Below are 72,089 nucleotides of genomic sequence, written 5' to 3' on the forward strand. Positions count from 1 at the left end.
CCGCTGTATGGAAAGGGTTAAACGGCTGACATCGCATCACCGATGTCAGCCGTTTATACCAGGGTGCCAGCAATGTGCTGGCACCCTGGTATACCCACTGTACACCAACGATTACACAATAGGAGGCGGGCGGGGGATCGCGATCCCGCCTGCCGCACCGCCCGCCTCCCGCACCTCCCACCGGGCTAAAATCATTCAGAGGTGCAGGGGGGGGGGGGTGATAAATATATATTTTCGCCACACTAAAGTTTCTGATCGCCGCGGTCAGGGACCGCAGCGATCAGAAACTGCAGAAAGCGCAACAAACCGCAGGTCTGAATTGACCTGCGGTTTGTTGCGATCGCGGACATGGGGGGGTCACGGGACCCCCCCGCGCATTTAGCCGAGGTGCCTGCTCAATGATTTGAGCAGGCACCTTGTTCCGATCACAGCCGGCCGCACGGCAGTGATCGGAACAACACATGACGTACCGGTACGTCATGTGTCCTTAAGGACTCGGGAAACATGCCGTACCGATACGTCATGTGTCCTTAAGGGGTTAATAGCGTTCTGGCCATAGTAACACTGAACGCATTTTGAAGACAGATCAGTCTTCAAATGCTTTCAGTTCACTTGCGGTGTTACGGATCCGGCGGGCACTTCCAGCAAATGGAGTACACGACTGATCCGGACAACGCAAGTGTGAAAGAGCCCTTACAGGTGCATTGAAATGCCGGATCCGTCTTTCCAGTGTCATCCGGAAAAAAAACGGATCCGGAATTTATTTTTTTCACATTATTTTCGGTCGGACAGATCCGGCATTTTGAATGCTGGATCCGGCACTAATGCATTCCTATAGACCAAAAGGGCCAGATCCGGCATTCAGGCAAGTCTTCTGTTTTTTTTTTGGCCGGAGATAAAACCGTAGAATGCTGCGGTTTTATCTTTTGCTTGATCAGTCAAAAAGACTGAACTGAAGACATCCTGAACGGATTGCTCTCCATTCAGAATGCATTAGGATAAAACTGATCAGTTATTTTCCGGTATAGAGCCCGTAGGACGGAACTCAGTGCCGGAAATGAAAAACACAAGTGTGAAAGTACCCTAAACACTAGCTCTGTTCCGGACCCATCCACTAGGGGCCGAGAGGTCCGTACCCTGTATGGAGCCTATAGGGTCTATTCACATGTCAGTATGTGTTTTGCAGATCCACAAAACACAGACACCGGCAATTTGCGGACCGCACATTGCCGGCACTTAATAGAAAATGCCTAATCTTGTCCGGACAAGAATAGGACATGTTCTATTTATTTTTTTTCGGGAACGGAATTGCGGGTCTGGGCTGCACATTGTGCAGCACCATAAAAATCAATGGGTCCGCAATTCCATTCTGCAAAAAGAGCCTTAGACACAACCGTGACGGAACTCAATACTGGAAACGCTAGTGTGAAAGGACCCTTAGACAATCCCTCCAACTCACTCTTGGCGCCTACTTATACGGTTTATGCCCATTTCGGACATGACTTCTGTTTTTGGGCTGCCTTCGCCTAGTTTTACCTCAGGACACCTCACCTACAAAATCCTATCATTAGCGGCCATTTTTACATGAAAACATAGCAGAACAGCCAACATCCTGAGGTGAATGTGTACAGCAGCTGTCACAGACCTTATCACAATGCTATACCTAAGGTATAGTATTCTGACAGAACACCGGTAACAAACACCCGGACGATTCCGGGTCACCTCCTTCCTCCTCTTCGCGCCTCATCATTGGTCCCGCCAGTGAGAGAAGCCCGCCTCGGCATGAGGGGAGGAAAGACACTCCTCCTATCAGGACGAGGCGGGCTCCAGGGCAGGTTACACACGCTGACGTATCCCGACTATACCCCGCTTTCTAACCCCACTCCGCCCGACTAGGTGAGAACCGGCAGCGATACCGAGCAGCGGGCGGTGAGGAGGCGCAACCGCCAAACGTACCACAGACAGAGTGGTCGTTAAGAGCGAGGATTGGGCGGGAAAGTTTGAATCCAAACGGTCGCCTCAAATCCTTAGGAGAAGGCAGGGAGGAGAGTTCGTGGTTTGGCTGTGATTGGACAGAGAGCACGCGGCTCCTGTGACTAGGCGTGTCACAACGCCAGAGCTGGTCGGTGATTGGGTGATAGGCGGGGAAAGAGGTTTTTTATGGAGATGATTGACAACAGGGGCGTGGTCATGACGTGTTCAGGCAGTGGGGTTTGGTGCGATGGTAAGAAATAATGGCGGCTAAATTATGGCACCTCAGACCCCAGCAGCATGGAAAACACGTCCACCTCCCTGCAGAGGGCATGTGGCGGCGAAGGCTCTGTTCACACTGCACTATTAATCAGAATGACCCGTTATTATTATTAAAAGGCGGCTTATAAGACGGAGCCTCATGGTCTGTGTTATAAACGACAGACAGCGGCTGGTGTGAACATGTCCTCAGGGGTTGTCCACGCGGCCCATAAAGTTTTGCTTTGGTTTTCATAAAATTCTGCAAAAATTACCTCAAAAAGCTGTGATAGGAATACAGCTTGGGAATAAGCGAGGGCAAATCCGGTTAGAAATGCGAATTTCAGGGAAAAAACGGATCTTCTTGTTCTTGACGGTTTCTAACAGTCCATGAAACGCAAACCGTGTAATGGCCGCGTTTCCCGCGCTCAATTTCGTAGACCAAAAAGGCTCGTCTCAAACCGGCCTCAGATGCGTTCTGCCATGATGAATGTAGAACATGGGACTCTCTTGGCTACAACCAGCCCAGAGATCTCCACATTTAGGCTCCATTCACACGTCTGCATTTTGCGGAACGGAATTGCGGACCCGTTCATTTCTATGGGGCCGCACTATGTGCTGCCCGGATCCGGAAATGTGGATCTGCACTTCGGATCCGCAATTCCGTTCCTGAAAAAAAATAGAACTTTTCCTATTCTTGTCCGCAATTGCGGACAAGATTAGGCATTTTGTATTATAGTGCCGGCGATGTGCGGTCTGAAAAATGCGGAAAGGACATTGCCGGTGCCCGTGTTTTGCGGATCTGCAAAACACATACGGATGTGTGAATGGACCCTAAAGGGAATCCGTTACCTGGATTTTGGGTATAGAGCTGAGGACGTGGGCTGCTAGATCGCCGCTAGCACATCCGCAATACCCAGTCCCCATAGCTCTGTGTGCTTTAAGGGTAATTTCACACTAGCGGTTTTCCGGCACTGAGTTCCGTCCTACGGGCTCTATACCGGAAAATAACTGATCAGTTTTATCCTAATGCATTCTGAATGGAGAGCGATCCGTTTTGGATGGAAGAAATACCGCGGCATGCTGCAGTATTATCTCCGTTCAAAATTCCAGATCAGACGCTGGATCAGGCATTAATTTACATTGAAATGTATTAGTGCCAGATTAGAAATACCACAATGCCGGATCCGTCCTTCCGGTCTGCGCATGTGCAGATCGGTAAAAATGTGAAAAAAAATATATATAACGGATCCGTTTCTCCAGATGGTATCCGGAGAGAGGGATCCGTTCTTGCAATGCATTTGTGATCCGGATCCGTCTACAAATGCTGTCCATTTGCATGCAGATTGCCTGATCCGGCAGGCAGTGCCGGCGATGAAACTGCTTGCCGGATCACTGCCGCAAGTGTGAAAGTAGCCTAATTGTGTAAAAAAAACGATTTTATAGATATGCAAGTCCAGCGTTCTCTGACTCTGAGCCCAGCCACGCCCACTGTGAAGGAGCCCAGCTCCGCCCACTGTGAAGGAGCCCAGCTCCGCCCACATACTCCGAATCTCCTCCCTGCTCCTCGACGTCACAAAGCTAGAGGGGCGTAATCTCGCGATGTACGAGCTAGTGCATGCGCCGTTCGTTCCCTGTGGCTGAAATGCCAGCACAGGGAAGGGACACTGTCGACACTGCGCATGCGCTAGCTCGCGCACCGCGAGATTACTGCACTCTAGGTTTGTGACGTCAGGGAGCAAGGAGGAGATTCGGGGGATGCGGGCGGAGCTGGGCTCCTTCACAGTGGGCGGAGCTGGGCTCCTTCACAGTGGACGTGGCTGGGGACCAGAAACGTTAGTAGCCTCATTTACATATCTATAAAATCATTATTTTGACACAATAAAAGCACACAGAGCTATGGGGAGTGGGTATTGCGGATGTGCTAGCGGCCATCTAGCAACCCATGTCCTCAGCTCTATTCACAAAATCCAGGTGACAGGTTCCATTTAATTGCTTCAATTGTTCTACATTTATTCAGGATTGCAGCTCAGGGGGTGTGTCCTTTGTGCTGCAGGTCTCTCCCTATCACGGCTGAGGGTGTGTGTCCTTTCTGCTGCAGGTCTCTCCCTATCAGAGCTCAGGGGGGGTCCTTTCTGCTGCAGGTCTCTCCCTATCACAGCTCAGGGGTGTGTCCTTTCTGCTGCAGGTCTCTCCCTATCACGGCTCAGGGTGTGTGTCCTTTCTGCTGCATGTCTCTCCCTATCACGGCTCAGGGTGTGTGTCCTTTCTGCTGCAGGTATCTTCCCACCACAGCTCAGGGTGTGTGTCCTTTCTGCTGCAGGTCCCTTCCTATCACAGCTCAGGGTGTGTGTCCTTTCTGATGCCGGTCTCTCCTTATCACAGCTCAGGGGGGTGTCCTTTCTGCTGCAGGTCTCTCCCTATCACAGCTTAGGGTGTGTGTCCTTTCTGCTGCAGGTCTCTCTATCACAGCTCAGGGGTGTGTGTCCTTTCTGCTGCAGGTCTCTCCCTATCACAGCTCAGGGGTGTGTGTCCTTTCTGCTGCAGGTCTCTCCCTATCACAGCTCAGGGGTGTGTGTCCTTTCTGCTGCCGGTCTCTCCCTATCACAGCTCAGGGGTGTGTGTCCTTTCTGCTGCCGGTCTCTCCCTATCACAGCTAAGGGGTGTGTGTCCTTTCTGCTGCAGGTCTCTCCCTATCACAGCTCAGAGGGGGTGTCCTTTCTGCTGCAGGTATCTCCCTATCACTGCTCAGGGGGGGTGTCCTTTCTGCTGCAGGTCTCTCCCTATCACAGCTCAGGGGGGTGTCCTTTCTGCTGCAGGTCTCTCCCTATCACAGCTCAGGGGTGTGTGTCCTTTCTGATGCAGGTCTCTCCCTATCACAGCTCAGGGGGTGTCCTTTCTGCTGCCTGTCTCACCCTACCACAGCTCATGGGGTGTGCCCTTTCTGCTGCAGGTATCTCCCTATCACAGCTCAGGGGTGTGTCCTTTCTGCTGCAGGTCTCTCCCTATCACAGCTCAGGGGTGTGTCCTTTCTGCTGCAAGTCTCTCCCTATCACAGCTCAGGGGTGTGTCCTTTCTGCTGCAGGTCTCTCCCTATCACAGCTCAGGGGTGTGTCCTTTCTGCTGCATGTCTCCCTATCACAGCTCAGGGGTGTGTCCTTTCTGCTGCATGTCTCTCCCTATCACAGCTCAGGGTGTGTGTCCTTTCTGCTGCAGGTCTCTCCCTATCACAGCTCAGGGGTGTGTCCTTTCTGCTGCATGTCTCTCCCTATCACAGCTCAGGGTGTGTGTCCTTTCTGCTGCAGGTCTCTCCCTATCATAGCTCATGGAGTGTGTCCTTTCTACTGCAGGTCTCTCCCTATCACAGCTGGGGGGGGGGTCCTTTCCGTTAAAGCACTTTCTCTATAACTGACATAGCTTATAATAGAACATATGGCTGGTGGCAGTTGAAGACTTAGGGCTCATTCAGACGGCCGTATGGTGTCCACAAAAATGCGGATCCGTTATTTTGCGTATTAGATGCTACCCTATTCACTTTTATGGGCCCTTTTCTTCTATTCCACAGCTCAGCAAAACAAATGAAACATCTCCTATACTTGACACTGAAAATCAAGACATGGTCCCAGTGAAGTCTATGGGTCTGCAAAAAAACTGAATGCAATCTTTTTTTTTGCGGACATTATGAACTGTCCGCAAAAAAACCCCAAAAAACGGATCCGCATTTTTGCAGACATCATACGGCCGTCTGAATGAGCCCTTAAACTGAGCGCGTGCGACCAGCTCAGTGAGGTGGACAGAAAATAAGCTACAGAGCAAACAGCGGGTGGCGCTATACAGATGGATTTTATTGAATAGCTATATTATTGTATCGTATTGGCGATAATACATTTTTAATTACATGCAATAACAAAAGTATTCAGATCCAGGAGCTGGTTTACAAACTGTAGAGTGTGTTTTGTGGGGCAAGCCCTTCAAGCGCTTGAATCCCGAATAGTGTGTATGACCTCCTTTATGAATCCAGACAAGACTCCCTAAATAAATGCAGACCCCAGACCAGACTCCCTGACTAAATGCAGACCCCAGACCAGACGTGCAGACTCCCTCCGCATTCCTGCGCTCGCTCTATACCCCCTGTGCTCCTGACACCAGAGACTGCATCAGGATGTTCTGCAGGAACATAGGGGCGTATATATATCTAAGAGGACGAGGTGTCCGGGAGACTTTCACTTCTGTGGGACCAGGGCTGCGTGAAAAATGCAGAATATAGAACACACACAGATCCATTGAAATGAATGGGTCAGGATTCAGTGCGGTTGCTATGCGTTCACTTCACACATCGCACCTGCAAAAATTGCATCAAAACTGAGTGCACCCACTCGGAAAAACCTGAAACACTGAACGCAAATCTCCATCTCTGGAGAACATTTCCAGCAGGCTGTTCAGGTAGAGAGCAGCCTGCCAGAGTCCACCGGATCCGGCATTGCCAAATTCAACAGATCACCACCAGATCCCTATTGGCTGGACAGATAACATTGCATGCAGCGTTTTTTGTCCGGCCGACAGCCAGCAGTTCTGCCGGATCATCTCTAATGGAGATGTGAACGCAGCCTTAGGCCTCATCCACACAGAGGCTTTTGGCCACGGAATTTGGAGTGGACTCCGCACCAAAAACCACGGAGCAGCCTCGCGGAAACCACCTCCCATTGTTTTCACCGGGAGCGCAGTGTCGGACCCCCACCGATCCGATACTGAGGACTTATCCTTAGGATAGGTCATCAGTTTCAGGAGCCTGGAAACCCCTTTAGGGCTTATTCAAACAAACATAAGGGCTCCATGCTGCGGACCGCTATCTGGCACCAGCCGTGTGCGCTCCACGCCGTGGACCCATTGACTTGAATGGGTCCACAAAACACAACTATAGATAGGACATGCCCTGTCTTTTGCGGTGCAGAAGCACGCACCTGCAGGTCGGAGTGTTTCCATAGGCTTCCAATCCGTGCCTCCGCAAAAGATAGGACATGTCCAATTTTTCACCGTATCTGGCAGATCGCAGACCCATTGAGGTCAAAGGCTCCACGGCACAGAATGCACACGGCCAGTGCCTGAATATTGCGGACCCGCCATTACGCTCGGCTGAATGAGCCCTTAATCTCATTATTAAACGGTTGCACTGCTCCATGAGCTACATTGGCCCTTATTGTGAACATAGTGACCCCTACTGGATATTTAGAGTATTGCAGCTGCATAGACCTGACGCTATATACAGGTCCTCAAAAAATTAGCATATTGTGATAAAGTTCATTATTTTCTGTAATGTGCTGATAAACATTAGACTTTCATATATTTTAGATTCACTACACACCAACTGAAGTAGTTCAAGCCTTTTATTGTTTTAATATTGATGATTTTGGCATACAGCTCATGAAAACCCAAAATTCCTATCTCAAAAAATTAGCATATCATGAAAAGGTTCTCTAAACGAGCTATTAACCTAATCATCTGAATCAACTAATTAACTCTAAACACCTGCAAAAGATTCCTGAGACTTTTAAAAACTCCCAGCCTGGTTCATTACTCAAAACCGCAATCATGGGTAAGACTGCCGACCTGACTGCTGTCCAGAAGGCCATCATTGACACCCTCAAGCAAGAGGGTAAGACACAGAAAGAAATTTCTGAACGAATAGGCTGTTCCCAGAGTGCTGTATCAAGGCACCCCAGTGGGAAGTCTGTGGGAAGGAAAAAGTGTGGCAGAAAACGCTGCACAACGAGAAGAGGTAACCGGACCCTGAGGAAGATTGTGGAGAAGGACCGATTCCAGACCTTGGGGGACCTGCGGAAGCAGTGGACTGAGTCTGGAGTAGAAACATCCAGAGCCACCGTGTACAGGCGTGTGCAGGAAATGGGCTACAGGTGCCGCATTCCCCAGAAACAGCGGCAGAAGCGCCTGACCTGGGCTACAGAGAAGCAGCACTGGACTGTTGCATGTCATTCGGAAATCAAGGTGCCAAAGTCTGGAGGAAGACTGGGGAGAGGGAAATGCCAAAATGCCTGAAGTCCAGTGTCAAGTATCCACAGTCAGTGATGGTCTGGGGTGCCATGTCAGCTGCTGGTGTTGGTCCACTGTGTTTTATCAAGGGCAGGGTCAATGCAGCTAGCTATCAGGAGATTTTGGAGCACTTCATGCTTCCATCTGCTGAAAAGCTTTATGGAGATGAAGATTTCATTTTTCAGCACAACCTGGCACCTGCTCACAGTGCCAAAACCACTGGTAAATGGTTTACTGACCATGGTATTACTGTGCTCAAGTGGCCTGCCAACTCTCCTGACCTGAACCCCATAGAGAATCTGTGGGATATTGGGAAGAGAAAGTTGAGAGACGCAAGACCCAACACTCTGGATGAGCTTAAGGCCGCTATCGAAGCATCCTGGGCCTCCATAACACCTCAGCAGTGCCACAGGCTGATTGCCTCCATGCCACGCCGCATTAAAGCAGTCATTTCTGCAAAAGGATTCCCGACCAAGTATTGAGTGCATAACTGAACATAATTATTTGAAGGTTGACTTTTTTTGTATTAAAAACACTTTTCTTTTATTGGTCGGATGAAATATGCTAATTTTTTGAGATAGGAAATTTGGGTTTTCATGAGCTGTATGCCAAAATCATCAATATTAAAACAATAAAAGGCTTGAACTACTTCAGTTGGTGTGTAATGAATCTAAAATATATGAAAGTCTAATGTTTATCAGCACATTACAGAAAATAATGAACTTTATCACAATATGCTAATTTTTTGAGAAGGACCTGTATGTTGCCGTCCTGTTTGAAGTTCTTGCTCTTCCGTGTTTTTCTAGGCCTCCTTCATTACTCCAGGTCGCTTCCACCTCCGTGTTCACATTCCAGATAAAATGTATCGAGAACAGATACAGGAGTACGTAGAGGTCAGTCGGGAGATTGTCAAGGTCATTGTGTCAGACAGCGCTGCCGGCATCTTAAAGAACTGTCAGGAGTCCATGATCGACTCTCTCATAGAGACAGAGAGCCAGGTCTCGGATCTCGTCAGAGGTACGGTGTCCTGTCTACCTGTGTGGCGCCTCGTCTAACAGAGTAGAATAGATGAATCAGACCTAACGTGAAATGTGCACTTGTAGATTTTCTGTCCGTAGAAGAAGTAGTAGCGGAAACCTTTCTGAAAACGGAAGACGTTAAGAAGAAGACCTCCGGCAAGCTGCAGAAGATTGAGCAGGAGCTGCAGGCTGCACGGGCCGAAAATGCCACCCTGGAAAGCAGCATTAAATATCCTTTACGTGAGGACAGTCCGCCTCCCAGTAATCCCACAGGAAAGTCCCATGCCGGAGCATGGTTTAGGTTTCCTACTACTGGGAGGGTGATGTGGCAGCGGGTCCTGAATGGGGGGGAGATAAGTAATTCTTGTGTAGGTGATGAACCGGGGGCTTTCATAACTGCCACATCCTGGTCCATCACTACACAAGTGACAGTCGCAGAAGTCTATAGTGATGCTAAATCGCAATAAGCTTTATATTAGGCTCTGTTCACATTTCAGGCAAGCTTTACGTTTTTAGAACAAAAAAAAAAAAGGAATCTGACAGATCTGTCACCCTGCGCCCCAGACGATCAGCTGTTTCAGAGTAGCCCACTGCTAGAACGGCACAGCTCCATCCACTCCACAGAGCTGTGTAGTTCGACATATTTTGGATCCCGGCCTCTCAGGTATCGATGGTCCTGAGGATAGACCATCAGTAGTCAAATCCAGGAAAAACTCTTTAACAGGGTTGTTCACCTTTTATGATGATTTTTACAGACCCCACGCTGTGGCAGGACCTGTGGTGGTGATCATACTTACCTGATCTCTGCCGCTGGGTTCTGGATCCATCGTTGCCTTGTCTGCTCTGCAGGTCCTGGGTCTCCCTGTGTAAAAACGGATGTTAATAATGGGAGACCCTGGACCTGTAGAGTGGGTGGGGCAGCAATGGAGCCAGAACCCAGCGGCAGGGATCAGGTAGGTATGATCACCACCACAGGCCCTCAGAATTGCCTAATAGAGTGTATGATGATGGGTTTTCTAAACCCTTTTAAAGGACAACTACATTTGGTATAATACTTCACAATGTCCTTGGAAGTCCAGTATTGTGTCTTCTCGCTTTATTTCCTCAATGTCAGTACATTCCTACAGAAGGAGCTTGAGGAGGTGAAACTCCTGGAAGAGGAAATTGCAGAGGTGGAGAAGGAGGCTCAGGAGGACACTACCGTAGTCATTCCCTCAGCACTGTGAGTATTACCTTCACCCAGGGGTATTATACCTGTAGTCACCACTAGAGGGAACTCACTGCACATGGATTCATGCAGCTGCCATTAAACTCTTGGCTACTTTCACACTAGCGTTTTTGCTGGATCCGGCAGGAAGACGCTTTCGTTCCTGATAATACAGCCGTCTACATTTGTTATGAACGGATCCGGTTGTATTATCTTTAGCATCGCCAAGACGGATCCGTCATGAGCTCCATTGAAAATCAATAGGGGACGGATCCGTTTTCTATTGTGGCAGAGAAAATGGATCTGTCCCTATTGACTTGCTTTGGGGGTCATGCCGGATCCGTCTTGCATCCGCATCCCAGGACGGAAAGCAAAATACAACATGTTGTGGTTTATTTAGTTTGAAAAAAATTCCCCCCCCCCCCATTATGACGTTCCATACTCTTAGGGCTCATTCAGACGACCATGGTTTGGTTCCGCGCATCCGAGCCACATTTTTTGCGGCTCGGGTGCGGAATCATTCAGTTCAATGGGGCCGCAAAACATGTGGACTGCACTCCGTGTGCTGTCTGCATCCATTGCTCCGTTCCGTGGCCCCTCCAAAATTATGAGTCATGTCCTATTCTTGTCTGTTTTGCGGACAAGAATAGGAATTTCTATAAAGGGTCGTCCATTCTGTTCCGCAAATTGCAGAAGGCACACGGGCGGCATCCGTGTTTTGCAGATCCCCAATTTGCCAACTGCAAAACACGGCACCTTCGTGTGAAAAAGCCCTTATATTGTAATAGTCCAGGTGTTTTGGGACACAGCCGTAACAATTATCTTTATTTTTTTGCTTATTTTTAGTTGTAAAATGGGGAAAGGGGAGTGGTTTGAGCATTAAAATATTTTTTATATTTTTTTCTACACTTATTTTTAGTCCTCCCAGGGGACTTTAGCATGCAATCATCTGATCACTTCTGTCATAGACTACAATGATTTTCCCATGCAGTCTGTTCCGATCAGGCCCTGCCATAGGCATAGCTTCATAGGAACTTCCCTATGGCAGTCCTTAGAGCCTTCAGAAGGCCCAAAGCTGCAATAGCAAATGAATGGCTCCAGGAATCTCTCCGCGGGAAGCCTTTCAGACACCGGGGGCACAGGACTTCTAGTATTTGACTGCTCAGATGCCATGGTCATCACGGCATCTGAAGGGTTAAAAGTCCATGATCGGCATTATACGGGTGTCTGCTGTGGTGCTCAGGTGCTCAAGCTCCTGTCTGGAAGGGGTTAAAGGTATACTTCAGATGGATGCCATACAGGGGCACCCGTCACCATAGGGTATCATTGTAAAAAAAACTATACGTTATACTATGCTTTTTTTTAATTTATTTATTTATTTATTTTTGCTGGACTAGTGCTACACTTTTGTATCCTTTTTTCCCCTCCAACGTACGGTATATGTTAAACTTGGGACCCAAACTTTATGTGAACAGCCCCGAACTCCCATAGAAGTAAATTAAGAGTTCCACGCCCACCTATCCTTTCATTCTCCATTTGTATATTGCTGCACCACACCATTTTGCACATAGGTATGGACCCCAGAGGAGGGCCCCACATCTATCCCACATTCAATATCACATGGAAATACCTATTTAAATGGTGTCACTGTATAGTGATTCAATTTTTGCCTATGAATCCCTGTTTCTTGCCTCTTGAGGCCCCGCACCAGGCATTACACATAGTTTCAGAATTTGGTACACATTATCAGCTACCCTGGATTTGGACATTTTATATACAAAATGCCTAGAATTCAAAAAATAAATTTAGAAAAATCTAAAACTTTGTACTTCACTTAGTGCCAAAATATTTTTTCAGCTCACCAGTGTCAGTCACTACACCTTTCCTGTGCAATGATGACTAAACATATAGCCTCTTATGCTGTGCAGTTCCCCTCTGTCACCTGTAGGTGGCACTACCACACCTCACTTTAAAGGGAACCTGTCACCGGGATTTTGTGTATAGAGCTGAGGACATGGGTTGCTAGATGGCCGCTAGCACATCTGCAATACCCAGTCCCCATAGCTCTGTGTGCTTTTATTGTGTAAAAAAACCGATTTGATACATATGCAAATTAACCTGAGATAAGTCCTGTCCCTGACTCATCTCACTTACAGGACTCCATCTCGGGTTAATTTGCATATGTATCAAATCAGTATTTTTACACAATAAAAGCACACAGAGCTATGGGGACTGGGTATTGCGGATGTGCTAGCAGCCATCTAGCAACCCATGTCCTCAGCTCTATACACAAAATCCTGGTGACAGGTTCCCTTTAAACCCCTTCCAGAGCGCCTCACGTAAGTTTAGGTGGGCGGCCAGGTATTTAACAATGGCAACCGTTCGTAGCGCAGAAGGCACCATATCCGTCAGGTGCCGCCTGCTGTTTTGAACAGCAGGCACCCGGGGCTAATGTATGCGATCAACGTTAACGCCAATTGCACACATTAAACCCCTCAGACGCCGTGATCAATTGTACAAACGCTCTAGGCCGTGCACCGGCAGCAGCATCTGTATTCCTCAATGATAAGATGTTGCTGCACATTAGTTCCTATGGAGCCCCTTAAAGACTAAAATCCTTATAGACTCCAATGCTAATAGATCGGAGTCTATGAGAGACGCAATCTGATCAGTGCTTGTCATAGTTCCCTATGGGAACTACAAAAAAGTGTGAAAAAATTTGAAAAAAAAATGTATAAAATTCAAATCGCTCCCCGCCTCCTCAAAACAAAAATAAAAATACATAAACAATTAAAAAAAAAATAAACATTGTGGGCATCGCCGCATGCTAAAACCCGTTCTATTAAAATATAAAAATATTTATCTCATACAGCAAACTGCGAAACAGAAAAAAGTCTAAATGGGCAATTTTTTGTTTTTGTTTGTTTGTTTTTTGGCCGCTTCACCTTCCACAAAAAGTATAATAAAAAGTGATCAAAAATTCATACAGACCCCAAAATGGTTTCAATAAAAAGTACAGATCACCCCCCAAAAAATGAGACATCAGACAGCTCAGTACACATAACTACAAAAAAAGTATGGGGGTCAGAACATGGCGATGCAAAGAAATGCATTCGTTTTGTTCCATAGAAACATAGAATGTGTCGGCAGATAAGAACCATTTGGCCCATCTCGTCTGCCCAATATACTGAATACTATGGATAGCCCCTGGCCCTATCTTATATGAAGGATGGCCTTATGCCTATCCCATGCATGCTTAAACTCCTCCACTGTATCTGCAGCTACCACTTCTGCAGGAAGGCTATTCCATGCATCCACTACTCTCTCAGTAAAGTAATACTTCCTGATATTACTTTTAAACCTTTGCCCCTCTAATTTAAAACTATGTCCTCTTGTAGCAGTTTTTCTTTTTAAATATTCTCTCCTCCTTTACCTTGTTGATTCCCTTTATGTATTTAAAATTTTCTATCATATCCCCTCTGTCTCGTCTTTCTTCCAAGCTATACATGTTAAGGTCCTTTAATCTTTCCTGGTAAGTTTTATCCTGCAATCCATGGACCAGTTTAGTAGCTCTTCTCTGAACTCTCTCCAAAGTATCAATATCCTTCTGGAGATATGGTCTCCAGTACTGCGCACAATACTCCAGATGAGGTCTCACTAGTGCTCTGTAGAGCGGCATGAGCGCCTCCCTCTTTCTACTGGTAATGCCTCTATCTATGCACCCAAACATTCTACACCCAGTATTAACCCTTTGGCTACCGGAGTTTTTTGGGGGGTTTTTGCATTTCATTTTTCTTCCCTATTTTCCGTGAGCCATAACTTTTTTTTATATTTCCATTCATATAGCTGTATTAGGGCTTATTTTTTGCGGGACAAGTTGTACTTTCTAATGCCACCATTAATTATGGCATAAAATGTAGTGGGAAGCGGGGGAAAAAATTCCAAATGGGGGTGGAATTGGGAAAAAAAAACGCAATCCCTCCACCGGTTTACGGGCTTTGTTCCCACCGCATTTTGTTTACGGAAAAACTGACCCGTGCCCTTCATTCTCTGGGTCAGTACGATTACAACGATACCCCATACGTATAGGTATTGTATGTGTAAATAGTGTAAAAAGAAATGTAAACTTTTTTTTTTACATCACCAGATTCTGACCCCCATAACTATTTTATACTTATGTCTACTGAGCTGTTTAGGGGCTCATTTTTTGCGGGACAATGAATAGTTTTTATTGATACCATTTTGGAGTGTGCATGACTTTTGGATCATATTAAATTTTTTTGAGTAAGAGAAGCAATGAAAAAATGGCAAATCGATAATTTTGACCCATTTGCCGGATTGGATTTTTATTTCTTTTTATATTATGGGCGTTTTCAGGATGTTTTTTATTTATTGTTATTTAGGGATTCATTTATTTTTGTTATATGGAAAGGGGGGTGATATAAACTTTTATATTTTTGATATATTTTTATCATTTTAAGGCTCATAAATGACCTTATAAATTATGTTTACATTTTTTTTATTTTGACCTATAAGGGATTTAAAAAAATGACAATTTCTTTGCATTTTGCTAATTTCTTATGTTGGCCTGCCATCTGGTGGCCAAAATAAGAATTGCCGCATTGATGCTCTGAATTTTTTCATATAGACTCAGCGCATGTACTGAAGTCCCGATTGGCCGCAGTACGCTTCCGGGTTTTTGCGCATTCAAGTGCCGTGATCTCACTTGATCACGGCATCTAGCGCATTTTACTACCGCTGCACTCGCGAGCGGGCGTCATGCTTGCACAGTTCTACCAGCGCCGTACATGTACGGCGCTGGTAGCGAAAGGGTTAAAACGTAAGATAAATGACACATATGTGGTATCGTTGTAATTGTACTGACCCAGAGAATAAACGTAACGGGTCAATTTTGCTGCATAGGAAACGCTGTAAAAACAGAACCCGGAAAATTGTGGTGGAATTGTTTTTTTGTCATTCCACCCCATTTGGAATTTTTTTCCTGCTTCCCACTACATTAAACGCAACCATAAATGGTTCCATTAGAAAGTACAACGCGTCCTGCAAAAAACAAGCCCTCATACGGCTATGTGAATGGAAAACTAAAAAAAAAACTATGGCTTTGGGGAGACTGGGAGTAGAAAATGAAAATGCAAAATCACCCGGTCATGAAGGGTTGTGGTTGATATAGAAATGTTTTTGTTTTTTTTTACTTTTTGTGGGGGGGTTTTCCTGGTGCATTATAATACATGTTATCTCCCATTTCCTCTGCAGGTACATGGCAAAGCTGTTCCACTCCGTGACCAAGATAGACTGGGATTACAACTGTGACTCAACACTGATCAAAGGCAGTATCCTTTTCTGTGATATAGTTCACTTACTGTTGCCTCTCCCCTACATACACACCTACCTTAATATATAATTTCCCAACACGTTTGGGCTGGCGCTGGGCAATGGCAGTGATTCATCATTCCAAGCATTAAAAGCTCTGTGCCTGGAGGAGCACATTGGGACGTCCTGCAATGTGACTTAGTCCGTTCTTTCCTTTCTAACTTCCAAAAGCCCCAGCTTTTTAAATTTTTCATTCCCATGCAGGACAACAAGTTATATTTTTTAATGACACCGTTTATTTTTCCATCTCTTGTGTCAGAAAACAGGGAAAAACATTGTTTGTGGTGTGAAATTTAAACCGCAATGCTGCCATACTTTTTGGGTTTTGATATTACAGCATTCACGGTGTGCTGAAAATGACATGACGTCCTTATTTTTATTTCCACCTACAGAGCTGTAAGTATTAGGGCTGTTTTTGCAAGGTGAACTTTAGTTTTTTGTTGGTACCATTTTGGGGTATGTACGACTTTTTGATAACTTTTTATTCCATTTTTTTGGTGACCAAAAAATGGCGAATTAGGAATTTCTTTTTTCCTTTATGGTGCCCAGAATAAATATTTTGATATTTTATTAGCTTGGACGTTTTCAGACACTGCTGTTGTTGTGGGTTTTTTTTTGTGTTTATTTCTATGTGTTCCCGTTGTTCTCTGGAAGGGGCTGTAAGTGAGTGTTTGGAGGCATATAGAAGACCGAGGTTGAATGTTTCCATTTTACAAAAATAGAGTTAAAGGGTTTGTCTTAGACTGCAAAAAGTTGCCAGGAGTTCGACATGGTGAAAAAAAAATACCCACTTCTAGCAGCTCCCAGCAGCAGTCATGAGCATGTAGATAGCACATCACATTTATGGTCCAGCAGAGATGGGAGCCATGGCCCTGGAAGCACTGATGAGGAAGCACTGAGGTGTTTTTGGTTGTTTTAATTTTATTTTTTGACACCATTTCTGCCCCCTAGCAATTTCTATCAGTCTCAGACAAAGAAAAAAAAAAAAATATAGGACTACCATTTTGAAGTAAAAAAATATTTTATATCCAAGGTTTGTAGAAATTGCAAGCAACATTTGATCTTCTGTGACTTTGCTGACCTTGTAGCATTACGACAGCACTATTGCCGGTGATAAAGTGTATATATATATCAGCCTATCTTCCACACTATTTCCTTAACTGGGGCTAATTTTCAGTCCACTACGGGGGAAAGATCGCCCAGCCCATCAACATTGACAGCTCACAGCACTCCAAGCTCTTCATCTGCGATTACCTGTGGAGCCTCTTGTCCACAGAATGGTGACCGGACGCTGCCCTATACACCTTATTTATACTGTGGACTGCAGGCTTTTTATATGTGTGTTGCTTTCAGACATTTTAAATTCTTTTACTTTTTTCTCTTTTGTAAATAAAATATGTTTTCTTTCTCTTTTCTATTAGTTTAATTGAGAAGTAAAAAAAAAAGCTCCTTTCCAAGAGAAGAATTTTACTTTTAGGAATCTGCAGGAATTCACTGGTCATCGGGATATTTGTAGTACAGAGCAGCATTTCTCTGTTCTATACACTTACCAGTATATATTTGCAAAAATTTCAGTTGCTTGTTGCAGTTTCTGTTAGGTTAATTGGAGCTGTATACAGCTGTACACATATTGCCCTCTAGTGGTGACAATGGATGCTCTTGAATTCAAATCCAATCAAAGTCAAGTATTTTCTGTTTCATTCCACACTCCAAAAGCATACCGATTTGTCTTATAAGAAATTGGCCGCAGTGTATGAGCTGGCTAGGGAAATTGGACCATGAATTCTACTAGGGACTAGTGCAAGTGTACAGTGCTGTGGAATATGCTGGTGCTATATTAGGTCTGATAATGAGGTTTGCGGACAAGTGGATTCAACATTTTTCTAAGGGCAGAGAAAGAGTCACTGACGAAGAAAGATCAGGACGGCCAACAATGAGCAGAACTGACGAAAACATAGCAAAAGTTTTTTAGGTTGTACATGAAACTCGTTGCCTGAGGCTGAGTTCACATTAGCGTTCAGCCTTTCCGTTCTCCTGCTCCGTTATAGGAGCAGAAGAACGGAAAGGACAGATTCAGCACATAACTGAGGCGAACGGCGCTTAGGGACCGTTAGATTTCCTCTCGGGAAGATTTTGAAGCGGAGACAAAAGTTGTGCATGCAGGACTTTTGTCTATTCTCCAAAAATTTTCCTCTGAGCGGGAACCTAACGGACCCCATTATAGTCTGTGGGGCCCGTAGGCTCTGTTCGGCTCAGTTATGTTCCGAATCTGTCCTTTCAGTTCTGCTCCTATAAAGGAGCAGGAGAACTGAAAGGCTGAACGCCGTTGTGAACTCAGCCAGACAGTCAGGAGCAGAGCAAGTGGACATCTTGGCATGAGGAAGGCGAGTACAAAAATGGTCACCGAGATGCTCACCAATGAACATAATCAAAATTTGCCAAGACATTTTGAAGAGGCAAGAAGTTTTGGGCTGTGAGATCACAGGTTATGAAACATGGGTCAACCAATACGAAGCAGCAAAGTGCACAATGAAAGTCTGCCGATTCTCCCCGACCACAAAACTTCCAGTGAAAATTAGAAGTCAAAATGTTGGTAACTTTCTTTGACATTAGAGGGACCCTTCAATATGAATTTGTACCAACTGGATGAACAGTCAACCAAGTGTACTATTTGGAAGTGCGGAAAAGGTTAGGTGAAAAAGTTAAGGGCGGAAACAACCCAAATTTTTTGCAAACAACTTGTGGCTGTTGTGCTACGATAACGCACCTGCTCACACAGCGCTGTCTGTGAGGGAGTTTCTAGCTAATAAACAAATAACTGTGTTGGGACACCCTCCCTATGCATCGGATTTAGCCCCCGATGGCTTTTTTTCTGTTCCTAAAGATCAAGGAAATATTAAAAGGAAGAGCATTTTAATGACATCAAAGGTAATATGAATGACAGCAGCACTGAAGGACATCCCGCAAAACCAGTTCCAAAATCGCTTTGAACGAGGAGCTGGCTCCAGTACATAGCTTCCCAAGGGAACTACGTTGAAGGCAACCACAGTGAAATTCAACAATGAGCACTTTAATGTAGCACTTTTACCACAATGAGTTGGTAGACTTCGTATATATATATATATAAAAAAAAAACTGGGTAATAAATACAACTCACTCACATAGATATCCAGCTGATGTAGGGAGCCAATTATTTCCCGGAAACAGTTTCCAAATTAGCTTTCCTCCAGAAGCCGGAAAATGGTCTCTCTAGTGTCAACTATAGGTAGCTGCCCTGTAAGTCAATGTCTTAAAGGGTTTGTCCAGCCTTTACAGAGTGATGGCCTACCCTATGGATAGGCCATCACTAGCTGATGGTCAGGTGTCCGACACCTTGAGCCCCCTCTGACCAGCTGTCCGGGTACAGCTCCGTCACTGGTAGTCGGTGCAGGAACTACACAGCTCTATCAACTGCGCAGTAGACAGAGCTTGTCACTGCAGAACCCCTGCCATTGAATTCAATGTGAGCAGCGCTGTAGTAACGAGCTTCCTCCACTACAAAGTTGACTGAGCTACAGTTGATTGGTGGGAGTGCAGGGCGTCAGCTAGTGATGGCCTAGTGTGAGGATAGGCCATCACTTATAATAGGCAGGAGAACTCCTCTAGGCTTATTTCACACAAGCGATACGGAATGAGTCAGGGTCTGTTTGGGGAAAAAATGATGTTTTTTTTAATCAAGTTTAATCAGTTTTGTCTGGGATTGCGTTCAGTTTTTCATTTCTTTCCGCGCAGATGCAATCAGTTTCTGATGCATTTTTCACATAAAGGAAGATAAACACTCAACATCTCCTAGTAAGCATCTGTGAAAAATGCTTTGCATCCATTTTTCACACAAGCCCCATTCCCTTCTGTGGGGCCAAGGCTGTGTAAAAAAAACGCATAATATAGAACCTGCTGAGATTTTTCCTGAATGCAAAGAAGGTCAGTGAAAAACTATGCTAATGAACGAGTCAGGATTCAGTCTCTGGCCTACTACTACTATGGAACGCCTTCCCTGATCTCAGCCAGGGGAAGGCGTTCCTGCCTGGGAAGCGCACCTTTCAGATGCTGTGGTCACATTTGATAGAACGTGCTGAGATTTTTCTTGAATGCAAAGAAGGTCAACGAAAAACAACGCTAATGAATGGGTCGGGATTCAGTATAGATATTATCTGTTCGCAACACCATCGCATCCAAACGGAAACCTCTCTCACGTGAAAGAGGCCTTAAAGAGTAACTAACCCTTTATATAAACTTTTAATATGTTCTCCCTAATGCCCTAATAAAACTATCTCTAATATATTTAATTAATCAATTTTCTATTTTTACTACACTTTTCCCTGCCAAAAGCGCACCATTCGCTTTGCGCTTAAAACTCAGTTCTCTGTGCACCGCTGTACACATTTTATCAATGGGGCTGAGTGCTCACCGGAGGAGAGCTAATTTGCATACTTTTTCCCAGCATGCATTGCCTGCCTACACCAGCTGGATCTCCCCAAGGAGAACCAATACCCACCAAATCTTTAGACACATATACTCTTAAAGCTTGCGTTCAGTTTTTTCTTTATTTTTCTTCCTTGAGAGCTATACATAGATGTTAATGCTGTTTGAATTCATACATTATTAATTTATACATTTTCATTATATACATATTTACACATGTACAACATTTTACCCCATCTATCTCACTGTGGGATCTGTAATGGTTTGAAATTACATAGACACAAAACTGTATAGTCAGGTCCATAAGATGTGGTTTTTACAAGCAGTATGTGTGCACGCATGTTGTTGAGACCACATTAGATTTCGGTACGGTAATGCTACATTTGGCTGCAGACGTGATGATTAAATACCCTCGTAATGACATCCTGGAGAAAGAATTCAGAGGCTATAAAGACCCATGATTGGTAATAATGAATGAGACTGATTACTGGCCTTCATATGATATGGTTGCATCTCTGATGATATGGCATACGTGTGCTGCCCGTATTTCGCGACCCTATAGAAATAAATGGGTCTGCATTTGATCCATGTAAAATGCAGATCGGATGCGGACCCAAAATACAGTTGTATGCATAAAGCCCAAGTGTTCAGGCTTCTTGCAGCGTCACGCCACCACAGAATAAAGGAAGCATTACAAAGTGTCCATTCAAATCAGTAAGATGTCTGTGTAATGCAGGATCGGACTGGTCGTTCAGAGCAGGAGATGCTCTTTGCATCTGCTCTCCGTTCTGGCCAAGAGATGAGATTCTTGGATAACGGAGCCTCACCTTAAGAATTCTTTAACGGTGTATGAAAACGATTTATTTAAAATAGTCCTTTAAAGGTGTCCTCCAGCTTTTTAATACTTTTTGCCTCTACCTGTCAGACTTGTGGAGGGAAACAAACTTATCTGCTTCTTACCGCTCAATGAGCACAGCAGTAGATTTGACCAGAACTGATCAACGGGGAGCAGGTAAATATGTTTCCCTCCACAGGTCTGGTGGGGAGAGGGGAGAACAAAGCTGGAGAACCGCTTTAATGTCCATGAGCATACATAAAGGAGTAGAGGCTCAGAAGCAAACCTAAATGCTCACGCTCCTTTTATTCCTGGCATAGAGTCACATAACCACATGGCCCCTTTCTGGCAGAGGAAGTCCCACTTTTTAGCTAGGATTGAAGAGTGAAAAACCCCTTGAGAGGAGTTTCTCTCTGTTTGCCAGCTAACTTTAAGGTGTTTGTGGAAAGGTTTCACCCAGCCTATTGGAAAGACCATGACACCAAAATAGCCAGGGACCACTATACATGGGCATCACAGCATTTACTGCTGTCCCAATGGCATGTACACACTTGCATTAATGAATGTAGGCAAACTGTTTACAGGTCATGTTCTTCTTTCTTACTGATCGTTTGGATAATTGAAGGATAATGACGTAAACCGGATATATTACAACAATTGTCTTGTAGTGTCTTTTGCATGGCCTCAGAACCTTCCAATATACTTCATGATTTCCAGTCCAAGTCAGATAAGATATAGGGGTTCTCAGATAATTCCCTTTTAGAGATATGAAAAAAGTTTGATGGTTCTCAACCATGACTTGGCTCAGTACTTTTTGGTGGCCACAAGAGACTTAACTGGTGTAGGAGTCCCATTTCCTGAAGATACAGTTGTCTCCAACCCCTCCTGCTTGTGGGATGACTTTTCAGATTTGCTTGTGCTTCGTTCAATGACCGGGAAGAATCCAAATCTCCCTCTGGTCTCTCCGTCCTCATTGATAAAGCAAAAGAAGCAGACCAACTTCAGAATGGCTCTTCTAATTTCTCTGCTGGTCAAGGTGTAGATGATTGGGTTTAGAAAAGAGTTTATCATGGCCAATCCAAGAAAATAATCAGCTTTTAGAAGGACAGGGCATGCATTGACCTCACAGGACACATCGAAGAGGAGAAGGATGAAAAGAGGAAGCCAGCAGCCAATAAAGGTTCCTACTACTATAGTGACTGTTTTTAACAAAGCCATGTATTTTTGGGACTTTCTCAGTGCTCCTTTACGTAGAGTGCCCAGCCTCTGACTGTTTAGCTTTACAATCCTATATATGCGTAAATAGAGTACCACAATTGAGATGAGGATAGCCAGAAAAATGGAAATGCAAAACAATATGTACTTCTTGGAATATAGTGGTAAGATGGTAGAGCAGGAAGGAAGGTTTCTGATACAGTTCCATCCAAGTATTGGTAGAATCCCTAACAAGATAGAGACAAGCCAACTGGCACCTACAAGCAAGGCCATTCGTCCCTTTTTGTCTCCACTGTAGAGCTTCATGCGAACCATGGTGATGTGGCGCTCTATTGCAATAGCAAGCAGGCTGAAGATAGAGGCAGTCAAGGTGACAAACACACCCCCTTCCCTTACAAACCACATAACAGGGGTGAGCCGAAGCGTGTTGGCCCCCGACAACACAATATTAACCATGTATGCTACTCCAGCCAGGAGGTCGGACAAAGTTAAGTTGCCCAGGAGGTAGAACATAGGTGAATGAAACTTCTTGTTGCGCCATAGAGCCAAGAGTACAATGAGGTTCTCCAGAACGATGAGGACGCATACCACCAAAAAAAATACAGCTTCAGCTTTTAGTCCACCTTTGTATCTGCTAGTGCTCAGCTTGCCTGTATAGTTGTAATGAAGAGCAATAATACTATTGTTTTGGTATTCCCTGTACAACCGGCTCAGATGATATTGATGTGTTACACCTTCCATGGTTAACGGTTGGTCTTCTCAAAACTCTCAGAAGTCTAGAAACTTGACGGGACCTCAACTATAGAAGGCCATATCTAAGCAACAGAAGATGTACTCTCAGCAATATCCAGGAGTATATTACCCCAGCACGGATGGTTGTTGGTTTCCGTTTAGACACCCATGTATTGTGACTCTGCAGACGTTTCATGCAGGCAACCTGTTTTTTTTATGTTGCTGCATTTCCACAAGGTCTCCACATACTGTCAGCGTTTCTTCATTCAGAAGATGTACTATCCACACATGCCGATGTAACCTAGAGGAAGAAAGGGAAAATTGTTAAAGTCTAAAAACGTAAAATTAACTTTATAAAATAGTAAATTTCACACAAACAATGCCTACAATAGTGCAACCCACTTGCTCGAAAATGAACATGGGGTTTGAGGAGTCTAATATTTACGCAAACAACATCGTAATGAGTCATCAAGCAAGTACAGCTTGGGCACACGCTAAAATTTTGGAACCGGACCTATAGAACTCACAGTCTAATAGATAAGTGCAGCACCCTAGACCTAGGGGTATTGACAATTGTTTCATACAGTAATTATATAATGTTTTGTATTTTTCATGTATTGGCCTTGTGTTACAGCAGAGGTGGTCATGGTTGGCAGGAGCATGGCTAACCACCCTATTCCTCCTGTCTTGGTAGGAGTGGGCTGTCCTGGCTTCCTGCCAGGAGAGGGAGAGAGAAGGGAGAGGAAGCACATGTGAGAGCTCCTACTCCTTGGAACCAGATCTTATTCTCCTGTGAGACCAACACTCCAGAAAGATCAGCAAAATGAAGAAAACAGCTTCCAGAAAGCATCAGTGTGTCAAGACAGCAGCGTGATCAGTGAAATACAGCTTTATAGACACTGCTGCGAGGTGATGGTAGTAAAAGTAAAGAGAGACTTGTATACCTTTATATTTGGCCCGATTCTTCAAATCACCATCACTCGCATATAAAGACTCCTCCGGTGTAACAAAGAGAAAATAATAGTAAGATGCCGAAAATCTGACCTGTGAATTGTGGGTCTGATCTTCTGGCTGCATTACACCCAGTGTTGTTAGCTCTACTTTGTACTTGCTTTTGTGTTAATTTCTAGACTTCCTACTTTTTGAGATCCACGAGGCTCAGCCCTTTGTTTTAAAAGGCTCCTCTCAGGCACTGATTCATCCTTTACAGGAAAACTGCCAGATATTTAGGCTACATCATTTAGATGACAGAGCACTACTTGTCAGAGATGATAGCTCGCTCCAACTTGCATGTAACACATTCGTACGTGACAGCCCGAGACAGTTTTGGAGCTCTCCTATTATTAAGCCAACATCACAAGATGTTTCCATGTTTGTAGCTCCATCTATTCCAGACAGTGAGAAAGTCTGGAATGTCACAAGTAGAAGATTAGTAGTCCTTCAGCTTCCATTAATAATGGATTAAAGGGATTTTTGCGGATCGTACAACCTGGTTATATAAATACAACTGATGTTACGGAGAAGTCCTTCTGTTTGTACAACTCGAGATGGACCCCATGTGTCTCTGCTTTATAACAGTTGTCATTATTCATGGTAAAGCTGGCATAACAAGGGGATTATAGGCAAATGTTATTTCAACCTGTGCCTGCTTATAACCATCCCCTCTCTAAAATCTTAAAAATTCTACATGGAGCAGGGGGAGGTCAAACATTCACCCGTTCTCTGAGCCTGGCTGTTGACTATAAGCCCTGGTGTGCACCTTGGCCAAAAAACGGTGGAGATGAGCAGCTGCCACATACTTTGGTTGTCACTTACATGAGGTATATGGGCAGGTTCCTCAAACATTGAGGAAAAACAAGATGTAAAATAAGAACAACATAATAAAAAGCAGATAAAATCATGACATGGAGACACTTCATCGGGACAGAAAGTGAAAGGCAATCAGGGAGGGGAAACATCTAAAACACGTTCAAGAGATTTAGATAATGTGCGCCTGACAGTAATAATTACCACATAGGATAAACTACAACACGTCCTTACATGTCTCCTCCATGGAGCTCTCTCTCACGTGGCAGACATGAAAGACGCATTCCTATGATTTAATCTTCTATCATGTCAAGCAGACGTGTCCAAGACCTCACATTTATGAGATCTCTACCAATGTCTTGAAACAGTGGTGGTGGTATTTATTTTAAGGTTGAGCCCACCAAGCATGCAAAAGAAGACCAGGACCCACTTATTCAGGACAAAAGTGGTGTCCCCAAGTCCTGATGACATCGTAACTTATGATTCGTAAGATATTTATCTTGATGATGTGCAGGGAGCCCAGGGGGTGCAAGTGGAGGATGGGAGTGCTAGTAGGTCTGGAGTTGATGACTAAATACACGGATAACAGTGGTAATCCTCACATCGATACCCTCTAGGGCTGTGCAGTTTCATGCTCCAATGCTCTCCCTTGCCCTGTACTGGATCGTGCAGGGCAAGGGCTTTTTTGTTTATGTTTCTACATTGCTAGGTGATGGCTTCTGTCCTCGCTGTTTTACAGGCTAAAGCAGCGCTAAAACCCGCCCATTAGTGCCGGTGATGTCACCGGGCTCACTGCTGGGCGGAAGCCTCCACCTTGCAGTCCCTATGGAGAGCCCGGTAAGTCACCGGATCTCCTAAAAATGCCTTTGCCTTGCGCGATTCAGCTCAGGGCAAAGGAGAGCATCCGAATATGAAATGCTCCGATACTCATATTAGGAGGCTGCCATGGTTGAAAATGGGCGTATGTCCGGGTTCAGACCTTTAAGTGTTTTTTGCAGGCTCAAAGGCAGGCATGTGTAAACAGATGCAATGGCTGGCCAATGGTGATAGAGTCAGTGACCAGACAGTTGGTGCAAACACAAAGGTCTCTCTTGACTAAAGTGCAGGATAAGGGTAGTAGTAGTACATCCAACAGTATCAAGGACGGTTCCAAGGAAAATCACAGTGCACTTCCTCCCCAGCAGCAATGTATGGATAGCAGCAGGGGTGTAGCTATAGGGGAAGCAGCTGCTTTAAGGCCCTGACCTAGAAGTGGCCCATCCAGGAGGAGGAGGACTAAAGGATTTAGTCAGGGCCCCCTCAACAGTATTACACAATGAAATGAATTACAGTGACAGTATAGAAAGTGTATAAAACGGATGGAACAGCTGCCGGCAGGCTCGGACTGGCCCACAGAGTTACAGGGGAATCCCCCGGTGGGCCCCTGAGAAAGGTGGGCCCATAGTCTCCCACCCACTGCACAAGTGGCACATGACACATTAGACCTACTGCACTACATACATATATTTAATGTACAGCACCTCCATCATCCTATGTTTATATAAAAAAAACTTGTTAGATTATTTATTATATTTGAATGTATCCATACGGTGTGCCCCTAAAATAAATTTTACAGGTGGGCCCTAGGTACCCCAGTCCGACACTGGCTGCCGGGCCTGGTCTGAGAGAGCGATCTTTACTAGCCACAGAAATAGGGGCAGCATGAAAGGAAGGGGTTGTGAAAAAATTACTGGGGGAGGGGGGCCCCATTCAAAAATTTGCTATGGGGTCCAGTCATTTCTAGCTATGCCACTGGATAGCAACAATGATGTGGGTTGTGTGTAGCTGGCCAGCTAAGACTTTTCCCGGGTTGCTAATATAGCTTATATGTTTATACAGCTAAACCTGCCAATAACCTTAGTACAGTTCCTATGTTTGTGTGTTAAAGACAAAAGCAGAGTTATTTATAGTGACTTCACGTTTGGATGTCATATAACTGTTATTATTATTGTGTTCACAGAAGCAGAAAAGATAATATGCCTTTAAGATTCATTATATGGATGTGAGGTAAGCTCAATGACACAGCAGAAACAACAGAAAGCATAGCGTTAAACTGTTGTTGCTGTGCAGGAGTCTAGACCAATCACAGCCAGCCTCACACACAGCAGGAGTCTTGGCCAATCACAGCCAGCCTCACACACAGCCTGTGTGGGAAATTCCCTAGCAGGAGCTGCTATAAATTATTATTCACCAGAGAGAGAAGCTGAACAGACATTCACTCCACTAAGAGCTGTGTGTTATGGAAGCAGAGAGGTCAAAATAGGCATTTAAAACAGTTATACAATGTTCCTACTGTTAATATAGTGATTAGAACTGTATACTGAACCAGTTATATGTGTGTTTACTTACAGTTCCACCAATTGCAACCATTCAAATTCAATTGCAAAGTACAAAGTTCACAATCCAAATTCAAATTCCATATTGCAATCCAAATTGCATACAACCATACCAGATCATACTCAACCAATCTGCAAATAGTTACTGCTAACTGCATATTGGAAATTGCGACCAAATTCAGCAAGTAGAACTATTAGTTAGATCTCAGATATACCTCTCGGAGAGAAAATAAAATGCTTAAATAACTTAAAGGGAACCTGTCACCAGTTTCATGGTGTCCTAACTAATGGCAACATCAATAAGTGACTCATTCTCTTAGCAAAATGCTGGGTCACTTTCTTTAATTGACCCAGTCAATCTGCCAACATCTTGTATTGAAAAGCTCCAGCTGATAATGATGAGTCATAAATATTCATGAGCTCCTGACTCTCCCCGCCCACCTGCTGCTGAATGACAGTTATTTTCCATATGAATCAGCAGCAGGTGGGCAGGGGAGTGGCTATAGCTCTGAATTAAATAAACACTGGACTCAGTGACATCACGCTGGACTCAAATCAGCTCATTAGCATGCGGCATGTGGCATCTTTGTGTGTATATTATGAGGTAACCATCTGTCACACCAGTAAGTGAATACATCTAAGGTACTTTTTAGTAGTTAATGATTGTATATAATTAGTTAGATTATAATCAAATATCCACATGACAGGTTCCCTTTAAAGTGAGAGTACAGATACTGAAGAGAGAAATATATCCACCATTTTATGTTGAATGACAAGATTGAACAGTTGAACCCAGGGCCGTCTTTAAAGCGGGGCAAAAGGGGCAGCTGCCCCGGGCCCAGTTGCTCCTGGGGGGGCCAAGCAGGGGCGTACGGGCCTGGCAGGGGAGGGGCCCCCAGGCACATTCTTTGCACAGGGGCCTCTGCTGTCTGTGTCCGCCCCTGCAGACCCCCCAAGTATAAGACCTCAGCTCAGACTCCAATTAGACCTCCATGTCAGACCCCTCAAGTATCAGACCTTAAAATAAATAAAGTAACTTACCTCTCGTGATCTGCCACTCCTCTCCAGGTCCGACAGTCTCTTCAGGCATTCTTGGCTCTCTTGTCTGCTCAGTCACCTGACTGCCTGCAACGGCAGGTCATAGTGTGCGCACCACGTCCTGACACTGTACACAATCAGGACAGTGCAATGCGGCCGGAGGAGGGCTAAGTACAGTGCTGCAATCCCACTGCTGCTGCCAGTGGTTTACTAGTATTACAAAGAGCAAAGTTCTTGAAATTCTGATTTGGCTGCTTCACCAAATTTTTTCAAAAAAAAAATTGCTTTGTGATGAATTGCTTCGTCACGAAGCGCATTTCTTTGTAAATAGTGGGTGCAATGATTGTGCCCCCCACCCATCATTGTACCCCTCAGATGCCACGTTCATCGCTGATCGTGGCATCTGACATTAATATTATAATCGATAAAAAAAAATAAAAAATCATACTTACCTCACTTGAAGATCCAGCCCAAAATCTCATGTGGCGAGTGATGACATCATCATGTCGGCCGGCGTGGTGAGTCACAGCGCACGAGATTTCACGCGGGATCTTAATCAAGATGGTGGCAGCGGACTCTTCACGCTCAAATCGATGAGGTGAGTATGTTTGAGGAATTCGTTACCACTAAGCACGAGGAAATTCGGCTTCGCAGTGAATCAAATTTTCCCTGAAACTCGGATCGAAGTCCAATTCGGACACTTTGATTCACTTATCAGTATTTAGCATGGTCAGAAGTGCTGACTGACTCACATTAACCGTGCAATAAACATAACATATGCATTACTGGCCTAGCCCTCAGTAATCTGGCATACCGCAGTCACATGATTCAACACTTAAAGGGGTATTCCCATCACAGACAGCGGGGGCATAGCACTAGGATATATGTCCCGATTGTCTGTGATGAGAATACCCCTTTAAATTTAGGCAGCGTGGACATCACAACAGGGTCAACTAGTGTCACATAGTACTAGTTAAAGGGGTTGATTTTTCAAAATAGCACCTGGATCTGAATACGTTTGTATGTAAATGAAAATTTAGTATAGCCACCGAGTTGTTCAATAAAATGGATCTGTTTAGCACCACCTGCTTTTTATTCTTTTCCTAATTTTTCTGTCCACCTCAGTAACACCTATGAAAAGGACGCACAGGCTCAGTTCTATCCTTCAAATGCCACCAGATCTACATTTAGAAGCTGTGACAGTTACAGGGAGAGAACTGTAGCAGAAAGGACACGCCTTCGAGTAAGGAAACACCCCCTGAGCTGTGATAGGGAGAAAACTGTAGCAGAAAGGACACCCCTCTTGAGAAAAGTCACATGCTCTGAGCTGCTAGCTTAAAATAAATCTAGCAGAACAATTGTAGCAGTGAATGTGGAGATCTCTGGATCCATGTGAGGAACAGGGCTGGTCATAGCTTTGTTAGAAAGAGATTGTCATGTGCTATATGTTGTCTGGTTTTCATTTTTTACACTAGCCGAGTGACATCTCATATTGTCTTGCTAGAACATCCCATTCACTCCAGGGAAGACAATCATGATGTGTGAGCAGGGACGTGCACACATAGGGTTCAAAGGGGGCTTGAGCCACTGCCCCCTTCCGCCCCGCCCCTTTAATGACATTTTTTTTTATGTTGTCCCAACCCGCCGGGGAGGGGGCCATCCGCCCCAGGTGTCAGGCTGTCAGCTACGGGGGAGATGTTGCCATGCCTGCCTGCATGACGTTAAGGTATAGTATTCTGACAGAACACCGGCACTCCTGAGCAAACTGTGAGAGAGTGAGAGCTGTGGGAGAAAGGACCTTACATGACATCATCACCATGTGACCAGTAACATAGCGATATTTCTGGTCACATGGCTATGAGGTAATCAAAGGTCCTTTCTTTCTTCCAGGACTCAGTGTTGCTGCAGCCTGCAGGAGAAGGGTAGTTCACGTGAGTCGGCAGTGCTATGCTATCACAGGCACTGGCCTGTGTCTGTCTGCAGAGTAGGAAGATCAGGGATGGCTGCTCAGCAGCATCTGTAGAGGGGAGAGAGTCTGTCAGCGCTGGAGAGGTGGATGTGACTGCTGGAGAGGGTCTGAAGATTGTATGCTGGGTGAGGCTGTGTGGGATTATATACTGGGGGGCTGCTATGTGGGATTATATACTGGGGGGCTGCTGTATGAGATTATATACTGGGGGGCTGCTGTATGAGTTTATATACTGGGGCCGAGGGGCTGTTGTATGGGATTATATACTGGGGGGGGGGGGGGTATGCTGTGTGAGGTTATTTACTGGGGGGGCTGCTGTGTGGGATTATATACTGGGGCTGCTGTGTGGGATTATATACTGGGGACTGCTGTGTGGGATTATTTACTGGGGGTTGCTGTATGAGATTATATACTGGGGGCTGCTGTATAGTATTATATACTGGGGGGCTGCTGTGTAGGATTATATACTGAGGGGCTGCTGTGTGGGATTATATACTGGGGGGCTGCTGTATGAGATTACATACTGGGGCCAGGGGCTGCTGTATGAGATTATATACTGGGGCCGGAGTCTGTTGTATGGGATTATATACGGGGGGGGGGGGCTGCTGTGTGAGATGATATACTAGGGGGGCTGCTGTATGGTATTATATACTGAGGGGGGCTGTTGTGTGGGATTATATACTGGGGGGCTGCTCTGTGGTATTATATACTGGGGGGGTGCTGTATGAGATTATATACTGTGGGGTGCTGTATACTGTGTGGTGCTATTCTGCTCTACTGTATACTGTGGGGTGCTGTATACTGGGTGCTATACTGCTCTACTGTATACTGTGGGGTGCTGTATATTGTGGAGTGCTATACTGCTCTACTATATATTGTGGGGTGCTATACTGCTCTATTGTATACCGTGGGGTGATGTATACTGGGTGCTATACTGCTCTACTGTATACTGTGGGGTTTTATATACTGGGTGCTATACTGCTCTACTGTATATTGTGGGGTGCTGTATATTGTGGAGTGCTATACTGCTCTACTGTATACTGTAGGGTGCTATACTGTATGCTATACTGCATACTGTGGGGTGTTATACTATGTTTTGTATACTGTGTGGTGCTGTATACTATAGAGCGCTATACTGCATACTGTGGGGTGCTGTATACTATAGGGTGCTATACTGGATAATGTGGGGTGCTGTATACTATAGGGTGCTATACTGCATACTGTGGGGTGCTGTATACTATAGGGTGCTATACTGCATCCTGTGGGTTGCTATATACTATAGGGTGCTATACTGCATACTGTGGGGTGCTGGGGTACACTGTAACGCTAGGGTGAGCCGAGCTCCGGTCGTCTTCCTGAACTGCAGAGCGGTGCCCACTTCCAGCCCAGAGCACTGATCCTGAGCCTGCTGGAGTCTTCAGAACTGTAAGTATTTAAAGTAATTCACTGTAAGCTATATTATATATAGTGGTGGAGGGCGTGATTGCCTGCTAGGGTGTGGGAAGGCAGGATCCAGGGGGCCCAAGTAAATTCTCGCCCAGGGTCCAATCAATATTAAAGACGGCCCTGGTTGAACCACCATCTTATGCATACTGCCATTTTGTGATATCTTTTCAACACGTGTTTTGTACATGGGCTATCTGCTGTGGAGGCGGCAGTGTTATATATAAAGAAAAGTTCAAGTTAATAAAGAAGTTATTTGAAGCATTTGGTGTGCTCTTTAAACCTACTGTTTCCATAGAACAGCACTAGAGGAATTACAGAGTAATAGACAGTCTGGTTAGACTAAAAGTCAGAGATATCAAAATTCTTCTAATGCCACAGCGCAAAAGGCACTTCATAGTGCTGCGCCTGCCACGGTTGGAACTATTACCCTCAGAAGGCGTGTTTAGGAATAAAGTAAAACAAAGGAAAGTTTGTATTACACTGACTCTAAAGTATTTAAAGTGAAAGTCATTTATTGCCTGTATCTATTGCTATTGCATTTAAAGTGAAAGTCATTTATTTCTGCATTTGTCAGTATTGCATTTAAAGTGAACGGTTCTTTAATATTTGTATTGATTGTTATAGCATTTAAAGTAAAATGTCTGAGCTTAGTATTACCATGCCACTGTTAGAGGAAACAAATATAGATAGGATAGAAGGTGAAGATAAAGAGAACCTGTCTAAGGTAGAAGAGTCTGATGCAGCATTAGTCTTGCCTCAAACAAATATAGCCCAAACAGATGAACTAAGACGTTCATCACGTGCCAAAAAACTGACCCCAAAGATGCTGGAAAATGTGGAGCAAGAAGCAGCATTAAAAGGAAAAAAGTTTGCCAGAATGTATGAGAAGTGGAAATTTTACATTAGAGGCATTCTTAGAAAGCTAAAACAAGAAAGTATAAAAGGGAACTTGAGTGATATGGTAGAGACGGTAGAAGAATCTGAATCAGAGCTTATGGCAGCATATGTCAACCTGCGGTCGCTCACGACACCTTCGCAGGACATTGTAAGGAACATGGACACGTACTGTGGTCACTAAAGATTTAGTAAAGCTTATAAGAGAACTATCATCTGCAGAAAACTATGATGAAGTTAAAGCAAGAAGGAGAATGAAAAAGCTCTCTATGAGAGACTTTGCTAGGTCCTTAGGTGGAACCACAATTACAAGTGGGACTTAATTCGCTAGCAGAAGTGCCACCCCCATATTAGATTCCTGAAGTACTTCAGCCAAAATAAATGAATTAGCTGAACAACTTTCTGTCAAGAGAGTAGAAATTGAGATGGAAGCTGCCATCAAGGCGCAGCGCCAACTGGTGGCTGAAAAGGAAGCTGAAATCGAGGCACTGCGCCAACAGATGAAAAGTCTGGAAAGGCAAAAAGAAGTTAAGATCATAGTAGTCTTAGGTTCAAATCTGTACAGAAAAGAAAACGGACTCCTATTTTCCTCCATACGCCCAGGAGAATGGAAGGAAATCTCCAGCACTTAGTGAGGAAATAAGTCATTATCTTTCCATCCCTGCTCAGAAAGACAAAGAGAGACCTAGTCCAGTGTTAGGAAAAAGGTGTGTGAACTTACCTTCTATCTCTAACGTAAAAAATGAAGAAGAGGACTCCCCTAATTGAGAACTAAATGAGAAAATAGAACTGGATGATTCTATTCCTAGATGTCATTGCAACGGTCAGAAGAATGTTACAACCATTATCCCAGTAAGACCACAGTCCTCGCTAGACTTCCCGTTCCAGAACCTACTGTATTTTCAGTAAACATACTGAAGTTCATAGAGTGGAAGGCAAGCTTTAAAATGATCATTGAGTCGACAAGTTATTCTACCTTCAGAGATATGTTGGTGGAGAAGCCAAGAAAGTTCTTGAAGGTAACTTCTATAGAAGAGACAAAGAAGCCTACAAGCAAGCTTGGGAAAAATTGAATGCAAGATATAGTCATCCTTTCTTAGTACAAAGAGCCTTTAGAGAGAAACTGAATAACTGGGCTAAAATAGGTCCTAAAGAACACTTCAGACTCCAAAAGTATGGTGACTTCCTGCAAGCATGCAGCAATGCCATCCCACATGTTCAAGGACTGGAAGTACTGAACAACTATCTAGAAAACCACAGGATGTTAACTAAGCTACCTGAAGAAGTGGCTTCTAGGTGAAATAGCTATGTGACAGTTAGATCTAGGTAAGAACTTCCCAAGTTTTAAAGAGTTCTCTGAGTTTGTCAATGAGGAAGCATGGATAGCATGTAATCCAGTAACATCATCTTATGTCTTAAAATCCTTAGAAGAAACACCTGCAAGAGAGATAAGACGAGCCAGAGCAACTAGCTTTGCAACCAACACAGCAGCTAAAGGTCCACATACCTATGAGAGCAAGTCCAAAGTCACTACTGGGATCAGTAGAGAGACAGAACCGACAAATCTTCAGACTACCTTCAAATGTATAGTACAGACCAAAAGTTTGGACACACCTTCTCATTCAAAGAGTTTTCTTTATTTTCATGACTATGAAAATTGTAGATTCACACTGAAGGCATTAAAACTATGAATTAACACATGTGGAATTATATACATAACAAAAAAGTGTTAAACAACTGAAAATAAGTCATATTCTAGGTTCTTCAAAGTAGCCACCTTTTGCTTTGATTACTGCTTTGCACACTCTTGGCATTCTCTTGATGAGCTTCAAGAGGTAGTCACCTGAAATGGTCTTCCAACAGTCTTGAAGGAGTTCCCAGAGATGCTTAGCACTTGTTGGCCCTTTTGTCTTCACTCTGCGGTCCAGCTCACCCCAAACCATCTCAATTGGGTTCAGGTCCAGTGACTGTGGAGGCCAGGTTATCTGGCGCAGCACCCCATCACTCTCCTTCATGGTCAAATAGCCTTTACACAGCCTGGAGGTGTGTTTGGGGTCATTGTCCTGTTGAAAAATAAATGATGGTCCAACTAAACGCAAACCGGATGGAATAGCATGCCGCTGCAAGATGTTGTGGTAGCCATGCTGGTTTAGCATGCCTTCAATTTTGAATAAATCCCCAACAGTGTCACCAGCAAAGCACCCCCACACCATCACACCTCCTCCTCCATGCTTCACGATGGGAACCAGGCATGTAGAGTCCATCTGTTCACCTTTTCTGCGTCGCACAAAGACACGGTGGTTGGAACCAAAGATCTCAAATTTTGACTCATCAGACCAAAGCACAGATTTCCACTGGTCTAATGTCCATTCCTTGTGTTCTTTAGCCCAAACAAGTCTCTTCTGCTTGTTGCCTGTCCTTAGCAGTGGTTTCCTAGCAGATATTCTACCATGAAGGCCTGATTCACACAGTCTCCTCTTAACAGTTGTTCTAGAGATGTGTCTGCTGCTAGAACTCTGTGTGGCATTGACCTGGTCTCTAATCTGAGCTAATGTTAACATGCGATTTCTGAGGCTGGTGACTCAGATGAACTTATCCTCCGCAGCAGAGGTGACTCTTGGTCTTTGAGCCAGTTTCTTTTTAGCGTTGATGGTTTTTGTGACTGCACTTGGGGACACTTTCAAAGTTTTCCCAATTTTTCGGATTGACTCACCTTATTTTCTTAAAGTAATGATGGCCACTCGTTTTTCTTTACTTAGCTGCTTTTTTCTTGCTATAATACAAATTCTAACAGTTAATCAGTAGGACTATCAGCTGTGTATCCACCTGACTTCTCCACAACGCAACTGATGGTCCCAACCCCATTTATAAGGCAAGAAATCCCACTTATTAAACCTGACAGGGCACACCTGTGAAGTGAAAACCATTTCAGGTGACTACCTCTTGAAGCTCATCAAGAGAATGCCAAGATTGTGCAAAGCAGTAATCAAAGCAAAAGGTGGCTACTTTGAAGAACCTAGAATTTGACATATTTTCAGTTGTATACAATTATAGTATATAATTCCACATGTGTTAATTCATAGTTTTGATGCCTTCAGTGTGACTTTACAATTTTCATAGTCATGAAAATAAAGAAAACTCTTTGAATGAGAAGGTGTGTCCAAACTTTTAATGTACTGCATGTTCTGTGGAGAGAACCACTCCATACACAAGTGCTAACAACTGAAGGAAAAGTCCCCAGAAGAAAATAAAAAATTTGTACTGGATAACCAACTGTGTTTCGGATGTCTAAGAAAAGGCCATGTTACTAAGGAGTGTAAGAAAAAATCCACATGCAGCATTTGCAAAGGACACCATCCAGTGCAGTTTCTATGTAAAATTTCTCTCAGGGCGAGTGTCAAAAAAACTCCTCTCCCCCCCCCCCTCCCCTCACAACTGCTCGATGAAATAAGTGTCTCCCCATTGTAAAAAATGTGGAACCACATTGCACGGACGGTCACAGTGACCCACTGTCCCATAGACTCAGGCTCTCACTCACAGCAGGCTTCTTTCAGCACTGCTCCGGGCGGGCGGTAACAGACAGGCAGGCAGTGCGGGCGGCGGTGCTCACCTCACTCACTGTACGTCACGCAGCGCGTGATGTACAGTGAGTGAGCGCCGCCGCTCGCACTGCCTGCCTGTGGGGGGACATTATTTTTAATAAGGATCACTATGGACATTATTTAGAATGGAGGCTGCTGTGGATGTCATTATAACTGTATAATGTCTGATAGGCCTAGTCCTGAGTTATATTACCCTGCCCTGTATAATAATGTACCCTGATACCCCTTAGTTATATTACTCCAGCGGGGTAATATAACTAAGGGGTATCAGGGATGGGTACATTATTATACAGGGCAGGGTAATATAACTCAGCTCAGGACTAGGCCTATCAGACATTATACAGTTATAATGAGTAATGACACCAACAGCAGCCTCCATTCTAAATAATGTCCATAGTGATCCTTATTAAACCTAATGTCCCCCACAGTGACAGTGGCACCCCCGCCCCCCCCCCCCCCTTATCAGATCCGGAATTGCGGACCCGGATCCGCAATTCCGATCCTGAAAAAAAATAGTACATGTCCTATTCTTGTCCCCAATAACGGACAAGAATAGGCATATTCTCTTAGTGCCGGCAATGTGCGGTCCGCAAAATGTAGTATTAATAACTAAACAATTAAATAATACACATATTGCATTGTCTACTTACCACCAGGACAATTAGATGATCTGGTCTCTGGCTGCAGTCTGGCTCTTGGTCTGGCTCTGCGGACTCCCTTGTCCCTCTCTTCTCCCCCCTCTTGTCACTCTCTTCTCCCCCCTCCCTTGTCACTCTCTTCTCCCCCCTCCCTTGTCACTCTATTCTCCCCCCCTCCCTTGTCACTCTCTTCTCCCCCCCCCCTCCCTTGTCACTCTCTTCTCCCCCCCCTCCCTTGTCACTCTCTTCTCCCCCCCTCCCTTGTCACTCTCTTCTCCCCCCCTCCCTTGTCACTCTCTTCTCCCCCCTCCCTTGTCACTCTCTTCTCCCCCCCTCCCTTGTCACTCTCTTCTCCCCCTCCCTTGTCACTCTCTTCTCCCCCTCCCTTGTCACTCTCATTCTACTCCCCCCACCCCCCTTGTCACTCTCATTCTACACCCCCCCACCCCCCTTGTCACTCTCATTCTACACCCCCCCACCCCCCTTGTCACTGTCATTCTACTCCCCCCACCCCCCCTGTCACTGTCATTCTACTCCCCCCACCCCCCCTGTCACTGTCATTCTACTCCCCCCACCCCCCCTGTCACTGTCATTCTACTCCCCCCACCCCCCCCGTCACTGTCATTCTACTCCCCCCACCCCCTTGTCAATGTCACCTCTAATGTAGCGTGGCCGAGCTCTGTTCGGTCCGGCCTGGGGTACAGGAGCTTTTGTTTCCTGTACTCGGCTGACAGGAAGTTCTCACTTAGTGTGCACTTCCTTTCAGTCCGGCCGGGTACAGGAAACAAATGCTCCTGTACCCCGGGCCGGACCGAACAGAGCTCGGCCACGCTACATTAACAACTCAGCAGTCTGCAGCGCAGGCAGGCTGCGCAGCACTGAGCCGGCCGCTCAGGATTCTCAGCATGAGGGGCGCCGCCGGCCGGCCGCCCGATCCTTTGCCTACAGAACGAAATTTTTTTTTTTTTTACCTCAACGGGCGCCCCCTGCTTCTGATAGCGCCCCGGGCGGCCGCCCGTCCCGCCCGCCCCTAGAAACGGCCCTGACACCATCCTACACCACTACATGGAGAACATCCAAAGAAAGATAAAACATCAATACCTAAAGATACTGAGGAAGGAAAGAAAGTATCGGTATTCTCTTGAAGAGCAAGGGAAGGAGAAAGCAACGGCCCATCAATGGTTGTACCAGGGTGCATTTCAAATCCAAAAGGAGGAATAAGAAGGTATGCGCCTATGCGCTACTGGATGCCCAGAGTGACGTCACCTTCATTGATCAAGAAATCTGCAAGAAATTACAAGTAACTTCCGAACCAGTGAAGCTCAAACTCACCACAATGACAGGGAGAGACACAGTAGTGAACAGTCAAAGGACTGAAAGTTAGAGGACTTCATTCAAACTTCACATTAGATCTACCTCCAGCTTATACAAAAGACGATATACCTCTAGATCGAGATTGCATAACTACCTGTGAAACAGCCAATAAATGGGAACACCTATCTGTCATATCTCGTGAAATGTCCCCGCTGAAGGAGTTTGGTGTTAGACTGTTGATAGGCTATGATTGTCCCGAAGCCTTGGTACCACGAAAGGTAATCACAGGAGGAAAGGGTGAACCCTACTCTGTTCAAACTGATCTGGGATGGGGTGTTGTTGGAGGAAAACAGCAGATCGCAAATTCAAGACAGATGACAGGATTGTGTCATCGAATATCTGTCCAAGAGTTACCAACTGTAAGTCCAGTAAAAGTAATCAAGATCCTTGAATCCGACTTTGCAGACATAAGTTCTAAAGAAAAGAGTGTATCCCAAGAAGATAAAGTTCGTACACACTCTAGAAGAAAGTATCCAGCAGAATCAACAAGGTCATCTTGAAATGTCCTTACCTTTTAGAGAACGACCTCGTCTGCCAAATAACAGAAATCTTGCCCTAGCAAGATTAAAATGTTTGAAGAAAAGGATGGTAAGAGATCCCAAACTGAAGAATGCTTATTTGAAATTCATGGAAGGAATCCTTGAAGAAGGACATGCAGAGAAAGTTAATAACCAACCTAAAGAAGGAGAAGTGTGGTACATCCCACATCAAGGTGTTTACCACTCAAAGAAACCAGATAAGATTAGAGTGGTATTTGACTGCTTAGCAAAGTACGATGGTGTTGCATTGAACGGCCATCTACTAAAAGGACCAGATCTCACAAACACTCTTCCTGGAGTACTCTGTAGATTCAGAAAGTATCACGTAGCGGTCATGTGTGACGTTGAAAAGATGTTCCACCAGTTTCATGTGAAGAATGAAGATAGAGACTTCCTGAGGTTTCTATGGTGGGAGGATGGAGATACATATTCAGAGCCAGCAGAATACAGAATGAAAGTACACTTGTTTGGAGCAGCATCGTCTCCAGGTTTCGCCAATTATGGTATAAAGTACCTGGCCAATCAGAATGAAAAGGATTGCCCATCAGCAGCAAATTTTCAGAAGAAAAACTTTTATGTTGATGATGGTCTTATAAGTCTAGAGTCCACAGAATCTGCAATCAAACTAGTGAAAGAAAGCTAAGAGTTATGCGCAAGAAGAAATCTGCGCCTTCACAAATTTATCTCAAACAACAGAGAGGTACTGGAATCCATCGGTGACTCTGAACGTGCAGCGACAATGAAGAATGTAGATCTCAATTATAATCATCTTCCAGTTCAGAACGTACTTGGATTGGGATGGAATGTAGAGAACGACAAGTTCTTCTTTGAAGTATCTATTGAAGAGAAAGTTGCAACTAGACGTACCATTCTTTCTGCAGTGGCTTCTATATATGATCCATTGGGATTCTTGGCCCCAGTAATTCTCAGAGCAAAAGAAATACTACAAGAATTGTGCAGACAGATGTTGGGATGGGACGAGCCCATACCTGAAAATTTGAGGCCAAGGTGGGAGAGTTGGATAAGAGACTTGCAAAACTTAAGAGAAGTTCGGATACCCAGATGTTTTGTACCTCATGATTTCGGAAAGTACAAGAAAATAGAACTTCATCACTTTTCAGATACCAGTAGTTATGGTTATGGTCAGTGCTCCTACATCAGAGTGATAGGAGAAGAAAAGATACACTGTGCCCCTGTAAGGCTACTTTCACACTGGTGTTTCTTGGTCCACTTGTGAGATACGTTTCAGGGCTCTCACTAGCGGCCCAAAACGGATCAGTTCAGCCCCAATGCATTCTGAATGGATAAGGATCTGTTCAGAATGCATCAGTTTGGCTCCATTGCGCCCTCCATTCCGCTCTGGAGTCGGACACCAAAACGCTGCTTGCAGCATTTTGGTGTCCGCCTGACGATGCAGAGCCAAATGGATCCGTCCTGACTTACAATGTAAGTCAATTGGGACGGATCCCTTTTTACTGACACAATATGGTGCAATTGAAAACGGATCTGTCCCCCATTGACTTTCAATGTAAGTCAGGACGGATCCGTTTTGACTTAGACTTTTTTTGGAAAGAATAATGCAAACGGATCCGTTCTGAACAGGTACAAGCGTTTGCATTATCGGTGCGGATCCATCTGTGCAGATAGAAGACAGATCCGCCCCGAACGCAGGTGTGAAAGTAGCCTAATGGGGAAGGCCAGAGTTGCACCTACCAGTATTCAGACAATACCAAGACTTGAACTGACAGCAGCTGTTGTTTCAGCATCAGTAAGCAAGTTTCTGAGAGAAGAATTGGAGTTGAAAATAGATGAAGAATATTTTTGGACAGACTCACAAGTTGTCCTAGGATACATAAACAACGAAGCTCGAAGATTCCATATCTTTGTCGCCAACAGAGTTGAGAAAATTTGGAAAATAACAAATCCAGAACATTGGCATCACATTTACACAAAGCATAACCCAGAAGATCATGCTATAAGAGGCCTGAATGTAACAGAATAGAAAAATTCTAATTGGTTCACAGGCGCAGAGTTCCTTTGGGAAAAAGAAATCACGCCCAGTAGAGATTACACAGAATTGTCTATGGGTGATCCAGAAGTAAAAGTTGTACAAACATTGAGCACTGCTGCCAAGTGTCAAGATGAAAAGACTAGCCAGATGTTCAAAATGGAATACGGTTATAAATGTAGTAGCTCGAATTCAACGTTTGGAAAAGGAATCAGAAAGAAGGAATTGTTTAATGTAGAAGAAAGAATGAAAGCCGAAGAAACAGTCATAAGACTCATTCAACAGAGATTCTACAGTGAAAAGTTGAAGAGACTTAGTCAAGAACCGAAAAGGCTTCCAAACAACAACCCATTGTACAAGCTTAATCTTTTTCTGCAGGAGGGTATATTGAAGGTGGGAGGGAGACTGGAAAATGCATAGTTACCTAGCAGAGTGAAGCATCCAGCAATTCTATCCAAAAACTCTACCTTCACAAGATTGATAATTGATCACTACCACAACATATCCTTGCGTCAAGGAAGAAGCTTTACCCAAAGCTGTTTGAGAGAAGGTGGTTACTGGATTGTGAAAGGAAGCAGATATAGCAAAGTGAATAAATAAGTAAATATAATAATAATCTACACAAGTAAATGTGTAGTCTGCAGAAAGGCACGTAGACCTACAGAAGAACAAAGAATGGCATATTTACTGGCAGATCGTGTAAACCCATCACCACCATTTCTTTATAGCGGAATGGATTGTTTTGGCCAATTCATCACCAAACAGAACCGCAAGGAGTACAAGAGATATGGACTAATATTTCACCTGGAAATGTTAGAGGATATGTCAACTGACGCATTCATCACGCCTTGAGATGTTTCATAGCCATTAGAGATACTGTCAGCTTAGATCTGACCAAGGATCTAATTTTGTCGGAGCGAAGAATGAATTGAAGAAAGCTCTAAAAGAGATTGATAAAGAAAAAGTAACTGAGTATTTGTTAGAGAAAAAGTGTGATTTTCATATGAATGCTCCACATGCAAGCCATACAGGTGAAGTTTGGAAAAGACAAATCAGAACTGTAAGAAATGTGTTAAATTCAGTGTTGAAAAAGAACGCCGGAAGAATAGATGATGCTTCACTTAGGACCTTATTCTATGAAGTAATGTCTATTGTTAACAGTCGACCACTTACAACCATCTACTTCACCTTAAGTCTGAATACATATAGCCACCGCCTGGCAGGTTCACCGAAGAGGATTTATATGCTAAAAGGAGATGACGAAGAGTTCAATATCTATCAGAACAGCTTTGGAATAGATGGAGGAAAGAGAACTTAGCCAATCTGATGCTAAGAAGTAAATGGCAAACACCCAGAAGAAATGTCCAAGTTGGTGACATAGTGTTAGTGAAAGAAGAAGATTTACCTAGAAGTCAATGGAAATTAGCCAAAGTTCTAGAAGTTCAAAAAGATGAAGACAAACCAGTAAGAAGAGTGTTGTTACAAATAGAAAACTCAAAACTTGACAAAAAGGAAAACGTCTCACTGCTTCATTCAAGTTGGAACATCCTATACAGAAGTTAGTTGTTTTACTTGAGAGTGATGAAAGACACTTGAGAGTTGGGAACATGATGGAAAATTCATCAAATTCATGTTTAAGTCCTACTACTTAGAACATAGAATTATAGGTAATTTTGGTGGGAGTGTAGCTGGCCAGCTAAGACCTGTCCCAGGTTGCTAACATAGCTTATATGTTTATACAGCTAAACCTGCCAATAACCTTAATACAGTTCCTATGTTTGTGTGTTAAAGACAAAAGCAGAGTTATTTATAGTGACTTCATGTTTGGATGTCATATAACTGTTATATATATTGTGTTCACAGAAGCAGAAAAGATAATATGCCTTTAATATTCATTATATGGATGTGAGGTAAGCTCAATGACACAGCAGAAACAACAGAAAGCATAGAGTTAAACTGTTATAGCTGGGCAGGAGTCTAGACCAATCACAGACAGCCTCAGACACAGCAGGAGTCTCTCCACAGCCAGCCTCACACACAGCCTCTATGGGAAATTCCCTAGCAGGAGCTGCTATAAATTATTATTCACAAGAGAGAGAAGCTGAACAGACATTCACTCCACTAAGAGCTGTGTGTTATGGAAGCAGAGAGGTCAAAATAGGTATTTAAAACAGGTAGTTATACAATGTTCCTACTGTTAATATAGTCACTAGAACTGTATACTGAACCAGTTATACGTGTGTTTACTTACAGTTCCACTAATTGCAACCATTCAAATTCAATTGCAGACTACAAAGTTCACAATCCAAATTCAAATTCCATATTGCAATCCAAATTGCATACAACCATACCAGATCATACTCAACCAATCTGCAATTAGTTATTGCTAACTGCATATTGCAAATTGCGACCAAATTCAGCAAGTGAACTATTAGTTAGACCTCATTTACCTCTCAGAGAGATCATAAAGTGCTTAAATAACTTAAAGTGAGAGTACAGATACTGAAGAGAGAAATATATCCACCATTTTATGTTGAATGACAAGATTAAACAGTTGAACCACCATCTTATGCATACCACCATTTTGTGATATCTTTTCAACACGTGTTTTGTATATGGACTATCTGCTGGGGTGGTGGCAGTGTTTTATATGAAGAAAAGTTGAAGTTAATAAAGAAGTTATTTCAAGCATTTGCTGTGCTCTTTAAACCTACTGTTTCCATAGAATGTCGCTAGAGGAATTACAGAGTAATAGACAGTCTGGTTAGACTAAAAGTCAGAGATATCAAAATTCTTCTAATGCCACAGCGCAAAAGGCTGCGCCTGCCACATTGTGGTACCCCTTTTCTCTATCTAAAGTCTCTCTGCAGAACCTTAGGCATACAATTGAGGATTTGGGTATATGTTCTGTAATTCCTGGGTTTAGGGGTACAGAATTAAGATGTATCTGGCCAAGTCATGGAAGGGAGCATTAGCAATGTTCCTTCTAACTGCAACAAAGTCCCTTCTCTGTCACAAATGGGCACAATACCCTTCTGACTGATTCCAATGCACAGCCTTATATGATGCAGATTTATAGTGTGGCACGAGCGGCAGTATTTTGTGCTGCATTGTGGTATTTGGTTCTGCTGGGGCGGTATTTGGTTCTGCACTACAGTATTGCTGGCCCCGCCTACTTCTGTTGTCTCTGACTACATGCTTTGCCCTGCCTTCTGGTAATTTGTAGCCAGCTACAACATGGGGCCACTTTTAGTTTTTTTCTAGGGCCACTTTATGTTCACAGTCCTCCTCGGGTGATGTAGACCATCATTTATACTATTACGGTTACCATTCTTCAGTATTGTCCTCTTCTGATAGCCATGAAACAAATAAGGTTGGACTAGGTTGTAGGATTAGATAAGCATAGCTGCTTTCTTCCAGAAACAGCGCCACACCTGCCTATAGGCTTTGTCTGGCATTGCATCTCAGCTCAATGGAAGTAAATGGAGCTGAGCTGTACTATCATTCAGAGCCTGTGGACAGAAGAGAGCATTATTTGGGGTCCACGAATAAGGTCTCCATGGATTCCCTCACAGATGGGGCCCTTGTGCTCTATGTAGTATCAAAATCCCATGATGTACTTGACACAGAATTCAGTTGGGTCCCCTTTAACAGAACTCATGATAGAGCACGGATAGACTAAACATAGTCCTGATCTTTGAGGCACTGTCCCCTTCATTGGGCGTTCCCGGAGGGCAAATTTTTCCTTATTAAGTCCAACCAATGATTTTGTATGAACCTGTGTATATGACATGCTAGAAGATGACTGTAGGCAGAATTCCCCTTAAAGTAAAGTCACCCAGGTCCCTCAATAGCATGGTGCCTATATATGTAGGTTCTGTAAGTTTTTGCATGACATGAGAAGTTTGTGTTTCACACTTGTTCCCACTTCCCACATGGCCCCCACCCCGAACCACAGGTACTTAACATTCTTTTTTTTACTTTCCGGCGATGCAGTACAAGGGCACAAACCACAAATGTCACATATGGTTAGACAAAGGGCTGATATGGTAAAGCTAGTTTTTTGCTGCAGCAAGTCATGTATGCATGTGGAATATAAATTTAGTTTAAATTAACTAGATTTATCATTTAAAGGGCATCTGTCTGGAAGATAAATCCTATAAAACCAGGCATACTGTCTGGTAGGATTCATCCTGCCGATTAAAATGATACCTGTCTTGTGAAAATCGACTGTGGTGTTCCTGGAGGAAAAAAACCTTTTAGTGTTTATGCATATGAGGGCTTCAGTACAAGGGGTGTGGTCAGCACTGAGAGGCTAGGATCCGCCCCTTTAACCATATATGCATAAAGAATAAAGTCGTTTTTCTCAGGAACGACACAGCCGATTTTCACCGGACAAGTATCATTTTAATCAGCATGATCAACCCTTCGAGGCAGTATGGCTGGTTTAATATGGTTGATCCAACTGACAGGTACTCTTTAAAGGAGGGCAAAATTGATATTAAAGGGTCTCCTTACAGACAACCCCTCTAATCTGATTGCCTGGGAACATTATGGGCACTGCAGGGAAAATGTGCTATTACATGGCTATTCGGAGGTAGTACATACAACAGCTAGGACCCAGATGATATGGGGTCGGGCAGATGAACTTTATTTTATGTCTGTAGCTAAGGTTTTTAGCTACTATAGTAAGGGTACTTTCACACTTGCGGCAGAGGATTCCGGCAGGCAGTTCCGTCGCCAGAACTGCCTACCGGACCCGGCATTCTGGATAGCAAACGGACGGCATTTGGAAAAATGGATCCGGTATTTTATTTTTATTTTTTTAAGATTTGAAGGTCTGCGCATGCGCTGACCGGAAAAACGGATCCGTCAATGCGGCAATTTTAATACCGGATCCGGCACTAATACATTTCCACGGAGATTAATGCAGGATCCGGCATGTGTTCAGGATTTTTGGCCGGAGAGAAAAATATAGCATGCTGCGGTATTTTCTGCGGCCCAAAAAAACGTAAGAGGGACTGAACTGATGCATCCTGAACGGATTGCTCTCCATTCAGAATGCATTAGGATAAAACTGATCATTTTTTTTCCAGTATTGTGCCCCTAGGACGGAACTCAATACCAGAAAAGAAAAACGCTAGTGTGAAAGTACCCTAAAGACACACAGGTCAGGGCTACAAGGGTATTTTTCCAAAATTACAAGTACACATAAAAAGAAGAAGTTCATCAGATTAAGAGATTCTTACCGATACTAAGGATCCTCTGTGCATTTGTGCTCTTAGGTTATCTCTTGAAGGGGAATTTCAGCCACATTTATCTTCAGACATATCATGTAGACATTCGTGCTGTCTGGAAAATAAATTTAGTTAGAATCCCTCTATACGTGACATAAGTAACCACATATTGTCTCAATATATTTATTTGTCCTTAAAGGGCTGCTGCCACGAAAAACATTCTTCTTTTTATTTAAACCAGCAGCTGGATCTGAATACTTTTCTAACTGCATGCAGTATAGCCACACTGAGCCATTCAATAAAATCTATCTGTCTAGCGCCACCTGCTGTTTGTGTGCCGTTTTCCTTTTTTTTTGTCCACCTCACTGAGGTGGTCGCACACGCTCAGTTTAAATCGTCAACTCTCACAAGCCATATGTTCTGTTAGAAGCAGTTACAGGGAAAAAGCTACAGCAGAAGGGATGCTAGCCTGAAGAAATCTACCAGAACAATAGCAGCAATGAATGGGGAGATCTCTGGATCCATGTGAGGTCCAGGGCTGGTTCTGGCTTTGTTAGAAAGATATTGTCATGTCCTAGATGATGTCTGATTTTTATTTTTTACATCAGTCATGGGATAACCCCTTTAAAATGAGACTTTTCTTTTGCATAGGTTCCCCTAATGATAACTAGGATTCTTATATTCCCTGCAGTTCCACCACAGGAAAAATTAAGAATTACACAGATCTCACTGAAACCAATACAATTCCTATGTAGTTTATGGATGTGCTGTGTCCTCCAGAGTGAGAGACACTCTTTCTAGATGATCTATTCCTTGACTAATAGATGAGGGTCCTATTAAATACCCTAAGGCTGGGTTCACACTAACGCTATCTAGAGACGGACTGGGAATTTAAAGTGGTCACCAGAAAAAAACAAAAAAAATAAAAGTGGCCCCATGTTGTAGGTGGGTCCAAACTGACAAAAGGCGGGGTAACCGAAGTAAGCAATACTGTACTGCAGAACACAATATCGTCCCAGGAGAACCAAATACCACAGTGCAGAACAATATACCGCCCCAGCAGAATCAAATACCACAGTGCAGCACAATATACTGCCCCAGCAGATCCATATACCACAGTGCAGCACAAGATACCGTCCCGGCAGAACCAAATACCACAGTGCAGCACAATATACTGCCCCAGCAGATCCATATACCACAGTGCAGCACAATATACTGCCCCAGCAGATCCATATACCACAGTGCAGAACAATATACTGCCCCAGCAGATCCATATACCACAGTGCAGCACAATATACTGCCCCAGCAGATCCATATACCACAGTGCAGCACAATATACCGCCCCAGCAGAACCAAGTACCACAGTGCAGCACAATATACTGCCCCAGCAGAACCAAATACCACAGTGCAGCACAATATACTGCCCCAGCAGATCCATATATCACAGTGCAGCACAATATACTGCCCCAGCAGAACCATATACAACAGTGCAGCACAATATACTGCCCCAGCAGAACCAAATACCACAGTGCAGCACAATATACCGCCCCAGCAGAACCAAATATCACAGTGCAGCACAATATACTGGCCCAGCAGAACCAAATACCACAGTGCAGCACAATATAATGCCCCAGCAGAACCACATACCACAGTGCAGCACAATATACTGCCCCAGCAGATCCATATACCACAGTGCAGCACAATATAATGCCCCAGCAGAACCAAATACCACAGTGCAGCACAATATACTGCCCCAGCAGAACCAAATACCACAGTGCAGCACAATATACTGCCCCAGCAGAACCATATACCACAGTGCAGCACAATATACTGCCCCAGCAGAACCAAATACCACAGTGCAGCACAATATACTGCCCCAGGAGAACCAAACACCACAGTGCAGCACAATATACTGCCCCAGCAGAACCAAACACCACAGTGCAGCACAATATACTGCCCCAGCAGATCCATATACCACAGTGCAGCACAATATACTGCCCCAGCAGAACCACATACCACAGTGAAGCACAATATACCGCCCCAGCAGAACCAAATACCAAAGTGCAGCACAATATACTCCCCCAGCAGAACCAAATACAACAGTACAGCACAATATACTGCCCCAGCAGAACTAAATACCACAGTGCAGCAAAATATACTGCCTCTGAACCAGTTGAATTCTGGAGGACTCTTGCGACCACTGGTCAGGTGCATAAGTGCCTTATGGACCTACAATAATTAATACTGAGAGCATAGGATCTTTATGTACCTGTCTGGCAGCCCCCTGGACATCAGCCCAACAGGAACTTTCCCTGTAGGGTCTATGGCTAGTCCGCCAATGGCGCTATCAACAGAGCAGAATGACTGAAATAAGGCACCGGATGGCACTGAACAGACCCAATGTCTATAATAGGCTCCATTCCATTCCTTTTGGGAGTCCGCTCTTTCAGTGTTAAAAATAAATAAAAAATGTCTGACTTTTTTATCCACTGGGTTTGTAGGAATGTGCAGCATAGGCCTTGAATGGAGGCTCTAAGGCACATGTGGACTTAGCCTGATAAGGATCAGACAATCCTTTTAAAGGGGTTACCTACGCACTGGAAAGTAGAGGGGTTAAGCCCTTTAAATGGGCTATTCACAAGAAGATTTGGCATGTGATCTCACCAACGTGCCAATATTTTTGGGCATGACTGTCACTAGTGAGGCACACAAAGCAAGATACCGACAACACTCTTCTATTAAGTATGAATTTCAGAAACATGGGAAGGTGTCAGAGTACTTGCTGTGTGTTACTCCATATATACACATGGGCTTGATAGTGAATTTATCGTCTTGTAATGACCAGAATGAGATGAGTCAGTTCTGTCCATCACTCATCACTTCCTCTTTTTAGACATTTCACTGTGAAAACAATAATATGCAGGAAAAGGAAATCCAATGTCTTCCTTCTCACCCTAAGAGACCCCCGAGCACAGATTCCTTCTCAATAAAGAAGACAAACTGTGAGTATATGACAAAAAAAAAATATACCGCACCAAGAAGGAGCTGTTGGAATTGAATAAAACTCTCTATGTGTGAGTGTAATAATGATATACACTCCTCAACACTGAAATTGCAGCACCAAGATGAACAAGTCGTAAGGTTTGGCAAATAGAGGAAGTAGCAGGTGTCGCTAAGATCTGCACCTAGCTCCATTCTCCAACAGATGATCACATTTTCAAGCACCTAGCTCCATTCTGCGACATGTGGCAGTGGCATAAAAGCCAGATTGAAAGCAGAGTTTTTTAGCCACATGAATCCTCAAAATCAGATCCTGTAGGATGACTGTGCAATGCCTACTGTTTGTGGACATGCCAGTTGTCACCACTGAGAGGGGCAGAATCCTTGATCTGAGAGACCTTGGTTTATCGCTCCAGCAGATCACTACACGCCTAGTGCAATAGGCGCCTCCCCCTAGGGCCCTATATACCGCGTCCCAGGTGTAGTAAATGCAGAGTGGTATGTTGCTGCCTAAAATGTCTCTTTATGTGTGTCACGGTGCTCCTACCTGAATACTGCTGGACCCCAGGCTTCGGCTCTGAAGCAATAAATAGGGGGAATAATTCAGGAATAAAAGAATAACTTGAGTCCAGACCTCGAGATGAAGTGCAATGGCAGCTTTACTTGAATAAACGTTTCTCCAAAACGGTTTACAGACTTTGTCTTGGTTCCAGCAGGCTTTAGCATGAAACGGGCAGGCAAACTTCACTCTGCTATATCTGTTTCTCTCTGACTCTGTTGTACTGACAGGCTGGCTGTATAACTCAGCTTCTTCTGTATGCTGCACTACACTTTGTAGTCTGACTCTAGGTTATGTCAGGGAACGTAACTCCTGGCTCCTGAGGCTGCAAGCTTTGGCCTCCATGGCCAAAAGAGCTTAGGGTATTCTGGCTGGCGTGGGCACGTCCAGCAGAGACGTGCCCCTGCATACCCTTCCCCTAGCTGGGGGTAAGCTAGACTGACTAGAACTTCTACTCCACCCTTCCTGCAGGAAGTAGGACTCACCCACCTCTCTCCTTAGGGGGGGTTAGAATGAAATGGAAGGTTCCATTCTATCTAAATATAGCTCTGCCGTGTTTTCTGCCACCTGCTGATGAACCAGGTGCATTACATGAATAGTTACATGACAGTAGAAATGCACAGTGTGGAGACCTGGAATAATTGCATAAGATGACATGAGGTTAGACCAATAAAGACAGTAGCCAGGTGCAGAAGTGGTAAAACCACTCTGGGGTGTTACACTAGGTTGAGATTTCAGCACTATTCAACATTGTGTGTTCTGGTGGTTGGGAGAACAACGAAGAACTGGAATGACAGGAAGAGGTGCACAGAGGTGAACTTCTGCACAGACAGATCATCTCATTAGAAAAATGGCACGTAGTGATCCATTCTGTACTGCAAGTATCATTGGACGTCACATGCCAAGCCTAGGCTACAAGCGGTGTGATTATTATCGGTGTATAGTGTATTTTTTTCACTCCATAAGACTCAAAAGTGGGGAAAATGGCAGTGTGTCTTATGGAGCGAATACTAGTGAGCGATTCCATTATAGAAGCAGTCATTAGTATACTCACTGCTCCCTGGTCTTCTTCCGGGTGTCACTCTGCAGGTGTCCTTACTGCCTACAGCATCACGACATAGTGCACATAGGCACGGGCTATGATCTGACGCTGTGCGACGTCGGGTCACAGTGCAGCACAGGGCCCAGAAGAAGACCAGGGAGTCCGCCATATCTGCAGAGTGGCAGCGCTGTCTGCAGCAGGAGAGGTAAGTTCATTTATTTATGTCTGATCTGAGGTCTGATGAAACTTTGAGAGTCTGATGGATCTTGGGGGTCTGTCTGAGGTCTGAAGGATCTTCGGGGTCTTATCTGGTCTGATGGATCTTGGGGGTCTTATTTGAGGTCTGATGGATCTTGGGGGTCTGATCTGAGGTCTTAAGGATCGCAGGGGTTTGATCTGAGGTCTGATGGATCTTGAGGGTCTGATCTGAGATCTGATGTATCTTGGGTATCTGATCTGAGTTGATGGATCATGGGGGTCTAATCTGAGGTGATGTATCTTGGAGGCCTGATCTGGGGTCTAATGGATATTGAGGGTCTGGTGGGGGTCTGATCTGGGGTGTGAAGGATCTTGGCAGTCTGATGTGAGGTCTGATGAGGTACGGTGTCTGATCTGAGGTCTGATGAGAAATAGGGGTCTGATGAGAACTGGAGGTCTGATGAAAAATACATTTTTTCCTTCTCTATATCCTAGATGCGTCTTGTGGAGCAACAAATACGGTACTATCTCTATACAATTCAGTGTGGGGGTCTTTTCTCTGGACATTTTCTTTGTTTTATGATCATGTGCTCAGGTTATTACACACAGTTGTTTTTTTGGGGAACTGTAGATTTCCTGAAATGTGTCGGCCATGTATTATTTCCCTTGAAGGAGGAAAGTTTATCTTCTGCTATTTATATAGGGGCCCCACATCCTTCTATAAAAGTAAAAAAAATAAGCATAGTCTTCCCCTGCAAAGAGACAATAGACGGCGGAGTCTGTGAAATGGGAAAAAGACTGACAATCTGAGAGTAGTATGTGAACAGGGGGCAGGTTCAAGGAGAAGCAGCGCGATAGCCTATATGTGTGATACACAATACATGGGGGAGATTTATCAAAAGTTGTGCAAAGTATAACTGGCTTAGTTGTCCATATCAACCAATCAGATTCCTCCTTTCATTTTTCAAAGAAGCTGTGATAAATGAAAGGTGGAATCTGATTGGTTGCTATGAGCAACTAAGCCAGTTCTACTTTACACCAGTTTTGATAAATCTCCATGATAGACTTCTAACATCGGACATTTCTGAATGTATTTGTTCCGTTTTGCTTCCTGCAGGGGTCACTGTGAACCACAATATCTGAATCCGAATTTTTGACCATTCTGAATCTTTATTCACAGTCTTCTTCCCTTGGGCGACCAGTCAGTAGGAGACAACCCCCCCCCCTCATTCTTCACAATGTGCGAAGACAGGTCACACTGTCACTCCCCAGAGTTCAGATCATCAGGAGAAGATCTACGCTTCGAGGCAAGAAAGAATGGTGGGAGATTTTCGCTTTAAAGGGGTTGTCTCACTTCAGTAAATGGCATTTAGGCCGCATTCACACGACCTTGCAGTGTTTTGCAGTCTGCAAATTGGAGATCCGCAAAACACAGATACCATGCTCTATACTTTTTGGCAGGGCTGCAGAACGGAACTACGGATGTGGACAGCACACATCTTTTGCGGCCCCATTGAAATGAATGGGACCACACCCGTTCCGCAAAATTGCGGAACGAATGCGAATCCAGTCATACGGTCGTGTGAATGAGCCCTTGTCATGTAGAGAAAGTTAATACAAGGCACTTACTGTCACGGATCAGCGAGTGTGGAACCACTGTGCCAACTAACTGGTTTGGATTTGGGCTAAACCAGGGATCTGGCCTTCGCTGTAGGGGAGCCACCAGACTGCTACCTCTTGGGATAGTCTTAGTGTAGTTGGCTGCTGACCTACTGAGGGTAAGGACAAAGGTGCAAGCACCGGAGGCTCTAGGCACAGAAAATGCACCTAAACTGCAGGTATAGTCTGAACAGGAACGTATACTGATTATAGGCAGAACTTGCCTGTAGGAAACTTGTCTGAGATGCTGGGAAACCACACCACAATAACAGATGCCTTCTGGATAGTCTCTAATGCTGGAACTGCAGATGTCTGGCAACACGGAACAGGAGACCCTAGGAGAGCTTGCGGGCGGGGTATCGGTGTGGATGCAGGAACAAGGCAGACAGGAGCTTAGACTAAAGCACAGACAGACAGACAGACAGACTGGGAGAACCTAAACATGGACTTGAACTTGAAACTGAACTGTGAGGTCAGGAGGACAAGGATGGGAACGCAGGCGGGGTCACATCACCGTTTCGTTTTCCGTTCTTACAAAAACAAAACGGATCCTGTATTTTAGGCATGTGTTCTGCACATTAGCCATTTCAATCTGAATTCTGTTATCTGCAAAAACTAAAAAAAACGGATCTCAGTCGGAATGCAAAATGTGCATAACAGATGCTCAGGATCCGTTTTTTTACAGGATTCTTTTTTTCTGTTCTTTTGACAAATTGGAAGAATGAAAAAGGAAACGGTTATGCGAACCTTGCCTATCGCAGGTAAATCGCGAGAAAATCTCTGAAGCACAAAGACTTCTAAACACCTTTGATGGTCACATGGAACCTTGAAGCTCAGGCACCCTCTGCCAGGACAGAGTGCCACTGGTCTCAGCCATTGGCTGGGGAAGGATTTTCACATGCGCGCACTGTCCCTTTAAGAGACCACAAGTGAGCGTGGCCATAAGGGAACAGAGACTGGAGCAATGGAGACAGCAGCTTGCAGAGGACGCTGGACAGCATAGTTTTAGCATGGCAACAGCGGGCACCGACTGCTAACCTAACATTTACAGTACTACTGTATTGTGATTGTCCATATTGCCTCCTTTGCTGGCTGGATTCATTTTTCCATCACATTATACATTGGTCATTTCCATGGTTACGACCACCCGGAAATCCAGCAGCGGTGGTCGTGCTTGCACACTATAAGAAAAAGTGACATCCTATGTCTTCTCCCAACGGTCCTGGCCACCAGAAAGGGCAGTGCTTCTCCTATAGTGTGCAAGCATGTCCACCATTGGTGGATTTCAGGGTGGTCGTAACCATGGAAACAAGCAGTGTATAATGTAATAGAAAAATGAATCCAGCCAGCAATGGAGGCAATATAGACAATCAAAGTACATTAGTAAGTGCCTTGTATCAACTTTCTCTACATGATAAATGCCATTTGCTGAATTGAGACAACTTTAAAGCTTGCACAATTGTGATTTCAGCTCTGGAGTATAATATAGGCTGTAACGTAAGTAATGTAAGTTTTCTGATGGTGTTGATGAGTTCTATATGTGAATGAAATGTAAAGAGTGAAGGTACGATTTACAGTGATAACCATAGTGCCTGCCACCAGATTTCACACTCTCTAAATGGTCACTCGAGACAGGAGATGGATCGGACATTTCTGGTGCACTCTATTAGATGTCTGGTCACAGGCTGCCTTCTACAACCCTGGAAACGCTGACACCTTCAGGCCATGAGGGGTACTGCATACTGGCCAATCTCAGTTATTCCTCAGCTTTTTCTGGTAGGCTTCATTCACACACGTCAATATCCATGGTCTGTGTTTCATCCGTGACACTGTCCATAATCCATTGATGTTTGATCCGTGGTTTTCAGTCTGTGGGTCATCAGCTAGGCTGAAAATTGGTTGTTGTAGAGAAATGATCCATAAAAACCACGAACCATGCACGGATGGCATCCCTCTTGTGTCCATAGTTTTCACAGAATTATAGACTACAATGCACGTGAGGGATCCATAATCACGTACATAATACAGCATACTTCCGTGGTGCCCCGTAGACCCACCGTCTATAGAAAACCACTGTTGTGTGAATACACACATTAAACTCAATGGATGTGTGCGCCGTCCATGATTGATGGCCTTACCTGTAAGGACTTACTTCACCCGTTAAAGATATCTGTATATCCCCATAATATGACAATTCTAAGCATCTTGTCTCAGAATTTAACATTGTACCATTCCTCTGTTATTCCTCCTAGAAATGTATGAATGCGTTTATAGCTGGGTGTTACCAGTTGGGGTTGTAGCCGTGCCCACCGGCGCCATCAGACTGTGTAGAGATACGCACCTTTGGCAAGGGGATTGCATGGGCATCATTTATACCCTGGATGCCATACTATTTATTATTTGGGCTCATGTATGGTGGTATTATTTTAGCACTATATAGTACTATTATTTGTGCATAATTTAGTACTGTTATTTGGTGCTATATGCTAGTATTATCCTCCCATGTCATACTATTATTTGTGCACTATTTAGTACGGTTATTTGACACCATATACCGTAGTAGTATTATTTGATGCTATATGCTGTTACTGTCTGGCACTATATGGTAGTATCATTTGGACACTATAATGTATAGTTTTTTAGCACTGTAAGCTGGTATTATGTAGCACTATATCATACTTCTATTTGGCACTAATTGGTAGTGTTATTTGGTATTATACTGTTGTTTGGCATTATAAAGTACAGTTATTTAGTACTGCAAGATGGTATTGTTTGGCACTATATAGTACTATTGTTTAGCGCTACATAGTTCTTGTATTTGGTAATATATGGTGGATTTATCTAGAGCTATTCCATGGTATTATTTGGCCCAGCATGGTGGTATTATCTGGAACTATACGGTGGTATTATTTGGCCCAGCATGGTGGTATTATCTGGAACTATACGGTGGTATTATTTGGCCCAGCATGGTGGTATTATCTGGAACTATACGGTGGTATTATTTGGCCCAGCATGGTGGTATTATCTGGAGCTATATGGTGGTATTATTTGGCCCAGCATAGTGGTATTATCTGGAACTATATGGTGGTATTACTTAGTACAGAATGGTGGTATTATCTGGAACTATATGGTGGTATTACTTGGTACAGAATGGTGGTATTATCACTTTATACTTTATTCTAAATTGTCCACCCAAGATAATAATAAAACACAGGCTAAAATATCATCAATAAAATATAAATATATAAAAACCAGTATATAAAAAATTAATAGAAGTATAGAACCTGTAGTGTATCCGATCGTACACTATATAGTATGGATGAGAATAATCCAGTATATAGTGGGAATAGTCCCCAAATGATAGAATACGTATCCTTCGAATGGTCCCTTGATGACAAACAGCAATCGATTGATGCGGCAATGTCCGTCCTTATGACCTTGCACTTGTTCATATATTAAGGTATTAAGGTAAGTATATATTGTAGAGTATAGAATATCTATTGGTCACATTGCCGGTAAGGCTTACTTATCCGAGACTTCCTTCATCAATATTCACTTTGCTGGTGCTGTGGCTGCGATCATTCATATGTGTATAACGGCAATTTTCCCCTTTCTCATGCACTTGGGTATAAACCCGCTGAGGGATCGGGATCTCGTGTCGGTGGTGGCGTCCCACGCGTCGCTCGGCATAGAACGATCTTACCCCCGGTATGATGTCTATTCGGTTGCGTGCACTGGGGGGTAATGAGATCAGCTGAATGCCGTAGTAGTTGCAGTTCGCACAACGCAGGGTAATGGCAGGTTGAATCATCTCTTGTCTCCAGCTGGAGAAGTTGCGGAAGTTGCGGAGCGCTCCGTATCGCTTGTGGTCTCAAAGGTCCTTCACTGTAACAGCAATATTAGGGGGTCTTCCAGCACCAAACACGTTTCGGGACCCCTAACTGGTCCCTTCCTCAGTGGTCAAACTATGACCACTGAGGAAGGGACCAGTTAGGGGCCCCGCGTTTGGTGCTGGAAGACTATGAATATTGCTGTTACAGTGTCGAGCGACGCGTGGGACGCCACCACCGACACGAGATCCCGATCCCTCAGCGGGTTTATACCCAAGTGCATGAGAAAGGGGAAAATTGTCGTTATACACATATGAATGATCGCAGCCACAGCACCAGCAAAGTGAATATTGATGAAGGAAGTCTCGGATAAGTAAGCCTTACCGGCAATGTGACCAATAGATATTATATACTCTACAATATATACTTACCTTAATACCTTAATATATGAACAAGTGCAAGGTCATAAGGACGGACATTGCCGCATCAATCGATTGCTGTTTGTCATCAAGGGACCATTCGAAGGATACGTATTCTATCATTTGGGGACTATTCCCACTATATACTGGATTATTCTCAGCCTACAGGTATCAGCCTACAGCGGGGCATTGTGGGAGTTGTAGTTTAACAACAGCTGGAGGGCCGCAGTATGAGGATGCCTGCTATATAGTGTACGATCGGATACACTACAGGTTCTATACTACTTCTATGAATTTTTTATATACTGGTTTTTATATATTACGTTTATATTTTATTGATGATATTTTAGCCTGTGTTTTATTATTATCTTGGGTGGACAATTTAGAATAAAGTATATATTCTTTATCCCTGTGCTCCAATGGGATTCCGGAGATAGAGTGCCAATCATCCCTTCACATTACTTGGCACAGCATGGAGGTATTATCTGGAACTATACGGTGGTATTACTTGGCACAGAATGGCGGTATTATCTGGAACTATATGGTGACATTATTGGCAAAGCATGGTGATATTATCTGAAACTATATGTTAGTATTATTTGCCACAGCATGGTGATATTTTCTGCCACTTTATGCCGGTATTATTTGACACGGCATTGTGGTATTTTCTAACATGCCATGGAGGTAATATTTGGCACTTCTATTTGGATAGCATATGACGGTATATATTTTTGTAGAGGGGGGGGGCACACATGTTTTACCAGGGGTCTCCACAGACTGATCCTGCCATGGTCAACACTTACAAACATGTAACAATAACATTTGGTGATTCCTTAGGATCCCGTAAACTGTGATCCCACAGACATACTGTGCGGGAGCGGGAAATGGGAGCTGCACCGGTGCGGTCACCCAGCTCTGCAGTCCTGAGAGGTAGGTATCCTCATTCATGCAGTGATGTATCTTCATTCAGGAGTCTAGGAAAGCGGGGTGACAACTCTGTAGGTGCACATGTAGTGCTAGGACACACGCTAATTGCATATGAATTGCTCATGCCTTGGGGTCCATTGACAGGTCCCATTGACATTGTAATGCCGCACACTGTGCACATCTCATTACACCAACAACCATGACCTGAGGCAGTGCATACACCGCACCTATACAGACCCCATACACAGACACAGTGCCAGGACACTGCCCGGCAGCCCTGCACCCGCTCTGTACAGGGCACTGTGCACACAGAGAACTGCCAGAGGAGCCGCATAGCACTGATCACTGCAACTGGATTGGGGCTTTGGAAATGAATTGGGTCGGGGGGATAGGGTATAACCTTTATAGCGGGCACAATAATGCATCATCTCCTATCTATCTATCTATCTATCTATCTATCTCCTATCTATCTATCTATCTATCTATCTATTATCTATCCATTATCTATCTATCTATCTCATATCTATCTATCATCTATCTATCTCCTATCTATCTATCTATCTATCTATCTATCTATCTATCTATTATCTATCCATTATCTATCTATCTATCTCATATCTATCTATCATCTATCTATCTCCTATCTATCTATCTATCTATCTATCTATCTATCTATCTATCTATTATCTATCCATTATCTATCTATCTATCATCTATCTATCATCTATCTATCTATCTATCTATCTATCTATCTATCTATCTATCTCATATCTATCTATCATCTATCTATCTATCTATCTATTATCTATCCATTATCTATCTATCTATCTCCTATCTATTATCTATCTATCTCATATCTATCTATCTATCTATCTATCTATCTCATATCTATCTATCTATCTATCTATCTATCTATCTATCTCATATCTATCTATCTATCTATCTATCTATCATCTATCTCATATCTATCTATCTATCTCATATCTATCTATCTATCTATCTATCTATCTATCTATCTATCTCATATCTATCTATCTATCTATCTCATATCTATCTATCTATCTATCTATCTATCATCTATCTCATATCTATCTATCTATCTCATATCTATCTATCTATCTATCTATCTCATATCTATCTATCTATCTATCTATCATCTATCTCATATCTATCTATCTAATATCTATCTATCTATCTATCTATCTATCTATCTATCTCCTATCTATCTATCATCTATCTATCTATCTATCTATCTATCTCATATCTATCTATCTATCTATCTCATATCTATCTATCTATCTATCTATCTATCTATCTATCTATCTATCTCCTATCTATCTATCATCTATCTATCTATCTATCTCATATCTATCTATCTATCTATCTCATATCTATCTATCTATCTATCTATCGATGTAGCACGGTTAACACACAAAATCTTAAATCAAATTTCTTAACTCATTGCGTTATCTTGAGACAAAAGTCAATGAAAAGCAATTGGAGGTGTTTGCTTAACGCAATTAGTTTAGATAACACGTCTCATAACAGTGTTAACTCTACTACATCTGTATCTATCTATCCATCTATCTCATCTCTATCTATTTCATATCTATCTATCTCTCCATTATACGCAGCTATCCCCTCTTACTGTAGTACAGTACAAATATCTCCTTCAGATAATAAATGAAGTAACTCATACAGTGTGCCGTAGTGGTGACGGGGACATCTTTCTGTTACTATTGTTTATCTAGATAAATAAATCAGAATTAAGATTTTCCAACTTTCCCTGCAGAAATAACAGATATTTCTCCCGCTAATCTCTCTTTTGTGCCCAGTGATGAGGTAATGCCCCGAGCAGTGAACCGTCCATCAAACAATCCATCAGGAGTGACGAGGGACCGCGGCGGAGAAGACGACACAGCACGAGATGCCATCTCTCCCGCAGAGCTTGCACTCTATTCTATGCAGGATCTATATTCTATACTGCACAGCACATCTGGATTGAATATTGCACTAGACTGGACTATGCAGAGGCTATCCTTCAGCTGCAGACCCTTACTGCAGGCTCTTAAGGAGACATGGAGAGAGCAAGAAAGATAAGAAAACAAGAAAAATCGAATTGATGAAAGGAGAAGGAGCACAACTTACTGTGTGGAGCAAACTTCTGATGTCCAAGATTCTCAGGTTCTTAGAGGAGCAGAGAAGAAATCCCAAGTCTGTGCCTGTTACAGGCAGCAGATAAGACTGACCTCCTCCCCTGAGCTCTGCACCCAGGCCCTGCCCATTCTCTAGACTTAAATATGAATAGCCTGCCCATCCGCCTGCCCCACAGCCATCCTCCATAAAATGCACAAGTCTGTATCTGCTCCGCTTCCACCCTCCTTTCTGGCTGGATCTTCACTCTTTCTTGGTGTCTCACAATCTTCTGCTGAAGGCTGGAATCACATCTGCAGCTTTTGCTGCAGTTTTTATGCAGTTTTTTTTAGCCAAACACAGGAATTGATGCAAAAGAGAAGTGATATATCAGTCTTTTCTATATACTTTTCCTTACGTTTGTATATCAGACTTTTCTTTATACTTTTCTTCACTTTTCTATATCAGTCATTTCTATAAATGTTCTTTTGTATATCAGTCGTTTCTATAAATGTTCTTTGTATATCAGTCGTTTCGATATACTTTTCCTTACTTTTGTATATCAGTCATTTGTATATATGTTCTTTGCTTTTGTATATCAGTCTTTTCTTCATACTTTTCCTTACTTTTGTATATCATTCTTTTCTTTATACTTTTCCTTACTTTTGTATATCAGTCTTTTCTTTATACTTTTCCTTACTTTTGTATATCAGTCTTTTCTTCATACTTTTCCTTACTTTTGTATATCATTCTTTTCTTTATACTTTTCCTTACTTTTGTATATCAGTCTTTTCTTTATACTTTTCCTTACTTTTGTATATCAGTCTTTTCTTTATACTTTTCCTTACTTTTGTATATCACTCTTTTCTTTATACTTTTCCTTACTTTTGTATATCAGTCTTTTCTTTATACTTTTCCTTACTTTTGTATATCAGTCTTTTATACTTTTCCTTACTTTTGTATATCACTCTTTTCTTCATACTTTTCCTTACTTTTGTATATCACTCTTTTCTTTATACTTTTCCTTACTTTTGTATATCAGTCTTTTCTTTATACTTTTCCTTACTTTTGTATATCACTCTTTTCTTCATACTTTTCCTTACTTTTGTATATCACTCTTTTCTTTATACTTTTCCTTACTTTTGTATATCACTCTTTTCTTTATACTTTTCCTTACTTTTGTATATCACTCCTTTCTATATACTTTTCTTCACTTATGTTTACCAGTCTCTGCTATGTGTTTTCCTTGAATTTAAATTCACTCTTGAATTTAGTTAAAAATTGCACCAAAAACTGAACGTGATTCCAGCCTGTAGGGCATTTGTCCCCAGAAAAGTCCTTAAATTTTTTTGGGTTGTCCTATCACTGCCTTGCACAGCCAAGATAGGAACGACCCATAATAAGTGCTGGACCAGGGTGGCCGGAATTACGGAAACATCTGAGTGGCTGATGCCTGTATGTTTCCATAGCTCTCATAGCAGTGAATGGGAGCTACACCTGGTTGATTTTTCCCATCTCAGCCATGAAAGTTTGAAATGAGACAACCCCTTCACGCTGGCCATATACATGAGATAGTAGTTGGCCAAATGAGCCTTCAACTATCTCTCCTGATCCTCCCAAACATACAGTACCAGTCCAAAGTCTGGACACACCTTTTCATTCCATGGTTTATCTTTCTTTTTTATATAATTTCTACATTGTGGATTCATATTGAAGACATGAAAGCGATGAAGGAACACATAGGAAATCAATTTGTATAGAAAAAAGTGTTAAACCAGAATATGTTTTATATTTTAGATTGTTCACAGTCGCCCCATTTGCTTTGATGACAGCTTCGCACACTCTTGGCATTCTCTCAATCAGCTTTATGAGGTAATAGCCCCTAGAGTGGTTTTCCAACAGTCTTGAAGTAGTTCCCGAACCATCTCAGCTGGGTGGTAATGGAGGCCATGTTATCCGATGCAGCACTCCATCACTCTCCTTCTTGCCCATTAGCCTTCACATTGCTTGGAGGTGAGTTTGGAGTTGTTGTCCACTTCAGAAACAAATGATGGTCCCACTGAGACCAAACCAGGTGAGATAGCATGTCTCCATAGAACGTTGTGGTAGCCATGCTGGTTAAGTTGTTCCTTGAATTTTGAATAAATCACTCAGCCGAGCATGCTATTGAATGTGTATGGCCTCCTTAAGAACAGGCAAGCACTTACTGAGTTTTGGGAAGTTATGTTACCCAGCTTTCCTAGAGCTCTGAGCACTAAACCTGCCTAGTTATGTAGTGATATGGATATATCACTGCATAACTAGGAAGTTTTACCAGTCTGGGGACTGGGAAAGCTAGGTAATAATCAGTTCGAGACAGATTTATCATTAAGCTCTATGTAAGCTGTTCACATGGAAATCTAGTGAGCTCCCCCTAGTGGTGACTACAGGCAGCCAGAATTTTATCATTTAGCTCTATGACTGTTTGACAGGAACAGTGTTGTAACAATTGGGGTTGCAGGGGCTGCAAATGGGCCCTGTAGAGAAGGACCCTCCCAGATTCCCAGGCAGGCATTGGTTTCAACTGTTTTACATCCACAGGATCCTCCAGTTGTTAAGTATGGCAGCCACTGGTTCCCTGCCACACCATTTATTCTGGTCAGTGAAAGGCTGCTTTAAAGGGGTTATTCACCTTTATAATGTTTTGTAATAACCCCACAGCGTGGTCAGACCCACAGTGGTAATCATACTTACCTGATTCTTACCACTGTGCTATGGCTCAATCCCTGCACCTTTTTGGCTCTGGAGGTCTCTTGCCTCCCCATGTCAGTATCTAGTTTGATGCAAGACAGGTGACTGCTGCAGCCAATGAATGACCGCAGTGGCCGCGTATCACCCATGTGGCACATGACCCAGTGACATGCCGCATGGGTGACACATGACCACTGCTTCTTGGCTGCAGCAGTCATGTGACCCGCGTCAACACTGATGTTGACTTGAGGAGACCTGGGACCTGCAGAGCCAGCAGGGCAGCCATGGAGCCAGAGCCCACCAGTGGGTCTCACCCTGCTGTGGGGTTTGTACAAAAGGTCATAAAAGTTAACATTGCCTTTAAACCTGTTGCCTACCAAAGGCTGGGAGCAGGGATACAAAGTCAGACAGTGCCTTGATGTCATTTCTTTACACTGCCTGTGCTGGAAACTGGAAAAGGAGCAGACTGGCCTTTGATCCTACTGATAAACCATCCAGATGGCATTAGCACCCTGTGGCCACTGACCCTGATCCTTATGTACCCAGCCAGTGGCCAAAAAGGTCTAGGAGGTGATGCGGCAGTCACCCTCCTGAATTTCAATGTATTGCTATATATCTGTAAAGGCTCTCAGAATACCACTGATTTTGCACATCAGAAGAACGTGGCGGTGGGGGACACAAATCCAGAATTTTTCCTGGGGCCATAGGACCCTAGTTACGCCCCTGTACAGGAAGTAGCTCTGTACTAGTACACTTTAACAATAGATCTACAGGGCCACTAGTATTACATTGTGACCAATCAGAGGACAGATTGTCCATGGACAGTCCACGTCTGTCAGAACCCAATTCTTGAAGAAGTCTTTGCTTGTCTTTTATGTCTGATTAGTGGAAGCCTGACCGCTAGGACATTCAATGACCATGGTATTGAGAGTAGGGTTGACATGAGGCCCATGCTGACTCTGTCCCTAAAAGGCCAAATACACCAGATGTTGTCCCCGCTCTTATGTGTGGTAACTACTGTTTCATCATAAACAATTGTGCATGAATTGAATTTCCATTCATTAGCTCAATGAAGAGCACATATGGTTGTGATGTGGGGTTCACACACTGTTGACCATATGGGGTCTATCTTCATAATGCATTTCTTCATAGTTTCATGAGATGACATTGTGGGACAACTTAAATCTGCTGGTAACGTTTCCACGTCCTTACCCTTGGCAGATGGTCTGTTATCTGTCAGATATGTTGTGGTTCTAGTTGGGTAACTCGTCACTGCCATATACGAGGTAATAGTAATGTGGTGGTTTCTTATGTCTGGGCTTTGATCACATCATATAACTTCTGAGCACAACCTTGATGGTCCATGCTGTGCCTAATGAGAGCCCAATACATCTGGAAATTATGGAAACTTTTTGATTTAATGACATAATGATGGAAGAGGTGTTCTCAGATCATATAAAGGCTGTGTACAATATTGCAATTTTTTATTTTTTTTTGTTCCAGCAACTTTCATAATAGTCATTATTTAAAAATAAAATCTACCATTTTGTTGTGGAGTGTGCGACTCCTCCACCTACCTAATTGTCCCGAGAGACCAACACCAAGCTACTCTTGGCCATGTTGGCTCTCTGCTCTCCCCCTACCATTTGTCGGTGATAGAGTTAGGAGCAGGGAGGGGGAGGAGGAGAAGCAACCACATCTTCGGAGAGGCAGCACAGGCTGTATGGTATCAGACTGTAGATGGGGAGAAGCACACACACAAGGAATCTTGAAGAGAGTGAATCAATTAGGTTATGTAAAAAAGAAGAGCATTCACAACAGACTCTGCAGGAGGAGAGGGGGGATTCACCCATACACTCCTCCAGATCAATGTGTGTTTGCCCAAGGGACATGAAGCACTTCATGGGCTGTGAAAGGGGAAATGAGTCCAGGAATGAAGTTGCATTTGCAATGCCATAGGTCTGTGTCCACCTGCATCTCCTCTCTCTTAGCGTCATGACCGCTGGAGTACTCAACCCTCCTTCATGCCACTTGCAGCCAACCCCACCTCCTTCCTCCTGCTATGGCTTGTGCAAATTCCCATAGGGAGCGCGCACTGTTCCCAGCTCTTAAAAGGCCAGTAAGCACACAGGCTTATCTGCCTCCTTGGGGTATATATGGAATCAGCCCCCATGGGAAGGTGCGTGAGCAATAAGGTTCCTGGCTTGTCCAGTTCCTGCAAATGTGTGCCATTATTGTGTGTTTTGAACTCCCGTGCATGACCTCTGACCGATAACCATAAAGATCCTGTCCCGCCGGTCGTGATCTCTGCCTTATAACCTTATTGACCCTATTACGCCTGTCCCGACCTCTGCCTGTTTACCGTACTGACACTGTGCCGCCTGCCCTATTGGCCGTTTTACTGTATTGCACAAACTCTGCCTGCCCTCTGGCCACTGACCACACTTTCCTTGATGCCAGGTCACTAGTTTCTGAATGGAGACTACTCTTATTGGTAGCAGCCTGTTGGCCCCTGCAGTGTTGTCAAAGGGTGAATACCAGGGGACCACCTTGGCAAAGTCCTCAGAAGTAGCCCCGAGTCTTTGTTCAGTGGCACAGTGGATCCACACCCACTGAATTACAGTATTCATACATTAGAGCTAGCGAAGGCAGCAGCATCCTGGACACACTGATCTGACATCCAGCATGTATTACTGAGAGGGACACGTCTAACGGGAAACAAGTCTGAAACTAGGAGCAGGGTGCAAACTACTTATGAAGGGGTCTGAAAAGGATGTATAATTAAAGACTGCAGCCTGAAACTTAGTGCAACTTTAACACAAGGTAACTATAAAAAATATTTTTTGCATGTCAGAGGTGTCCAAATCAGTCCTTCCTTCAAGGTCTTAAATATGAAAAAGACATCTTGTTTTGCATTTGTGGGCTGAAGAAATCTTCTTTAGAAAACATCTGAAATTTAATTAAATGCATGTGAGGAAACTGACCGTGCCGATTTAGAGAAGTAAGTAAAGGTAAAGTGATAGTGTGTGGTAACAAAATCTTACTCAAGGGCCGAACTACACCGTGCCAAATGATTACAAAATAATACCGTAAGAGCTGGTACAAACAGCCGAGCCCTTATTCATTTTCTGTATTTGTATGAGAAGGAATCTTAATAGTACCACATATTGTGCCAGTGTCACTCATTGGCATGCTGCAGTCAATGGTGGTGCCCAATGTTCCTTCCTTCCACTTTAATGAGTCAGAAAAAGATACTCTGAAATCTGTTGCTGTATGATTCTGTCTAGGAGTGACTTAAAGGTGCTGCTGGTCCCTAATGCAAATCTATGACAGCCCCTACCACCTATCACTTGCACTGCTGTTCAATTATGTGCCAGAAGGACCACTTGGCCCCCTTAGGTACCACACTTAGGTTGGGACTGCACCTTGTATAGTTCTATAGTACAACCTCCAGAAGAAAGAAATGGTAATGTCCCCTTAGCAGGTTAGTATCTTCGTGCATCAAGTGATTTGAAGTTACCGAAGTGGCAAGTCACTTGTAAAGAAGAGCTTCCATGCTGATGCCCCCAGGACAGAACTTACTGTTTTCTGGCATTTCAGTTATCATAAGGTCACCAGGCCTTGAGACCACCAACAATCAGATCTGTCCTTTCATTAATTTTCTTACCTATGCTATATAAATGAAATATGGGTTCTAATACATACACCTTATAGAGAAAGTATTGGGTCACATGTCATAATCGTTGGATTCCAATGTTTCATTCAGTACCATTACCACAAGTGTATAACATCCAGCCCCATGCCATTTAGTCACCTTTACAGACATTTGTGAAAGAATGGTTACTTCTAAAGAGCTCACTGAATTCCAGTGTCGTCCTGTAATAGGATGTCACCGCTAGCCCAAGTCACTTCCTTAAATGTCTTCTTCGTAGATATTCCACCCTCACCTGTAAGTGGTGGAAACCAAGTAAGGTTACAGAACGGAGTCACCGAGTGCTGAGGAGCATAGTGTATAAAAGTCACCAACGCTCTGCTGACTCCATAACTGTAGAGTCTAGACCTCTCTGGTATCAGCACAAAACCTGTGCTGTGTCGGGAGCTTCATGGCATGGGTTGAGCTTCATGGCCGAGCAGCTGCATGCAAGCCGTAAATCAGTGTTCCTCAACTCCAGTTCTCAGGGCCCACCTGCAAGTCATGATTTGAGAACATCCCACAGAATGACCACCTGTGGTAATTCCTGGTAAGTCCTGTTGCATTGATACTAATTATATCACCTGCTCAATACTAAGGAAATCCTGAAAACTTGACCGGCAGGTGGGCTCTGAGGACTGGAGTTGAGGAACATTGCCTTTCATCACCAACCACCATGCCAGGTGTCGGATGGAGTGGTGTAAAGCACATCACCACTGGACTCTCGAGCCGTGGAAACATCTTCTGTGGAATAATGAATCACACTTCTCTGTCTGATGGATGAGTCTGGTGAATGCCAAGAGAACATTACCTGCCTGACTGCATTGTGCCAGCTGTAAAGATGGTGGAGGAGGATAATGCTATGTGGGTTTCCTTCCGGGGTTGGGCTAGACCTCTTAGTGCCAGTGAAGGGAAATCTTAATACTTCAACAGACAGAGACATTTTGGACAGTTGTATGTTTCCAACTTTGTGGGAACAGTTTGGGAGAAGCCCCTTTTCTGTTCCAGCATGACTGTGCCCCAGTGCACAAAGCAAGGTCCATGAAGGCAATGTTTAGGGGAGTTTGGTGTGGAAGAACTTGACTGCACAGAGCAATCATATGATTTTTTTCCTAGTATATGAATGTAGCTGTACTCTAAAACTGTAAACAGCTGTCGGCCAAATGCTCGTTCCTCCTGGCACATGCATGCTCAGCTTGGAGGAGCACGCCTATAGTCTAAGTGGGGAGAGGGAAGTAAGCTGTCTATCTTTCCCTCAAACAAAATTATCGGGCATTTACAAATTCAATACATTTGCTATTTGGGGTGAATCAGGCACCCGCATACGCATTAGATAGCCGACCAGTCCCACCAAAATCTCCAGGTTTGATCATTCCTCATCTCATGTATATGGACACTTGTGCAGAGTCCGCCTACCGCAGTGGCATCCAACCTGTGGTATTACAGCTGTTCGGAGTTGTAGTTTCATAGGTTGGGGAATACTGCTCTGCAGATTGTCTTTCATCTCCCGGATTCCTGCTGCTCCTGGTACGCCCCTGTGGGCAGGTGTGGGTTAAGCGCGTCCTAATTCCTATACTTAAGGCGCAAAGAGGCACACGCCCAACTCAATAATGCGGCTCCTGAAATCACAAAAGCCCATTAAACAAAAGCAGCCTGAACTGAAAGAGACTTAATTAACCTGCTGATGTTCAGTTCCCTTAGGGGACGAGGAAAATGCTGTTTACAAGGAAATTATCATCAAAAATGATCGTTTTCCTTTAAAGAGGGTGTAGCGTGAACACCCAATAGGAGGCTGCCATCTTGAGGCTCCTGTGATCTTTGGTTCAGAGCTATAGGGGGATAGAAGCTTTAAAGTTATAAAAAATGATTGCTTCCTTCCAACAGCGCCACCCTTGTCCATAGACTGTGTCTGGTATCACCGCTCGGCCTTAGGCTGTGAAATAGCTTCTACCACGTTAACAGATGAATTATATAAAAACGGAGTTCCCCATTAGGGGCATTTCACGCGACGGCACTCACAGCGGAATATTGGTTTCGGACAGCGGCACCAAAATTCCCCCGGCGGCTATGTCCTTTCTGCCTCCTATGCATCTCAATGGGAGGAAGCTCTGAGAATCACAGAGGGGTGGTTTATAGAGCTGACATGTCCCTTCTCAGCATGGTCGCAGCTTTCAGCCGCCGCTCCTCGATCCCTAGCGCTGCCTCCCACTGAGATGTATTGGAGGCAGTTTTTCCACTGTAAAAGCCGTCGTGTGAACGCCCCCTTATAGTGAGCGCCCTTCATTTTATGGGGTATGTACATTTCACATTTTGCTCCGCTGTTTCTTAAGTTTTGTGTACACTAACAATTTCCATTGTTCTGCTCTGTTATGGGAGAAAATAAGAGAAGTGTCGGATCAGCACATAACTGCGGGCAATCGTGGGCTACAGTCACATGACAGTGTTAAATTATTATAATAATAATGTAATATAATAATAATGTAATATAATAATAATGTTAATACTCACCTCACCCACTTGCACGCACAGGAACACTCACTCTTCTCTGGATGCAGCAGGACCTGACGTCACCATGCTGACAGCGCAGGTCCTTTCCTGCTGCATCCAGAGAAGAGTGAGTGTCCCTGCGCGTGCAAGTGGGTGAGGGGAGTATTAACATTATAATTTTTTTTTTTTTTACACAAACTGGATTGAGGGTCAAAGTGGTGAAATACTGGGAGCCACTAAGGTTGGCTTTCATAATATTGGGGGCCAGTTAGGGGGGGAAGGGCATTCATAATATTGGGGGCCACAAAAGAGGGCATTAATAATACTAGAGGGCACTAATGCGAGCATTAATGATATTAGGGGGCACCAATGGGGGCATTAATAATATTAGAGGGCACTAATGGGGGCATTAATAATATTAGAGGGCACTAATGGGAGCGTTAGTAATATTAGGTTGCACTAACAGAGTATTTATCATACTGGTGGCGCTATGGGGGGATTTGATGTCCATGGGGCACTATGGGGGACACTATGTATACAGAGGGCAGTGCAAGGGGTTGGAATTAGTGTTAAGCGCGAATATTCTAATCGCAAATTTTTACAGAATGGGGTCCGCGATCCACATCTGAAGGTCCGCACTGCAAAAAAGTAGTGCATGCACTACTTTTTTGCGGTGCGGAGGCACAGCCAGAAACACCACGGAAGCACTCCGTAGTGCTTCCTTGGGGTTCCAATTCGTGCGTCTGCACCGCATCTCTGGGTTTGTGGGCCCATTCAAGCGAGGGGCAAAAGCAGTGTGCATGAGCCCTCAGGGTCCATTCACACGTCTGTAAAATGGGTCCGCATCGGTTCCGCAATTTTGCAGAACAGGCTAGTTTGCTGAAAATGTCCTTCTATGAGAGTGCCGGCGATGTGCGGTCTGCAAAATGCGTGTAAAGAAGCCGCCTCACTCAGGGTCCCAATTACAAGCAGTATTTTTCTGTGGTGCCGATGGCCTTGGCTGACAGTAAGTACAGGTTTGTAATTGTGGATATTGGGGCCTACGGGAGCACTTCTGACGCCCGCATCTTTAATGGGTGAACGGCATTACGCAAACCAGCTCGCCCTGACAGAGCCAAGAAGACTTTGTGGATCTGCAGGTCCGCCGGCTCCATTTGTGATAGTGGCAGATGAAGGATTCACATTGTGACCCCACCTGATACGGCCCTTCCCTAGACGCGATCTGGATGACCGGAAGCGCATCTTCAACTATCGATTGACTCGCGCCCGTCGGTATGTGGAGCGCGCTTTTAGAATACTGTCCACAAAGTCATGTCATCCATACAGATGAATCCGGACGATGCCACCCCGGTGATACAGGCCTGTGTTCTCCTACACAACTTCACCAGGATACATGAAGCCTCCACTGATGCAGATATTGGTCAAAATGTGACATCTGGACGACCTGGAACGACTGGACTAGCTGTTCGGGAACTCTATGCCGACTTTTTCTGCAGTCCAGAGGGGGCATTGCCATGGCAGTTGGAAGCCATCCGTGGAAGTCGTTGATTTCAGCTTGATTCTGGATTGTAAATGACTATAAATTTACATTTTCTTAGTTCGGTCCCCTGTTATTAGTTTAGATTAGGGACTCGCAAGAGAATGAGGACCCTTGACGTGGGCTTGAGGGCTGAGGTATTTAGTAATTTCCAAATTATTATATTGATAGTGACTCATATTTTTAGATTTTTTTAATAACTTTTTTAGAATTTGGTTTTAATACCTGCTAATACCTCATTACAAATGACATCTTAAAAAGTGTTATGGTCATTACACCATTAAAGACGCAATTGTACCCGCACAATGTTGATACCAGTGCTATCAGAGGTGGAATATTTTTTCCGCTATGCTATAACAGCAAAAAAAAAAAGGTAGATAACGTTTTAATGGCCAATTAAAAGATAATCAATAAAGATATTTTATTGGAAGACTAATTATTGACGCAATAAGTATTATATCATAAAAAAGGCACCTTTCACACAAACCATTCCCCCGCAGCGTGCGTCAGGTAGAGCACCCGTCCTGAACTTTCATCCCCTCCTGGATCGCATAGCCTATATTAATTTATGATGCTGTGTATCTGAGGCTTGGAATTTATTGTGTCACTGACATAATGCAGTCACTCCAATACATTCAAATCAATATATGCTATGCGACCACGACCGTGCAGAATGTTCTGGACGGGTGCGTTCCCTGACACACGCTGCAAAGTCAGATGCGTGGGAATCGCTAGTGTAAAGGGGGCCTTATGGTAATGGTTTGATGTCCAATCAGCAGTTCTCCATCTCTTACAAAACTATAATAAGGGCTCATGCACACGGCCGTTCCGTGCATTGGGGGCCGCAATTTGCGGTCCCCATTCCACGGGCAACATCCGTGCGGCGGCCGGGACGGATCGAGACCCATTCAACTTGAATGGGTCCGTGATCCGTCTGCACAGTAAAAAAATAGAACATGTTATTGAATGGGTTTTCTGAACAAATTTAGTCATTTTTGTAAGCATTTGCATGTTTCAGTTATTTCCGCGCAGGTGCTAAATCTATTGATGCGCTTTTCACCTGCGTGAAAAAATAAGAAGGTTTATAAACAAAATCTTCTAGCAACCTTCAGTGAAAAACGCATTGCACCTGGACCCCTTTCAGGTAAGGGCTCTTTCACACCTGCATTCTTTTCTTCCGGCATAGAGTTCCGTCGTCGGGGCTCTATGCCGGAAGAATCCTGATCAGTTTTATCCTAATGCATTCTGAATGGAGTGAAATCCGTTCAGGATGCATCAGGATGTCTTCAGTTCCGGACCGGAACGTTTTTTGGCCGGAGAAAATACCGCAGCATGCTGCGCTTTTTGCTTCGGCCAAAAATCCGGAACACTTGCCGCAAGGCCGGATCTGGAATTAATGCCCATTGAAAGGCATTGATCCGGATCCTGCCTTAAGCTAAACGTCGTTTCGGCGCATTGCCGAATACGACGTTTAGCTTTTTCTGAATGGTTACCATGGCTGCCAGGACGCTAAAGTCCTGCCAGCCATGGTAAAGTGTAGCGGGGAGCGGGGGAGCAGTATACTTACCGTCCGTGCGGCTCCCGGGGCGCTTCAGAGTGACGTCAGGGCGCCCCACGCGCATGGATGACGTGATCGCTTGGCACGTCATCCATGCGCATGGGGCGCTCTGACGTCATTCTGGAGCGCCCGGGAGCCGCACGGACTGTAAGTATGCCGCTCCCCACTACTACTATGGCAACCAGGACTTTAATAGCGTCCTGGCTGCCATAGTAACACTGAACGCATTTTGAAGACTGATCCGTCTTCAAATGCT

The 72,089-nt window shown here is 44.0% G+C and overlaps 2 protein-coding genes across 2 annotated transcripts; one reads left to right on the forward strand and one right to left on the reverse strand.

Annotated features, from left to right (window-relative positions):
* Positions 1 to 1,792: 1,792 nt before the first annotated feature.
* Positions 1,793 to 17,303, forward strand: SPC24 (SPC24 component of NDC80 kinetochore complex). Its single transcript, XM_044282811.1, has 6 exons — positions 1,793 to 1,896; positions 9,084 to 9,294; positions 9,381 to 9,525; positions 10,414 to 10,518; positions 15,778 to 15,854; positions 17,072 to 17,303. Exons 2-6 carry the CDS (start codon positions 9,138 to 9,140, stop codon positions 17,176 to 17,178), a joined length of 591 nt encoding a protein of 196 aa, XP_044138746.1. The 5' UTR covers positions 1,793 to 1,896; positions 9,084 to 9,137; the 3' UTR covers positions 17,179 to 17,303.
* A 3,155-nt stretch (positions 17,304 to 20,458) lies between these two features.
* On the reverse strand, positions 20,459 to 60,080 carry LOC122929295 (sphingosine 1-phosphate receptor 1-like). The gene is made up of 3 exons (XM_044282812.1): positions 59,846 to 60,080; positions 46,076 to 46,178; positions 20,459 to 23,438 (listed from the first exon to the last, which is right to left on the reverse strand). Exon 3 carries the CDS (start codon positions 23,144 to 23,146, stop codon positions 21,995 to 21,997), a length of 1,152 nt encoding a protein of 383 aa, XP_044138747.1. The 5' UTR covers positions 23,147 to 23,438; positions 46,076 to 46,178; positions 59,846 to 60,080; the 3' UTR covers positions 20,459 to 21,994.
* Positions 60,081 to 72,089: the final 12,009 nt, after the last annotated feature.

Source organism: Bufo gargarizans, chromosome 2 (assembly GCF_014858855.1).
Source record: "Bufo gargarizans isolate SCDJY-AF-19 chromosome 2, ASM1485885v1, whole genome shotgun sequence".
NCBI lineage: Eukaryota > Metazoa > Chordata > Amphibia > Anura > Bufonidae > Bufo > Bufo gargarizans.

What these genes read in the sequence shown, in the direction of transcription:
- SPC24 (XM_044282811.1), top strand. Translation starts at nt 9,138, where the DNA reads ATGTATCGAGAACAGATACAGGAGTACGTAGAGGTCAGTCGGGAGATT. An exon ending in GGTCTCGGATCTCGTCAGAG is followed by an intron (nt 9,295 to 9,380) that starts GTACGGTGTCCT and finishes GTGCACTTGTAG; the next exon opens with ATTTTCTGTCCGTAGAAGAA. An exon ending in GTAGTCATTCCCTCAGCACT is followed by an intron (nt 10,519 to 15,777) that starts GTGAGTATTACC and finishes TTTCCTCTGCAG; the next exon opens with GTACATGGCAAAGCTGTTCC.
- LOC122929295 (XM_044282812.1), bottom strand. Translation starts at nt 23,146, where the DNA reads ATGGAAGGTGTAACACATCAATATCATCTGAGCCGGTTGTACAGGGAA.